The 59,046-nt window shown below is 36.9% G+C and overlaps 1 protein-coding gene across 1 annotated transcript; it reads left to right on the plus strand.

Annotated features, from left to right (window-relative positions):
• The first annotated feature begins 15,224 nt into the window (after positions 1 to 15,224).
• Positions 15,225 to 55,018, plus strand: LOC132556497 (uncharacterized). The gene is made up of 10 exons (XM_060220905.1): positions 15,225 to 15,379; positions 41,291 to 41,384; positions 41,667 to 41,794; positions 42,714 to 42,828; positions 42,975 to 43,102; positions 43,303 to 43,414; positions 46,779 to 46,915; positions 47,418 to 47,538; positions 47,779 to 47,909; positions 52,308 to 55,018. The coding sequence occupies exons 1-10, from the start codon at positions 15,337 to 15,339 to the stop codon at positions 52,382 to 52,384; spliced, it is 1,086 nt and encodes a 361-aa protein (XP_060076888.1). The 5' UTR covers positions 15,225 to 15,336; the 3' UTR covers positions 52,385 to 55,018.
• Positions 55,019 to 59,046: the final 4,028 nt, after the last annotated feature.

Here is a 59,046-nt window from a genome sequence, read left to right on the forward strand (position 1 = left end):
TCCAATATACATCCCTACATCACATACAATATACATCTTTACATCACATACAATATATATCTCTACATCACATAAAATATACATCCCTACATCAGATACAATATACATCTCTACATCACATACAAACATCCCTACATCACATACAAACATCCTTACTTCACATACAAAATACATCTCTATATCACATACAAACATCCCTACATCACATACAAACATCCTTACTTCACATACAAAATACATCTCTATATCACATACAATATACATCCCTACATCAGATACAAACATCCCTACATCACATACAATATACATCCCTACATCACATACAATATACATCCCTACATCACATACAATATACATCCCTACATCACATACAAAATACATCACATCCAATGTATATTCCTACATCATATCAAATATACATCCCTACATCACATACAATATACATCCCTACATCACATACAAACATCCCTACATCACATACAATATACATCCCTACATCACATACAATATACATCCCTACATCACATACAAACATCCCTACATCACATACAAACATCCCTACATCACATACAATATACATCCCTACATCACATACAATATACATCCCTACATCACATACAATATACATCCCTACATCACATACAATATACATCTCTACATCACATACAAAATACATCTCTACATCACATACAATATACATCCCTACATCACATACAATATACATCCCTACATCACATACAAACATCCCTACATCACATACAATATACATCCCTACATCACATACAAACATCCCTACATCACATACAAACATCCTTACATCACATACAATATACATCCCTACATCACATATACAATATACATCCCTACATCACATACAATATACATCCCTATATCACATACAATATACATCCCTACATCACATACAAACATCCCTACTTCACATACAATATACATCCCTACTTCACATGCAATATACATCTCTACATCACACACAATATACATCACATACAATATACATCCCTACATCACATACAAACATCCCTACATCACATACAATATACACCTCTACATCTCATACAATATACATCCCTACATCACATACAATATACGTCCCTACATCACAAACAAAATACATCTCTATATCACATACAATATACATCTCTACATCACATACAATATAGATCTCTACATCACAAACAATATGCATCTCTACATCACAAACAATATACATCACATCCAATGTATATTCCTACATCATATCAAATATACATCCCTACATCACATACAATATACATTCCTACATCACATACGATAAACATCCCTACATCACATACGATATACATCCTACATCACATAAAATATACATCCCTACATCACATACAATATACATCCCTACATCACATACAATAAACATCCCTACATCACATACAATATACATCCCTACATAATATACAAACATCCCTACATCAAATACAAACATCCCTACATCACCTACAACATACATCCCTACATTACATACAATATACATCCCTACATCACATACAAAATACATATCTACATCACATACAATATACATCCCTACATCACATACAAACATCCCTACATCACATACAATATACATCCCTCCATCACATACAAACATCCATACATCACATACAATATACATCTCTACATCACATACAATATACATCTTTACATCACATACAATATACATCTCTACATCACACACAATATACATCACATCCAATGTACATCACTACATCACATACCATATACATCCCTACATCATATACAAACATCCCTACATCACATACAAACATCCCTACATCACATACAATATACATTCCTACATCACATACAATATACCTCCCTACATCACATACAATATACATCCCTACATCACATACAATATACATCCCTACATCACATACAATATACATCTCTACATCACATACAATATACATCCCTACATCACATACAATATACATCCCTACATCACATACAAAATACATCTCTACATCACATACAATATACATCCCTACATCACATACAAACATCCCTACATCACATACAAACATCCTTACTTCACATACAAAATACATCTCTATATCACATACAATATACATCCCTACATCACATACAATATACATCTCTACATCACAAACAATATGCATCTTTACATCACAAACAATATACATCACATCCAATGTATATTCCTACATCATATCAAATATACATCCCTACATCACATACAATATACATCCCTACATCACATACAATATACATCCCTACATCACATACAATATACATCCCTACATCACATACAATATACATCCCTACATCACATACAATATACATCCCTACATCACATACAAAATACATCTCTACATCACATACAATATACATCCCTACATCACATACAAACATCCCTACATCACATACAAACATCCTTACTTCACATACAAAATACATCTCTACATCACATACAATATACATCCCTACATCACATACAAACATCCCTACATCAAATACAATATACACCTCTACATCACATACAATATACATCTTTACATCACATACAATATACATCTCTACATCACACACAATATACATCACATCCAATGTACATCCCTACATCACATACAATATACACCTCTACATCACATACAATATACATCTTTACATCACATACAATATACATCTCTACATCACACACAATATATACATACAATATACATCCCTACATCACATACAAACATCCCTACATCACATACAATATACATCTCTACATCACATACAATATACATCCCTACATCACATACAATATACGTCCCTACATCAAAAACAAAATACATCTCTATATCACATACAATATACATCTTTACATCACATACAATATACATCCCTACATCACATACAATATATATCTCTACATCACACACAATATACATCACATCCAATGTACATCCCTACATCACATACAATATACATCTCTACATCACATACAAAGATCCCTACATCAAATACAAACATCCCTACATCACATACAACATACATCCCTACATTACATACAATATACATCCCTACATCACATACAATATACATCCCTAAATCACATACAAAATACATCTCTACATCACATACAATATACATCCCTACATCACATACAAACATCCCTACATCACATACAATATACATCCCTACATCACATACAAAATACATCTCTACATCACATACAATATACATCCCTACATCACATACAATATACATCTCTACATCACATACAAACATTCCTACATCACATACAAACATCCCTACATCACATACAACATACATCCCTACATTACATACAATATACATCCCTACATCACATACAATATACATCCCTACATCACATACAATATACATCTCTACATCACATACAATATACATCCCTACATCACAAACAATATGCATCTCTACATCACAAACAATATACATCACATCCAATGTATATTCCTACATCATATCAAATATACATCCCTACATCACATACAATATACATCCCTACATCACATACAATATACATCTCTACATCACAAACAATATGCATCTCTACATCACAAACAATATACATCACATCCAATGTATATTCCTACATCATATCAAATATACATCCCTACATCACATACAATATACATTCCTACATCACATACGATAAACATCCCTACATCACATACGATATACATCCTACATCACATACAATATACATCCCTACATCACATACAAACATCTCTACATCACATACGATATACATCCCTACATCACATACAATATATATTCCTACATCACATACAATATACGTCCCTACATCACATACAATATACATCCCTACATCACATACAAAATACATCCCTACATCACATACAATATACATCCCTACATCACATACAAACATCCCTACATCACATACAATATACATCTCTACATCACATACAATATACATCCCTACATCACATACAAAATACATCTCTACATCATATACAATATACATCCCTACATACATCATCACATACAAACATCCTTACTTCACATACAATATACATCTCTACATCACATACAATATAATCCATACATCACATACAATATACATCCCTACATCACATACAAACATCCCTACATCACATACAAACATCCTTACTTCACATACAATATACATCTCTACATCACATACAATATACATCCCTACATCACATACAATATACATCCCTACATCACATACAAACATCCCTACATCACATACTACATCACATACAATATACATCCCTACATCACATACAATATACATCCCTACATCACATACAATATACATCCCTACATCACATACAATATACATCCCTACATCACATACAATATACATCCCTACATCACATACAAACATCCCTACATCACATGCAATATACATCCCTACATCACATACAAACATCCCTACATCACATACAAACATCCCTACATCACATGCAATATACATCCCTACATCACATACAATATACATTCCTACATAACATACAAACATTCCTAAAGCACATACAATATACATCTCTACATCACATACAATATACATTCCGACATCACAAACAATATACATCCCTACATCACAAACAATATACATCTCTACATCACATACACATACAATATACATCTCTACATCACATACAAACATCCTACATCACATACAAACATCCCTACATCACATACAATATACATCTCTACATCACATACAAACATCCCTACATCACATACAAACATCCTTACATCACATACAATATACATCCCTACATGACATACAATATACATACATCACTACAAACAGCACATACAATATACATACAAATAAAGCACATACAATATATATCACATACAATATACATCCCTACATCACATACAAACATCCCTGTCATATACAATATACATCCCTACATCACATACAATATACATCCCTACATCACATACAATATACATCCCTACATCACATACAAACATCCCTACATCACATACAATATACATCCCTACATCACATACAATATACATCCCTACATCACATACAATATACATCCCTACATCACATACATATAATATACATCCCTACATCACATACAATATACATCTCTACATCACATACAATATACATCTATACATCACATACAATATACATCCCTACATCACATACAAATACATACATCACATACAATATACATCACATACAAACATCCCTACATCACATACAATATACATCCCTACATCACATACAATATACATCCCTACATCACATACAATATACATCCCTACATCACATACAAAATACATCTCTACATCACATACAATATACATCCCTACATCACAGACAAACATCCCTACATCACATACAATATACAACTCTACATCACATACAATATACATCTCTACATCGCATACAATATACATCCCTACATCACATACAAAATACATCTCTACATCATATACAATATACATCCCTACATCACATACAATATACATCCCTACATCACATACAATATACATTTCTACATCACATACAATATACATCCCTACATCACATACAATATACATCTCTACATCACAAACAATATATATCTCCACATCACATACAATATACATCATCAATATACATCTCTACATCACATACAATACATACATACAAACATCTACATCACATACAATATACATCCCTACATCACATACAATATACATCCCTACATCACATACAATATACATCCCTACATCACATACAAACATCCCTACATCACATACAATATACATCTCTACATCACATACAATATACATCTCTACATCACATACAAAATACATCTCTACATCACATACAATATACATCCCTACATCACATACAATATACATCCCTACATCACATACAATATACATCCCTACATCACATACAAACATCTCTACATCACATACAATATACATCCCTACATCACATACAATATACGATTCACTTTTTTCTGACAACATACTTTTGTTTTTACTTTGTGTGAAATATTTAAATATATTGAGGTATTGTCCTCTAGTAGGTTAGGTGTTAAAGTTTAACAAGACCACAAAATTGTTTTTTAATATATATTCAAGGAAGTTATCACTTGAAACCAAACATTACAAAACGAACATTTATCTAATAAATATCCCTCGTTAAACCGATACTTCCTATAAACAATGTAGGTCGAAATATAGATATTAAAGTAATCGTTCTACTTTATGTGGTTAGATAAAGAATCTGAAATCAGTAATTGTTTGATTGTTGAATTACGCTGTATTTTTATTAGTCCCAGAGAAATAGCATTTGAAAAATATCTATATATATTAAGTAATCAAAGACACAGGTCACTGCGCAAGGTTTTTCCATTTCCTTCAAGAGAAAATTCAAGGAAAATATCTTTTATTATCAATATCAGTAATAAAATCTTTAAGAATCTCGTCAAAAAGTAGTCAGCTGTAAAGGGTTTTAATGTGCTTTATCTTAAATGATCACGGAATCATGCCGAAATCATATAGAAGTTCTTATAATACAACCAGTAGACGATTAGAGTATGACGTTTCGAGGACTAGAAGGTCACCTTCATCTTATAACACAACTAGTGGCAGATTAGAGTGTGACGTTTCGAGGACTAGAAGGTCACCTTCATCTTATAACACAACTAGTGGGAGATTAGAGTATGACGTTTCGAGGACTAGAAGGTCACCTTCATCTTATAACACAACTAGTGGCAGATTAGAGTGTGACGTTTCGAGGACTAGAAGGTCACCTTCATCTTATAACACAACTAGTGGCAGATTAGAGTGTGACGTTTCGAGGACTAGAAGGTCACCTTCATCTTATAACACAACTAGTGGCAGATTAGAGTGTGACGTTTCGAGGACTAGAAGGTCACCTTCATCTTATAACACAACTAGTGGCAGATTAGAGTGTGACGTTTCGAGGACTAGAAGGTCACCTTCATCTTATAACACAACTAGTGGCAGATTAGAGTGTGACGTTTCGAGGACTAGAAGGTCACCTTCATCTTATAACACAACTAGTGGCAGATTAGAGTGTGACGTTTCGAGGACTTGACGGTCACCTACATCAGACAAATGACCAGTGTGGTTTCGGTATCATAGCTCGACCAGATTCACATCGATTGTCAGCAGCACCTGATTTGTTTATAAGCTTCGGAAGAAATTTCGATATACATGTGCGTTATACTTCATATATAAAAGCAAATAAATGATGTAAAGATAATATTGATAAATTATACTACAACTACTGTCACTCCTAGGCATCGTGACACATGTCACTCAAGTCTCTAACGTTTGATTTGTATACCCTATATACGAAATATACACATGTATATTGGCTTTTGATGCAACAATGCACCACCTGATTGATGAGTTTGTGTCTGGGATAGTGATATTGATTGATGTATATCGAAGGTAAAATGTTTACAACACAGGGATTACATAATTAATGTTAATTTATAGAGAAAATGCCCTCGTCTTTATTTGTAAACGAAGATTTGAGATGACAAATACATTCTATGTTATTCAGGCATATACCTGTTTGAAAAATACAGAGGTTTGATACTTTTGAACTTGCTACAAGACATATACACAAGACAGTTAAATATATTTCCTATTTTAGAAAATTGAAAAATATGTCAAAGAGTTGTACATTTATATCCTTTATTTTAAGGATTTTTTTAGCATTGGTAGAAGTACTTTTCATTTGTTCTATACATATGTACTAATTTCATCATGTTGAACTCCAAATACGAAGAAAAAAAGGAGTTACACCAGAAGGCCCGTATTCATGAAACCGTTCTCATGCTCAAGCATAGATTTTGTACTCAAGATCACTTTTTCATAATTCACCTAAATCATATCCAATAATACATGTCAAATATAAACATTGAATATAGCGTTTGGCTTGAAGTCCTTTCAAAATATTTTCAAATCTTTGACAAAATCTGCATTTTTATTAATTTTTTACTGAAACAAGACAGAAGACTTGAGCACAAAATCCATGCTTGCACATGAGAACGGTTTCGTGAATAGGTTCCTGGGGTTGCGATGCAAGCAGAAATATGAACCTTGAAAAGGTAAACAATATCTACCTTATTATGTAGCAGTTAATCTAATTATATTATTAACAAACTTCTCTGTTTACACATAGTGAGCCCTGATTATTTGTTTCCACGAACTTAATCAATATAGTAGGTTTCAAACTGATATTTTCATTACTTTGTAGTGTAACGTGCTGTCCTCTACAACACGACAAGTAATAGAGTACACAATGCATTTCATACTAATTGTAAACCAATTATCTGTTATGTAGATTTGTTTTCAACATTAAAGGAATTTCCTGTTGGAACTTGATAACTGAATATATTTACCAATCTATTAATATGTAGAACGAGTAATATCAAAATACTAATATTATAGAATTTTTCATGGAATTTCAATTTCGATACAATTTCACTAACAGCAGGAAATCTCTCCGCAGTTGGTTGTGATGATGTCAAAATTCAGAAATAAATCAAATAGTATACAGGTACATGTAATAGATTGAATGGTCAATGGATGAGCGTCATATTTACATTTTGATGTAATTAGGCACGTGTTCACAAAGTACTCTTTTTCATGGCCATGACCTTTTTAATTAATATGATAGAGGATTTTCTTTGACCTATAGATAACGTTACATTTTCCTGGAAGGAAAGTCATGCACCTGTTTTCTCTCTCAGATGACAGCTTTCCCAGGTAAAACTATCCATCTGTGAAGAGGTAGACGATCGTGACGTCTACAGTTTAGCTGTTCATTTCGAGACACATCATATCTAGTTTTTTTCTAGTAATATATTAAGTTCCTTGTTTGTAGTGATGGTGGATTGCACATAAAAGGACATCAGTTTTCTGATTCCATGACATTTTTGAGCGAAATTAATTTATCTGATTTTCGGAGAGATGATAATGGAGACTTAAATTGGTTGTTCAGTACTATAAATTTGCCTTCGTGTGTGGGTCATAGAAGAACTTACATTTACTTTGTTCTCATATGGGAACGTGGCTCTATTTACTTGTACTGACCAAGATTTACAAGAAAGGCGTTGTCGATGATCAAGAAAAAGCTTACTCTCCCGGAACACCTGATATCTTTATATCTACCCTTTTTAAGGAGTCTCCGTGCAAATCTTTCCTTTGGTCATATTTTGCGCTGGTTCCATCGAATTCGAGCACGTACATCTAGAATTAAGATTAAGGTCAGTCTGTTCTTTTTGTATTTCATCTTCAGATATTGAATATATGTGTAGTCTGTTTTGTTAAGTCCAACTATTATTCACACTAATAAAATCTCTATGGATAAACCAATTTAATTACGTTCTTTATAATCTGATTTCATCGATATCGTGATCGATCTGTTTTGGTTTTTATAAGGTGTGACAGACAGGAATATTTTGACATGTAGAGTAAGGTGATATTCTGATGTCAAACCGGATGGTTAATTGGTTGATGACGGGTTTTTCGTCTTCTTGATTCGTCCTATTTCTAGGCGTTTTGTTTCACCGACGAACGTCGGTGTTCTAGCGGCGTTCAAAATGGTAGTATTAGAGTAAAGATGACAGTCACAAGCGATGGAGCAAACGTCTTGAGTTTCGACCTTGTGTCTGAAATATGCAATAAAAGTTGAACTGAGATGACGAATTGATGATATATCTTGATTACTTCAAACAATGTCAAGTTCTCAAAATCAGAGCCGAATTAACGACAACTTCTTGAGGATACTTAAACAATAGTAGTTCTTTTTCTAACAATTTCTACTGATAAACCAGTCAACAATTTGAGCTTTTCGTCTATCTTCATTTTTTCGGAATTTTCTTTTACCTTTTCTTTGAAAACGCATATCGATGTTAGTAGGTCTTAGAAGAAAGGACGTGTGTGTATGTGTGTTCAATATCTATCAGAACGCGACAGCTGCTGTACCACTAGTGGGGCCCATTAAGACTATAGACAGCTCTCTCGAAATCGATTCTACATGAACAGTTGCAACATCTCTCGCATGTTACAACTTAATTTATCTACTTCATTCAACGTACTTGATCTCCTACCAAACTGACCAACAAAGTTCAATACGCAGAAGTATTTTTGATATCTCCTAGAATGCACTGCTTTATAATTAAACACATCGTCAAAATACACACACGACCATGGCTTCAATCTATTGTATTAACATTGATTAACTTAACAAAAACACGTTGAATATTTCCATTTGATTTTTGAGTGTATTTACGTGTAAAAACCAAGGATGTCAACTGTGAACATTGGTTTTAGGGAGTACGTACATCTAACCATAAATTCAAGAACGAAACAATGACTGGGCCAAAAACACTTATAAAAGATGTGACATCAAAAACGTCCTTATGTATAGTACTTATTTAAAAATTGCTGAATGAGTATAAGTCCCCACTCTCACATCCCTCTCCACATCCATTGGGTTTTAACTCCTCGGTATGCACTTCGTACCTTAAGCACTTCAATCGAGGCGCGGATACAACACATAATCACTGATTTTATTATTGTAAACATGTCTTGTATAATTGTATTTTGATGAGTATTTAAAAGCCGACTGTATATGAATACGTTTATGGTATCCCTCGCGGGCTGGGCTACAACTGTCACATCTGTCAGTAAACGTAGCTGTGTTGCCCGAGGGTATTAGGTCGCACTTACACACATATGTAATATGTAGTTTTTCCTATATATACCAAGTGTTAAGCACTCCCTTGTGTAAAATAGTAGGTCGGGAGAGTCACTGGTCTACTTACTATGGTATGTAATAAGGCCGTTGTAACATAGATATTTTGTGACCAAGACTCGTTATCTGCCACTTGAATTGACACGGAAATCAACTTTCAAATGAAGAATGTTCTATGAAAAGGAAGCGATACAGGGATAGGCCTACGTCTCATCCAAAGCTTTCATCAATATCTTCCTGTTCACTTTGTCATGGTTAAAATCTCTACTTTTATTTAGAACGATAGACTATAAAGCTATATTTGAAGGATATTCAAGCTGGCGCTAAGTATCACTAACAAAAAATTCTGAATAGATGACAATTATCATACAAAAACTGAATACTGAAGACACAAGCAAATTGATATAAGACACAAAAATAAATAAATGAAAGGACAAAAACACCTTATATGTATTAAGACAATGTGAGCATCTGTTGACACTCAACCTTTCCTTATTACCGACAGCGGCCAAATCAGAAACTGTCTCGATAGAGATTCAGCTAATTCCGCTTATCCGAGAATGACTGTCTTGGGAGGTAAAGGATGAGCTTACTAGGGAATGACTTGGGAGGTAAAGGATGAGCTTACTAGGGAATGACTTGGGAGGTAAAGGATGAGCTTACTAGGGAATGACTTGGGAGGTAAAGGATGAGCTTACTAGGGAATGACTTGGTAGGTAGAGGATGAGCTTACTAGGGAATGACTTGGTAGGTAGAGGAGGAGCCATCTTATCAATGAGTGTCTAGGTGGATTTAGGGTGAAATTACCACGGAATATCTTGGTATACAGAGGGTGAGCCAACTTACCATGGAATATCTTGGTAGGTAGAGGATGAGCTTACCTGGGAATGTCTTGATAGGTAGAGAATGAACTCACCTGGGAATGTCTTGGTAGGTAGAGAATGAACTCACCTGGGAATCTCTAGGTAGGTAGAGAATTAACTCGCCTGGGAATGTCTAGGTAGATTAAGGGTGAACTTACCAGGGAATGTCGTAGCAGATTTAGAGTGAACTTAATAGGGAATCACTTGGTATACAGAGGGTGGGCCAGCTTACCAGGGAGAGACTAGGTAGATTTAGGGTGAACTTACCAGGGAGAGTCTAGGTAGATTTAGGGTGAACTTACCAGGGAGTGTCTAGGTATACAGAGGGTGAGCCAACTTACCAGGGAGTGTCTAGGTATACAGAGGGTGAGTCAACTTTCCAGGGAGTGTCTAGGTAGATTTAGGGTGACCTTATCAGGGAGTGTCTTGGTAGATTTAGAGTGAATTTACCAGGGAATGTCTAGTTAGATTTAGGGTGAACTTACCAGGGAGTGTCTAGGTAGATTGAGGGTGAACTTACAAGGGAGTGTCTAGGTAGATTGAGGTTGAACTTACCAGGGAGTGTCTAGGTCGATTGAGGGTGAGCCAACTTACCCGGGAAGGTCTTGGTATACAGAGGGTGAGCCATTTTACCCGGAAATGTCTTGGTATACAGAGGAAGAGCCATCTTACCAAGGAGTGTCTAGGTAGATTTGGGATGAACTTACCAGGGAATGTCTGGGTAGATTTGGGGTGAACTTACCAGGGAATGACTTGATATACAGAGGGTGAGCCAACTTACCATGGAATGTCTTGGTATACAGAGAGTGAGCCAATGTACCAGGGAGTGTCTTGATGTGTAGTGGGTGAGCTTTCAAGAGAGTGCCTAGGTAGATTGAGGGTAAATTACGAGGGTATATTTAGGTAGATTTAGGGTGAACTACCATGGAATGTCTTGGTATACAGAAGGTGAGCCATCTAACCAGGGAATGTCTTGATGTGTAGTGGGTGAGCTTTCCAGAGAGTGTCTAGGTAGATTGAGGGTAAATTACGAGGGTATAATTAGGTAGATTTAGGGTGAACTTACGAGGGAGTGTCTAGGTGGATTTAGGGTAAATTACGAGGGTATATTTAGGTACATTGAGGGTGAGCCATCTTACCAGGGAGTGTCTAGGTAGATTTAGGGTGAACTTACCATGAAATGTCTTGGTATACAGAGGGTGAGCAATCTTACCAGGGAGTGTCTAGGTAGGTTTAGAGTGATCTTACCAGGGAATGTTTTGTATACAGAGGGTGAGCCATCTTACCGGGGAATGTCTAGGTAGATTCAGGGTGAACTTACAAGGGAATGTCTTGGTATACAGAAGGTTAGCCATCTTACCAGGAAGTAGCTTGGTAGATTTAGGGTGAACTTACCAGAGGAGGTTTTGGTATACAGAGGGTGAGCCAACTGACTAGGGCATGTCTAGGTATACAGAATTGACCCATCTTACCAGGGAATGTCTAGGTAGATTTAGGGTTAGCCCACGTACCAGGGAATGTCTTTGTATACAGAGGGTGAGCTAACTTACCAGGGAATGTCTTGGTATACAGAGGGTGACCCAACGTACCAGGGAATGTCTAGGTATACATAGGTTGAGCCATCTTACCAGTGTTATGTATAAATGTTGTGTATTAATCCAAATTCATATGTGCCATGTTTACATACATTGTGTCATATTGATTGTTTACATAAAAACCTGTTTATAATTATTTGTCACAATATGTGTAGATAATGCCAGGCAGATTTTTCTGGAAAGCTCGGTTACTAGAATGACCTGAGTGTTTCCGGAAGTTTCTAAATCTAGAAAGTTCGGTTATCAGAATTACTTGAGTGTTTCCGGAAGTGTCTAAATCTAGAAAGTTCGGTTACTAGAATGACCTGGGTGTTTCCGGAAGTTTCTAAATCTGGAAAATTCGGTTATTAGAATTACCTGGGTGTTTCCGGAAGTTTCTGGAGACACATGTAAACAAGCTAGGTACCTGCTAGTCTAGAATCATCTAGAAAAGAACTTTCTAGAAACCTTTAGTGTATATAAACATGATGGAAATGAGCCTTTTTGAAGTATTAACGCCTGGAGTGAGCTTACTTTGAGACTTCAGTCTGTGAAGTATGGACTTTCACGGTGATTCAGTGATAGTGCCTTGTGGACTTACACTTATATATACTCAACGAGGAAACGATTCTTGGATTATTCTTCGGATACCATGTTTTTGTGACAATCTTTTGTGAATTCTGCTGGATTTGAAGGACTTCCATCGCATGAAAAGTTCTGACTTTTTATTAGATAGTGGCCAGCTCTGTACACCATCGCAATATCTGTAATTGTACTGCATAGAATTTATTTGTTGTTATTAAATTGTTGAATTGTAAACCTAGCTGTTGGATTTCATTTGCTGTATGTTAATTCCGTAACGTAACACCAGGGAATGTCTATGTAGATTTAGGATGAACTTACCAGAGAATGTCTTGGTATAGAGAGGGTGAGCCAACTTACCAGGGATGGTCTAGGTAGGTTTAGAGTGAACTTACCAGGGAATGTCTTGGTATACAGAGGGTGAGCCAACTTACCAGGGATGGTCTAGGTAGGTTTAGAGTGAACTTACAAGAGAATGTCTTGGTATACAGAGGGTGAGCCAACTTACCAGTGAGTGTCTAGGTAGATTTAGGGTGAACTTACCAGAGAATGTCGTGGTATACAGAGGGTGAGCTATCTTACCAGTGAGTCTCTTGATGTGTAGTGGGTGAGCATTACAGAGTGTCTAGGTAGATTGAGGGTAAATTACGAGGGTATATATATGTACCCAGAAATCTTGGGTTCATTTCCAAACAAAACAAGATAATTTGCCTCTTCATTTCTTTTGATCTTTTTTCTTTGATAACCTGGTGTGAACTATTTTACACACCATGGAAATACTGTGCAGTAAAATATTGATTACGTAAGAGAATGAAAAAAATGTGTTTGAATGTTCCCATATAAAGGAGATCACTTAAAAGCATGAAAAAATACTTACAGTCAAATACTATCTAAATTATCCAATATGTGCCGCCTTTTAGGCATCAAAATGCATGATTGTGAAATTTTACTGTCGCTCGCACTAAAATTTACCAGAATTAGAAAAGATAAAATATAAACCCCACCTTTTCGCTCCTGTATTTTTTGTTCAAATTTTCCAGAAGAAGTGACGTTTAAATTGGTGTGCTAAGGTCAAAAATAAAATAATTGCCTTCATTGGAAAATAATCACTGTGCCAATTATAATGAATATAGACTGGATCAGTACTGAGCCATGAGTTCACTGGTATCGAGCCAATACCCATGCAAAAAGGACTTGTACATTTTACAGAATAAGATGAGGGGTTGGGGTATGGGGCTGACAGTGCGTTTTTCTCGCTCCCTACTTTTTGGTTTGTTCGACATAAAAAGATTTTCGACACTCGAGACTCATTACATCCTCACTATCGCTAGTCCATAGATCTTTGACGAACATCCCGTGGCGGGCCCCTTGCTGCTAGTCTCGCCTTCTACTCTACACTGCAGTTCATCACTTTAGCCACAGCGGCCTTCGGATTCACACGCAGAACATTCCATTGGAATACCTGCAGACTTCTTAACATTTTTTTTACAAAGGAATATACGACACAGCTAAGAAAATGTATCATCTCGCTGGTATAATTGTCCTCATCACTTTCGCAGGTAAGTTTGATTGTTATCACGACTTTGTAAAGCACTGGCCGTAATTATTATAAATCGGCTTTACCTGTACTTGGGAGGCAGCAATTCCTTTACTATAGCGAATTTCTTTTGTGTCTGTTTTACATTGTAAAGTCCCGATCCTCACTTAAATTTTGACAATGTTCTAAAGCTGTGTACGTGTGTCCAGTCTTGTTAGTGTTAACAATGCAGTAACCGGCCGGCGCCAATATCTATGGCAACCAACGCCCTTTCTACACCATTTGATGGTCATGGCTGTACCATAGCTGTACAAGGCGGCTCATCGCACATGGTGTGGTATGTCTGTGATTTAACGGGTTTTACGTCCTCTGTAACGGCCTTTCAGGGGATGACAAAAGATATAAAAAAATGTGTAGAGAGGAAATGGTATGATGTTATAGGTGAGAATGGGATGAAGATGACTCTGGCTAGGCAGCAGGATAACCGATTGTGGATATTTCGGATGTCCGTTAAAATTTCTTGATAAATAGTCCCTAATGTTAATCCAACTCTACCCTCTGAGCCAGCGTTATCACGCTTGCTTTTTTCTGAATAACCGCAGAGGTCATCATTTTAAGTCTCATTCGATGGACTATGTGTTAGTAGTTCAACTTTACAAGTATGCGGCGTGCTTTATGTGATCATACAATTCTTTACAGCGGGGGATGGGGATACAGAGGAATTTTATTTCTATTTACTTCTTTGTTTGGAACAGGAAATTAAAACTTGATCGGTCGTTTCCACGTAATCTTAGAACTCGCAGTTTGTTGAATGCGTTATAACAAAATGTTGATGTTCGATTTTCAGTTTATTTTGTCATACTCTTAACACTGTAATAATTTTGTCGTCTGTTTTATTGTAACCGTATGTTATGTCTGGTAAATGAAGGCTACTAGCATCTTTATACCACGGTAAATGATCCTCTCCCAATTTAAAGTTTTATTTTGCTCCCGCCGCCAATAATCTGTCGACAAAGTTTGATGATAAGGTAAACATATTTCACGCGCTAAAAACCATATGGACTTTGGTCATAGTGGTTGGTGACTGGGACGTTTACTATTGCCACACAGGTGTGAAGAAATAGTCTTCTATTTGCCAATTACGATAAAGAAAGGTGTATTACATTGTTTGTGGAGAAAACACATGAGTGGAGTTGTTAATTATAACTGTGCTGTCTCATCACTCATTGGGAATGGTTTTAATCCCCTATAAACTTCGAGAGCAGCTCACGTGACTTGAACACCCAATACCAGGAGAGATAACGTGATATTTTTTTGGAGCGGGCAAAAGTGAACGCGACAGTGAAGTCTATATATCCTGATTTCGTTTTCATAAGATAAGTGTAGCTTTGTCCACTTTGTGCTCAAGCAGTAACTTAACGGTACGTCACTCTCTATATAAACTACCTGGCAGTGTATTTCTCGAATGTGTTATATCTTCACCGAAATATATAAACTACCTGGCAATGTACGCGTATTTTTCGAATGTGTTATATCTTCACCCAAAAGACAAGGAAATATTACCAGTGTCCTTCCTGTAATTTTTGTAATTAATTAATTTTGTTTAATTTTAAAAAATAACGTTGAAGAACTGCATTCATGAATATTTGATGTCTGTCTGAACGTGTCCTGGGTTGATGGTTTATACTCGAGATAAGCGTCTGTCAGGTATATCAGCAGTCCACATGGCCATGGCATATAAATTGTATACAGTTCTGTATATAGCATGACGGATAATGTCCATGGGGGTTGCAGTCAAGTACCAACACACTGCACACATAGGCCGCCATACAGACGAGCAAAGTACACGGGATGTTTGGAAAATACTTCCGCGTATCTTCATAGGATGCTGATTCGTGTTATGTGGATAGTGGTGAATCTGACGGAGAGATAAACAATGACCTTCGAATGTTAGACGCTGTAATTACGGCGGTCAGTGAAACGATATCATTAGACAGAAGGAAACATTCCGTGGATACCGGTCGCTTCTGTCATGGCTGACACGGAGCAGGCGCGTCACCTAGCCCACTCCCATCTAACGCTCCGCGTAAATCACAGGTAAACGACATGTAAAGATACATTGATATCTTTGGGCGTAATTAACAAAAGGGACACGCTGAATAGTGATTTTTCGCCAATAAAATTGGTGTCGTTGTCATACCGTTGAAGTAATTTTGTTAAATCTTTAATGTATGAATGGAATTGTGAATCATATTCACGTGCTTCATTTGGCTCCTAAGTTCCATTTGCACGTGTCAAAATCTAGAGATGGTATGCACACAGCTAATGCGTTGATGATCTCATCCTACTCTAAGGGGTCCGGCAGAGCCATAAGGTATAGTTGCACTGGCTTTGTTGTTCGAAGTTTGAAATTAAATCTGTGATCGATAATACTGCTTAAATTGAAAATATTCCAACACATTGGCGGATGTACAAGTCTCTTTTTAATGCTAAACACACTAATGATTGGTTATCGAAGCCTAGTTTCGCAATCCTCATATGGTTCAAGTCTCCCGCTGGCGCTCCCACGGCAAGCCCCTTTCCAAATCCATCTCAAAATATCTCAATATGCTGCCGGCATTAGTCTTGTGAATTCAGGAGTTTGTAAATCGGGAGTCCATGAGTCACTCGCTTACGATGTATTAGGTCAAGTCACTGTAATGATGAATGATAGTATTACAGGATAGCGCTCTGTACTTGTCGCAGAAGATCTTGATTGATTCCGTGTGAGTGGCACTGAATCACATGGGATACTACAATAAAGTAGTTTTTATAGTCCTCTCTGTAGTCACAATGGACCATTTCAACTGAACTGTCGATCTCTCCTATTCAATTAGGCAGTCGCCATGTGTCTAGTGAATTTGTAATTGGTAGCAAGGTCTACATCTACTTCCGGTGCTTACACACGTGCTTTCGGTTACGAAGTATTGCTATTTCGTACTTGTCACATTAATTATATGCTGTCTTTAACACGTGATACTAATTTACTAATCCTAGTCATAATTTTTAAGCACTGTTCAACTACAATCTCGGTAGAAATATACGGCTTTGCCCTTCAAGGTCCCCATACGCATGTTTCCTTTAAAACACCAGGATGCTGATTTGTACATCATTTTTCACTGTTTACTTCATTATAACTTTTATTGTTTAATTTATACTTATTGGTTGTTTAACGAGTTGAAAGGTTTGTAACGATGGGTTTCTATAACGCCATGTGGGGATTTTTACATCATCGCTAACGATCACACTGGAATGGCTTAGCCATAACGTGGACAAGGTACCTGACCGCGCCACCTGACCGCGCCACCTGATCATATTGCTCCTTTGGAATACATGTGTTTCTGTTAGCATTTAGGACTAAAGCAATTACGAATTCTTACTAATAAATGAAGACTTAACAAAAATAACATTTAGGTCGCGTATCATATCGCACAACCTGTTAATATAACTTTACATCGTAACATCCCTTCGATAGCATTTACAGGGGACAATAATTAACAACGATAGGTACATATTAAGGGTGACAGCGGACTCGGAAAATCGGAATGAAATGATTTGGAACGGTACTAGACTTGGTGCAGTCATACAATAAGGTTAAAAATACATTACATAGGTAGATGTAGAGTAAAAAGACACGCCCACCTCTTGATGTTTAGACGGACGGGAAAAATAGTGATTATACACCATCAAATAGAAACAAGAGTTCACTTATTGAAATAGAAAAGATATGCGTGATGGTTTTTTTCATATATGTATGTCCCAAACAGTATTATTGTAAGTGCACGTAGTCATATCTTAATAGACGCAAGCATAATGCATTGAATTGTTATGTTATTCGGTAGCGTCAAAAACAGATACACGCCATTCACGATTGAAATAGATACCTTTGTCACTAAGATTAATTAAAAGTACGTCACAATGACAGAAATGTACATGTATTAACGATGCGAACATTCCATTTCTGCACGATCTATTGTGATGAACCAGGTGATGCCCGAGGCCATATACAGGTACATGTATGTTTTTGTTATATCGCGATCAACTGGTCAAATTGTAGTGATGGACATATATACACATTTGTATTAGGAGAAAGCACGGAATTGCTGCTCACACCGTTTAATAGTAATAATCATGTTTTGTTTTGAATACATTACATGTTAAGTACGAATATAGACCCACATTATGTTTTAAAATGGGTTTAAAACGGGACCTTTTGAAGAAGTTTTTTTGTCTTCAGCATATTTCACCATCATCTATTTAGGTGATATCCATATAAAATTCCAATGGCATTAATGAGTTTAGTGAAAAGATAGAATGAATTTAATATTACACAATTAACACATAGGGTCGAGGTACTTCTGAACAAATTAATGATATAAATGTATAAATTATAATTCACATGAATCGATAATAATGGAAAATATTTTGTCGAAAAGCTGGCATTTATTGGCCTTTTAGCTTATGGAAGACATATCTAGTATTTCCCCATTCCATAAACAGGAGTATAATAGGTCAGCACAGAGAGAGACCAACACATAACGAAAAGAGATATATATATATATATATATATATATATATATATATTATATAACATTCCGAACAAAACTTTAATAGAAAGCGATACGTCGGGGCAGAGTGATCGTCAGGGAAACCCGAGAGGGCACTCCGAATAGAAAGCGATTCGTCGGGGAAGAGTGATCGTCAGGGAACCCCGAGAAGGCACTCTGAAAGGGCACCTCGAATAGAAAGCGATACGTCGGGGCAGAGTGATCGTCAGGGAACCCCGAGAGGGCATTCATCTCAAGGTCACAGAGGGCGTTCATATCAAGGTCACAGTAAGATTAGTACTTTTTTGAAGAATGGGTCATGCGTAATGACCTAGCAGCATTTTTAAAGGAGTATGTAATCATGTTCAAATGTGTGATATGGCAATACTGCAGGCTTCACTAGTCTTATACTTTTCATAGATAATGGGTCACGAGGTCAGACTTCCTGCGGATATGGCAAGGTCTAACGTCGCCCGGTCGATATCAACTTTCAGAAATCCCAGAGTAATGGACACGGCGCCCGTTCGCTTTCTGATCACAGATTGGTACATAGTAGTTAGGATGAATACACATTGAACACGATGTTGCTAACTAAATTGAATGAATCTGACCATGAATTGTCAAAGTCATCATCGCTGCTCCTAGTCAGAGTTATGTTTTACTCGTGTCCAAACCACATATTCCACATAGGTTTGAAATATACATGTACATTCCTAAAGGACAGTGCACGTGTAACAGATGTATTTTATACAGAGATAAAAATCGTACTGGACTACTTGAAGCACACCAACTCAGCTCTTGAGTAGTTTGGTTATCTCTGTATTATGGTCGTAGTATTTTGGAGGCGAATCAACAAACATCTCGTAGGCGATGTCTTATTGAATCGCATGGGGCTTTGATATTGGCCTTCCATAACTGACTTGATGAAGTTATATTCTGTCGATTACACGACTAGACACATACATGGGACTAGACACAAACATACACAAGACCAGGCATAAGCATACACAAGATCAGACTCAATCATACACAAGACTAAACAAAACAAAAAAACACACACCAGACTAGACACATACACGTGAAAAGACACAAACATTCACGCGACTAGACACATAAGCCAGACTGGACATGTACTCGTGACTAGACACATTCACGCGACTAGACACATACGCCAGACTGGACATGTACTCGTGACTAGACACATACACGTGACTTGACACAAACGTACACCAGACTAGACGCCCATATGCACCAGATCGATGAAGCAACTATACACGAGACTTCAGGAGAATAGATACAGACAGATTAAAGATCCATATAGCTGTGTGTTTGGTAAATCGTTTCTTAAACAAGAATTACAAATTCATTGTAAATTAGTTAATTTTCCCATACTGATAAAAAGTGACCTTTTCGAACTTTTAGAGATAACTATAATTGTACATTTGTAGTAGGAAAATGATATTATATTTAATAGTCACGTGGTATGTTATTGGTCAGTAGGGAAATGATGTAGCGTATTCACCGCCTGTTTACATTGTACGTTTAGTAAAGTTTGCAGTTTTATTGTTCACTCGCAACAACATTTGAAAGCGACGTGGTACCGTGCATTTGAGCTTTTAATTTCATTTCTCGTGTCTTCAGTATGGCCTTTGCTGCTGACGCAATAATACCCAACCTACAGCTGTAACGTACCATTTACCCTGCAGACTACTGTTCAGCTTGTAACCCAACGTTTGTCGACCATTTAAACTACTGTTTTGGTTTTGGCCTGTAGACTGTTCTTGACCTTAAGTATTGACCTTATGTATCAATCATTCACAAATATATACTGTAGCCACTGTGGCCCCTCTATATACCTTATTTATCTACTGTAGACACTGGAGTACCTCTATTGACCTTATTTATATACTATAGACACTGTAGTCCCTCTATATACCTTATTTATCTACTGTAGACACTGGAGTACCTCTATTGACCTTATTTATATACTATAGACACTGTAGTCCCTCTATATACCTTATTTATCTACTGTAGTCCCTCTATATACCTTGTTTATCTACTGTAGACACTTAAGTCCCTCTATAGACATTGTTTATCTACTGTAGACACAGTAGTCCCTCTATAGACCTGTTTATCTACTGTAGACACTAGTCCCTCTATAGACATTGTTTATCTACTGTAGACACAGTTGTCCCTCTATAGACCTGTTTATCCACTGTAGACACTAGTCCCTCTATAGACCATGTTTATCTACTGTAGTCCCTCTATAGACCTTGTTTATCTACTGTAGACACTGTAGTCGCTCTTTAGACCTTGTTTATCTACTGTAGACACTGTAGTCCCTCTATAGACCTTGTTAATCTATTGTAGTCCCTCTATATACATTGTTTATCTACTTTAGTCTCTCTATAGACCTTGTTTATCTAATGTAAACACTAGTCCCTCTATAGACCTTGTTTATCAAATGTAGACACTAGTCCCTCTATAGACCTTGTTTATCTAATGTAGACACTAGTCCCTCTATAGACCTTTTTATATATTGCAGTCCTTCTATATACATTGTTTATCTACTGAATACACTGTAGTCGCTCTATAGATCTTGTTTATCTACTGTAGACACTTGTCGCTCTATATACATTATCTACTGAATACACTGTAGTCACTCTATAGACCTTGTTTATCTACTGTAGACACTAGTCCCTCTATAGACATTGTTTATCTACTGTAGACACAGTAGTCCCTCTATAGACCTTGTTTATCTAATGTAAACACTAGTTCCTCTATAGACCTTGTTTATCAAATGTAGACACTAGTCCCTCTATAGACCTTGTTTATCTAATGTAGACACTAGTCCCTCTATAGACCTTTTTATATATTGCAGTCCTTCTATATACATTGTTTATCTACTGAATACACTGTAGTCGCTCTATAGACCTTGTTTATCTACTGTAGACACTGTAGTCGCTCTTTAGACCTTGTTTATCTACTGTAGACACTGTAGTCCCTCTATAGACCTTGTTAATCTATTGTAGTCCCTCTATATACATTGTTTATCTACTTTAGTCTCTCTATAGACCTTGTTTATCTAATGTAAACACTAGTCCCTCTATAGACCTTGTTTATCAAATGTAGACACTAGTCCCTCTATAGACCTTGTTTATCTAATGTAGACACTAGTCCCTCTATAGACCTTTTTATATATTGCAGTCCTTCTATATACATTGTTTATCTACTGAATACACTGTAGTCGCTCTATAGATCTTGTTTATCTACTGTAGACACTTGTCGCTCTATATACATTATCTACTGAATACACTGTAGTCACTCTATAGACCTTGTTTATCTACTGTAGACACTAGTCCCTCTATAGACATTGTTTATCTACTGTAGACACAGTAGTCCCTCTATAGACCTTGTTTATCTAATGTAAACACTAGTTCCTCTATAGACCTTGTTTATCAAATGTAGACACTAGTCCCTCTATAGACCTTGTTTATCTAATGTAGACACTAGTCCCTCTATAGACCTTTTTATATATTGCAGTCCTTCTATATACATTGTTTATCTACTGAATACACTGTAGTCGCTCTATAGATCTTGTTTTTCTACTGTAGACACTTGTCGCTCTATATACATTATCTACTGAATACACTGTAGTCACTTTATAGACCTTGTTTATCTACTGTAGACACTAGTCCCTCTATAGACATTGTTTATCTACTGTAGACACAGTAGTCCCTCTATAGACCTTGTTTATCTAATGTAGACACTAGTCCCTCAATAGACCTTGTTTATCTAATGTAAACACTAGTCCCTCTATAGACCTTTTTTTATATATTGCAGTCCTTCTATATACATTGTTTATCTACTGAATACACTGTAGTCGCTCTATAGATCTTGTTTGTCTACTGTAGACACTTGTCGCTCTATATACATTATCTACTGAATACACTGTAGTCACTCTATAGACCTTGTTTATCTACTGTGGACACTAGTCCCTCTATAGACATTGTTTATCTACTGTAGACACAGTAGTCCCTCTATAGACCTTGTTTATCTAATGTAGAAACTAGTCCCTCTATAGACCTTGTTTATCAAATGTAGACACTAGTCCCTCTATAGACCTTGTTTATCTAATGTAGACACTAGTCCCTCTATAGACCTTTTTTGATATATTGCAGTCCTTCTATATGCATTGTTTATCTACTGAATACACTGTAGTCGCTCTATAGATCTTGTTTATCTACTGTAGACACTTGTCGCTCTATATACATTATCTACTGAATACACTGTAGTCACTCTATAGACCTTGTTTATCTACTGTAGACACTAGTCCCTCTATAGACATTGTTTATCTACTGTAGACACAGTAGTCCCTCTATAGACCTTGTTTATTTACTGTAAACACTAGTTCCTCTACAGACCTTGTTTATCAAATGTAGACACTGTAGTCACTCTATAGACCTTGTTTATCTACTGTAGACACTAGTTCCTCTATTGACCTTGTTTATATATTGTAGTCCCTCTATATACATTGTTTATCTACTGTAGACACTAGTCGCTCTATAGATCTTGTTTATCTACTGTAGACACTGTAGTGTCTCTATAGACCTTGTTTATCTACTGTAGACACTAGTCACTCTATAGACCTTGTTGATCTGCTGTAGACACTGTAGTCCCTCTATAGACCTTGTTTATCTACTGTAGACACTGTAGTCCCTCTATAGACCTTGTTTATCTACTGTAGACACTAGTCCCTCTATAGACCTTGTTTATCTACGGTAGACTCTGTAGTCCCTCTATAGACCTTGTTTATCTTCTTTAGACACTAGTCCCTCTAAAGACCTTGTTTATCTACTGTAGACACTAGTCCCTCTAGACCTTGTTTATCTACTGTAGACACTAGTCCCTCTAAAGACCTTGTTTATCTACTGTAGACACTGTAGTCCCTCTATAGACCTTGTATATCTGCTATTGACCTTGTAGTCCTCCTGTAGACTTGCTATATCTACTATTAATGTTCCGGACGCGCATGGTCATTTCACCACAATTTAGTGTTTACAAGTCATCCACAAAAATGATTGTTAACAGTTAGTGCGACAGCGTCTTTCGACCTGTAAAACCTTACAGCATGACACTTCAACATTTAGTGTTGTATGAATGCCGTGTTCCGTCAGAATGAATCTATTTCTTCCTCGACTGATGTCTACGGGATGCCTTGTAGGTATCCTCAGGCTAACTAAGGTACATTGATTGATCATGGCTATTCAATGACAAATAAGTTTGTAATTTACCTTGTCTAATTATGTCCCCGTTATCTGTCTTACAAACTACAAATTTGTCCCAGGTGAACTTATCCGTCTCGAGTAAGGACATGACATCATGTCGCTTATGTCCTAAGTGTAGGACATGAGGTTCCGTCGCGGTCTGTCTTGAGGACGCGCCATTATGTGGCTATGTGTCCAAGATTAAGGGCACGATATGTCATTGCTGTGTGTATGGCAGGATATGCCGTTGTTGTCTGTCCATACGTAGGACAGGATGTGTCGTTGTTGTCTGTCCCCGTCCCATGTGTAGGACAGGATGTGCCGTTGTTGTCTGTCCCATGTATAGGAATGCATGTGCCGTTGTTGTCTGTCCCATGTGTAGGACCGGATGTGCCGTCGTTGTCTGTCCATATGTAGGACAGTACGTTCCGTTGTTGTCTGTCCATATGTAGGACAGGATGTGCCGTTGTTGTCTGTCCCATGTATAGGAATGGATGGGCCGTTGTTGTCTGTCCCTGCCCCATGTGTAGGACGGGATGTGCCGTTGTTGTCTGTCCCATGTATAGGACAGGATGTTCCGTTGTTGTCTGTCCCATGTATAGGACAGGGTGTTCCGTTGTCGTCTGTCCCATGTCTAGGACAGGATGTGCCGTTGTTGTCTGTCCCATGTGTAGGACAGGATGTGGCGTTGTTATCTGTCCCATGTATAGGACAGGATGTTCCGTTGTTGTCTGTCCCATGTATAGGACATGATGTGTCGTTGTTGTCTGTCCCCGTCCCATGTGTAGGACAGGATGTTCCGTTGTTGTCTGTCCCATGTGTAGGACAGAATGTGCCGTTGTTGTCTGTCCCATGTATAGGACAGGATGTGCCGTTGCTGTAGGAGATAACATATCGTTAACTGGCTTATGTACATGTAGGAATATCTGTCATATTACATACACAAGATTTATACCTATAGATTTCATATTTACATCATTCCTTTCAGTAAGACAGATTATAACGAGCTCTTGTTTGATTTACGTGTTAACGACATACCAATCAACCTCGATAGTATAATTTTATATCACGAAGTGTAGATAACCCCGTGCTACACAGTTATTGTATTTCCATTGTTTAGATACAATTGAAATAAAAAGCGAGTGTGTCGGCTGTGGCTGCGATCACTTATAGTGAGTGGGTCTTGTTCACGTGCACTAATAGGTACATGTACTTGTACGTTGAGTCACCACCAATCACGTGATAGAGCTCAACCAATTGACACAGGAAGAAAACACGTGCATTTGTATATACATACGTTATGCAAAGTTAGTACTAATCGATATTTAAGTGAGCTAGAACGGCAATGTCGCAGTATATAGATATTTATGGAGCTTGTCCCTTCATCCCTTATACAACAATATTCTAGTGTGCCAAGAAAAGCACGTGGTTTATTTGTCAGTGACCGTCTTTTCTCGACGAAGAAAAACTGACCGCAGACGCTTGACCGCCCACCAAGACAAAACCTCACAGGCGAGACTACAGCGAGATAGATGTCAAGGTTGGTGACCTTGGGCCAACGGCGGACAATCGATCATTTAAATTAGCCAGAGAGTTGAACCCTTCCCGTCGCCGGATGATTAGTATCCAGTGACCATTGGTAATTTGCCAACAAGTCGGACAGCTACTCCGGATGGGTGAAAAGTTCCATTGATTTCTGCGGCATACGGAGCCAGTGTGCTCCCTCCATTAGGGTGATTCAGAAGCAGCCGTCAGTAGGACGCACACTTGTGAAATTAATGACAAGATAGATACATTCTGACACTAACACTAGTCAAACGAAGCAAATTATTATAAACGTTAGTTTTATCATCTTACTACGGTTGACCTGGCGACATTTAAACGACTGAACGACGTCACTAAATATAAAAATGAGAAAAAGAATTATTAATAAGGAAAACAATAATTGATAAGAAATAGCATTTTGAATTTCCTGACAAGGGTGTGATGAATGTTAGTGGATCTTGCTACAAATTTTGTAAATCTCTATCAGAGTTACGGCCCTTACTATCAGAGTGCCACAATTCAATTTGGAGGGATTGAACTAAACCTTCTTGATTATAATATCGTGAACTCTGTTAATTTTCCTCGTATTATCCTCATTCAGTATGCGCTTGTATCAATGTCGTTCGCTTTGTCATGAACTTTGGGTGTACTATTTAACTCTATATTCTCATTACTTTCTTTTCTTGTCACTAATTACCGCTTACAACTTAGTAGTGTTTCTGGCGAATAATTTTATCATTTATTTCCTTTTAAGATGGTCGGATGGTAGATGGCAGTAGTAACGCACTCGCCTTTCAAATATAAGTCAGGGGTTCAATTCCCGAACGGACATTAAAAAAAGCTTGGGGTCACCTGCCAAACCATCACGCTTCCATCGTCAATGGGCCAACAAGCTTGTTCAACAATTGTTGTAAAATAAAGTTTTTATTGCATTTTATTACTAAGTAATTTAAGTTAGAATTTAGAACTTTTGACATGAAGTTATTGCCAGGGTTGTTTGTTATTAAGCTTAAAGGCCCAATATACACATCATTTGGCAAATTATCGAGATTCGGAACATTTCTGAGTAAACTTCCAATTGATAAATACATATAGGTAGAAAGGTGACCAGATCCAAGTTTATTTATACTAATGTTCTCTCTGAGTTCTACAAATTGGATTAGTATAGATAAATATGGATAAGGTTATCTTCATTCCTATACATAAATTCCGAATTTTACTGGCTAAAATGAAGTTATTTACAATATAAAAAATTAGCTTTAATCGGCAAGATTGGTCAGAAAAGTTAATTATCTATTGTGTTTAGACACCCCTGATTCACAATTTTATGTTATGAAACATGGAAGATAAATAATCATTGTTCTGAAATTCTACAGCCGAAGGAATCGATATACATATTCAGCATTGCATTGTAATGATGCATTCCTAAGAACTGAGAGGAAAGCAAGTTTCAGAAGAGAAATATGAAAATTTGGTTTGACTGGCCAGTGTTTGTTGGGCATACTGGATTAACCATACATAATTCAACCTCAATTCTGGTCTTAAAAGATACCCGAAATATCGCTGCTGTCCGTGCGCTACAAGTTAAGTACAAAATCATCACATTGGCAAAGATGTGAAGTCGGGTTTCTTACCTGACCTCGACTTTACAAGCTTCGATTTGTACACCCCAGTGTTTACATTTTGAAGACGCCGTTGTAGCGATTGAACATGGTGTAATTCGTGTTGCAGGTGCTTTGTGCTTATCATGACGTCACATCACATGTGGAATGCAAGTGTATAGTCAATCAAGATATCACTGTAGTCTGAATAGGGTTTGTTTAAATTAAATACTGACTTGTCACGGGAAATGATTTCTGACTTCGGTTCGGTTACGATCGTAAATGGAGGCAGTTTACAATAGATGAATGTCAACAGGTTTTATACCAATACATATGCACGATATCGCCTGCAGTATTTCTGAGAGTGTTTACTACATCGATATCAATACATTGTATTTTCTCCTTGCTTTTCTGATCCTTTCAGCAGTTCAACAGTGTGATTAAATTGTATGAAAGTCTATTCCATGGTATCAAGCGTTTACCACTCCAGTACTTTGGTCCTTTGATGGTTGAGAATGCTCCCCCCTCCCCCACTCACTAATGATGTACGACCATTACATAATTTCCCCACACTAAGTCCTCACCATATTACTAGCATGCGTCTGCTTAATACTAATTGTAAGTTTTGAGGATGTTTACTTTGCGAAATATTTATTTTTTCTTCAACATTACTTGTCATACCAGTAGGGAAAATGCCATGCAAGCTACCAGATCTGGATGAATACGTTGATGTGTGTACATGTACAAAATACAGAGGATCATAAAAATCAATTCATGTAGCTTTAGATCAGATTGATTTTTTATGTATGGGTCGCTTGTTGTATCTTTGTGGCTGGTCACTGTCCAGAAGGGAATCGCCAATATTCAAGGTTTAGCTTGCCATCCAATGAAACAGCGTGGGCTTATCAGCTGAATTCCCACTGTCCAGTATATAATTTCGTTATCCATGAGCGAGAGTAATACAATTGGTCACCACATTCCGGTCTGTGTGTAACAACTGTTTTAGAATTCATGTTTCTTATTACTGAAACTGCTCGGATAATGTTTAATCTAAAACATTTGATCAGGATTTCCTTAAAACTTCCCTGATTTACAAACGGAGACGTGTTTACCCTTCATTACTGTATTGTTCCGAGTTGTCGATACCAGGGTCTTGTCGAATGTTAAATAACTAAAATAAATTTTGTAGATTCCCACAAGTTATCTAGCTGACAAGGGTATGAAAATTGTGATACAAACTCAATGTCCAAATTACAAGGAGATGACGGGCTCATAACTCCATAACTTCATTTGATAGTGGTGTCCGTGGTTTTGAGAACTCAATACATTTTCCTAAATTGAAGCCACGATACATGTTCTTACAGAAGTTCATGTGTGAGAATCGAGATTAGCACAAACTTTTTGTCTGTAAGTTTACAACACGATACCTGGACCGTTACTCCCCAGGGGCATTCGCGCCATCTTATTGTCGTTTTACAGAACGAGTAATTGGTGCAAGCGCTAGAGGCGCGTATTGACGTTAACCAACACACTTAGATCTATAAATAACTGATTGCCTGGTATTTTCCCTCTTTATCTGTACTCTTTACTGTACAACCTCCGTGTGCAGGAATATGAACACATCAGACCACTGATCAAACGCTCTACCGATCCGTTACACAGAACGGCATATACAACATAGTGTAATATGCACGTTATATTTCTATGTGTAGTGCATAAAGACGTAATTGTTGCAAAAATATATATCCAAGGGGTAATTTATTCGGGAAAAAGCCAGTGACGAAATGAGAGATGTAAAGGTTAAGTAGAACAACTTCACGTGTAGGAGATGAGGGATATGTTGATGCACGTTAATTACATACAACATGAAGACCAGTTTGTTTAAACAGACAGTCTGTTCTTGCACATGCAGAATAAGACTCGTTTGTATACGCGAGATCTCGATCTACCGTTGCAGCTCTTATACATAGAATTGTTGCAGTCTGATCACCATCTGTCATTATATGAGGTATTTACGGGGTTATAAACACATTCGCCGAATTGGCAATTCCAATATTCTTTGAAGAATTTCCAACAAATCAAAATGCGTGCGAGTGAAAAGTTGGTGATACATTTCTATGAAAAGTATCTGTATCCATAGATACATAAATATCCATTTGATCGCGCCAGTATTTGGTTCCCTTGGTGTAGTTAAGTCAAACGTTTGTCTAACTTCTTTTTGCTGTAACGTTACTTTTTGGGGTGACGTTCACATTTGCAACGTCAGCCATACATCAAAGGAGTTTGATCGATTTCTCGGGATACATAAGAGATCAATTCAAAATGAAAGATTTGGATAACTGTGTATTGATAATATTTTGTGTGTAAAATATGACTTTTTTGGTGTATTTACATAAAAGTATAACATTGGTAAACCTCCTTATTGTTAAATGTCACACCGTGACATGTACAATACACTTCACCAAACCCTCGTTTGCCTCAGTCACCTAATCTCGTATGAAATGGCCAACATGGAAATATTAATAACATGCCTACACATGTACATTTGTTTCATATTTTCTTTCGATATATTTATGAAATATTGTGTGCCTGTATGTTTTATGTAGGCGTTACCCAGTATGCCGCCTGGCAACAGCCGACGATTAGTAGTAATCTCTCTAACTATCTATATTTTCACCATCAAAATATGTTGTCAGCTGGTTTCAGATCCACACATGCTGTGAAGTCGAGTCAAGTTTGCATTCCGGCCAAATCCTTGAGACTTACAATATATGATAAAATTATCTACATTTTGCTTGTCTATCCCTGGTAAACTAAACATACATCTTTAAAGGGAAAAGTTTTCCTCGCTAGACATTTGTGTTTTAAAAATGAAAACAATAAGGGGAGGTTAATGAAAACTACAACGTCAGACGAGACCTTTGATCATTTAAGCGACAACTTTTGATATATGATTAAGTCACTATTTTAATTAAGTATCCTTTTCTTAATGATATCGATATCGATGGCCAACAGAAAGGAATTAGCCACCTAGTGGAGGGTTATTTAGAAGTGTTTGCAAACAACAGTTTAAGGACTGACGGACGCTAGATTATACCATTAAGAATAGCTGTTAAGTATCACCAGTGATGAGAACATGGCCGATGGTCATATTGAAAGGACTTTTTTGTCTTGCGAATACGTCCTCAATGCTGGTGACATTCGAAATGTTAAGTGTTTATGTAGAATCTATGCTGATGCTTACCACTTTGGAAATGCCTATCCTAAAAATGATACGTAAATAAATAAATGACGTCGAAGCATTCTTACATTCCGGTCCACATAATATCCTGTGGACGGAGAAAGTTACAGACGTTTAAAGACCCGTGGCTATGTATATGAGTGCACTTAGCATTTAGGATCTAGGCAACTGACACTACCCATAATTGGTTCAGTATACACATCATTCTGACCACGTCTTGACCCCACGTGTAACACGCGTAAATGAACGTGGACGATGAGTGTTTCATCTCTTACTTTTACCTTCACCAACTGGTCAGAACTGGTCAGCAGGAGACACGTTCATGAGGTATAAACCTAGCTACGTTCGAAAGTCGAATTTCATGGTTCCAGGGTTAAGGTCAAAGTCACCGTTAGATTTTTAGAAAGATGTTGTCAGTGCTTTAGCAACATCATTTCTAACGGGATTTTTTTTATCAAACTTCACACATCTATTCATGGCCATCACACCTCGGTTGAGGTAGAATTTCATTGTTGAAGGCTCAAGGTCAAGGCCACTGCTTTGAGCGGCGTTATTTCTAATGGGATTCCAATCAAGCTTAAGAAAATTGGCGATTTTCTATACGTCTACTCTTACATCATAGTGGAGTCGTGAGGAAATTTGTATCGTCTCGTCTGCAATACCTTGTTGTCTGTTTGTGATATTTCCGGTCAAACTACCCAATATCCACGTTGCCGTTGCCGTCGCCGTCGCCAATCGCCGTCTCTGGCGCCGATCAGTTTAACAAACACCAACTATGTGTAACTGCCTCACAAAATGGAGGAAATCAAACCATTAAAACCTTAAACATCATATACTGACAACTGCGGAAGAAAAAATCTTGGTACATTTACGATCAGGTTAAATCGGCATGTTGTGAAAATTCTTCTTTCTATGAATAAACCTATGTCATACAGATACATCGAAACATCTTAATAATGCTATTTGATCGCTTCCATTAGTTACGTCTAGGCTTGGCGTCTCTTGTATATAAATATATATCTGTAGTAATATATAAATCTTTTAGCACGCTGCACATTCTCTCACTTGAAAACATATATTCATCTTTACGGAGTTCTGCACAGTCTAAAGTGAAGTGAAACTCCGTCACTTTCTAAAATTTGTTTTCATTAAAACTGTTACCAGTGTAACATGTTATAACGTGTCCTTACCAGTGTAACATGTTATAACGTGTCCTTACCAGTGTAACATGTTATAACGTGTCGGTACCAGTGTAACATGTTATAACGTGTCCTTACCAGTGTAACATGTTATAACGTGTCCTTACCAGTGTAACATGTTATAACGTGTCCTTACCAGTGTAACATGTTATAACATGTCGGTACCAGTGTAACATGTTATAACGTGTCGGTACCAGTGTAACATGTTATAACGTGTCCTTACCAGTGTAACATGTTATAACGTGTCCTTACCAGTGTAACATGTTATAACGTGTCCTTACCAGTGTAACATGTTATAACGTGTCGGTACCAGTGTAACATGTTATAACGTGTCCTTACCAGTGTAACATGTTATAACGTGTCGGTACCAGTGTAACATGTTATAACGTGTCCTTACCAGTGTAACATGTTATAACGTGTCCTTACCAGTGTAACATGTTATAACGTGTCCTTACCAGTGTAACATGTTATAACGTGTCCTTACCAGTGTAACATGTTATAACGTGTCCTTACCAGTGTAACATGTTATAACGTGTCCTTACCAGTGTAACATGTTATAACGTGTCCTTACCAGTGTAACATGTTATAACGTGTCCTTACCAGTGTAACAGGTTATAACGTGTCCTTACCAGTGTAACATGTTATGACGTGTCCTTACCAGTGTAACATGTTATAACGTGTCCTTACCAGTGTAACATGTTATAACGTGTCCTTACCAGTGTAACATGTTATAACGTGTCCTTACCAGTGTAACATGTTATAACGTGTCCTTACCAGTGTAACATGTTATAACGTGTCCTTACCAGTGTAACATGTTATAACGTGTCCTTACCAGTGTAACATGTTATAACGTGTCCTTACCAGTGTAACATGTTATAACGTGTCGGTACCAGTGTAACATGTTATAACGTGTCCTTACCAGTGTAACATGTTATAACGTGTCCTTACCAGTGTAACATGTTATAACGTGTCCTTACCAGTGTAACAGGTTATAACGTGTCCTTACCAGTGTAACATGTTATGACGTGTCCTTACCAGTGTAACAGGTTATGACGTGTCCTTACCAGTGTAACATGTTATGACGTGTCCTTACCAGTGTAACATGTTATAACGTGTCCTTACCAGTGTAACATGTTATAACGTGTCCTTACCAGTGTAACATTTTATAACGTGTCCTTACCAGTGTAACATGTTATAACGTGTCCTTACCAGTCTAACATGTTATAACGTGTCCTTACCAGTGTAACATGTTATAACGTGTCCTTACCAGTGTAACATGTTATAACGCGTCGATACCAGTGTAACATGTTATAACGTGTCCTTACCAGTGTAACATGTTATAACGTGTCCTTACCAGTGTAACATGTTATAACGCGTCGATACCAGTGTAACATGTTATAACGCGTCCTTACCAGTGTAACATGCTTGAGTGTCCTTACCAGTGTAACATGTTATGACGTGTCCTTACCAGTGTAACATGTTATGACGTGTCCTTACCAGTGTAACATGTTATGACGTGTCCTTACCTGTTTAACATGTTATGATGTGTCCTTACCAGTGTAACATGTTATGACGTGTCCTTACCAGTGTAACATGTTATAACGTGTCCTTACCAGTGTAACATGTTATAACGTGTCCTTACCAGTGTAACATGTTATAACGTGTCCTTACTAGTGTAACATGATATAACGTGTCGGTACCAGTGTAACATGTTATAACGTGTCCTTACCAGTGTAACATGTTATAACGTGTCCTTACCAGTGTAACATGTTATAACGTGTCCTTACCAGTGTAACATGTTATAACGTGTCGGTACCAGTGTAACGTTATAACGTGTCGGTACCAGAGTAACATGTTATAACGCGTCCTTACCAGTGTAACATGTTATGACGTGTCCTTATCACTGTAACATGTTATAACGTGTCCTTACCAGTGTAACATGTTATAACATGTCGCTACCAGTGTAACATGTTATAACGTGTCCTTACCAGTGTAACATGTTATAACGTGCCGGTACCAGTGTAACATGTTATAACGCGTCCTTACCAGTGTAACATGCTTGAGTGTCCTTACCAGTGTGACATGTTATGACGTGTCCTTACCAGTGTAACATGTTATAACGTGTCGGTACCAGTGTAACATGCTTGAGTGTCCTTACCAGTGTAACATGTTATAACGTGTCCTTACCAGTGTAACATGTTATAACGTGTCCTTACCAGTGTAACATGTTATAACGCGTCGATACCAGTGTAACATGTTATAACGCGTCCTTACCAGTGTAACATGTTATAACGTGTCCTTACCTGTTTAACATGTTATGATGTGTCCTTACCAGTGTAACATGTTATAACGCGTCCTTACCAGTGTAACATGCTTGAGTGTCCTTACCAGTGTAACATGTTATAACGTGTCCTTACCAGTGTAACATGTTATAACGTGTCCTTACCAGTGTAACATGTTATAACGCGTCGATACCAGTGTAACATGTTATAACGCGTCCTTACCAGTGTAACATGTTATAACGTGTCCTTACCAGTGAAACATGTTATAACGTGTCGGTACCAGTGTAACATGTTATAACGTGTCCTTACCAGTGTAACATGTTATAACGTGTCCTTACCAGTGTAACAGGTTATAACGTGTCCTTACCAGTGTAACATGTTATAACGTGTCCTTACCAGTGTAACATGTTATAACGTGTCCTTACCAGTGTAACATGTTATAACGTGTCCTTACCAGTGTAACATGTTATAACGTGTCCTTACCAGTGTAACATGTTATAACATGTCGGTACCAGTGTAACATGTTATAACGTGTCCTTACCAGTGTAACATGTTATAACGTGTCGGTACCAGTGTAACATGTTATAACGTGTCCTTACCAGTGTAACATGTTATAACGTGTCGGTACCAGTGTAACATGTTATAACGTGTCCTTACCAGTGTAACATGTTATAACGTGTCCTTATTAGTGTAACATGTTATAACATGTCGGTACCAGTATAACATGTTATAACGTGTCCTTACCAGTGTAACAAAAACAGATGTATCTGATCATATTTCTTCATTCAACTCGGCCTTTGAAGGAAGCAGCTTAATTACTATACTGTATGTCCTGATCAGTCTGGCCAAACATTTAGGTCTTACGTCACTTATGTTGTGTTTATGAAATGAACATGTCACTGATATTAATGGCTTGTGAATATTCATGCGAGTTATTCAAATGTCGATCATAAGCAGTATGTGTACAAAGGCATTCAAAGTAGGAGACACACATTAGTTGGAATTTACACACAGAAAGTTGAATATTGTGTTGTGAATTGTTCTAATTTCTATAACTAAGGATAGAATGATTAGTGTAGTAATTGAAGTTAGGGACAATGGTCTATTTTATTTGGGTCACGAAAATTAGTGATGCATAATTCATGACAAGAACGCATCACTTCTGAGGCACAGGAAAGAAAAGATTGTTACTTCGAAAGTGTAGCATGAATGAAAGGGGCACCAGAAAGGAGGACTATAGTTATCATAGTCAGGTAAATGTATAATAGATGAATACAGCATATACGTTTCAATCTGTTTCACTCTGCCACACCAAAACGATATTCTGGAGATCCAATATTCTGGAGGTTAGATAGTCCGAAGGCCCGGTACTCGGAATATATGATTTGTACTAATGCTTGCATTTTTGTATTCTAAAAACACCCGACATTAGGAATTCGATAGATAGTCATATTGTACAGGGTACTTATATTGTAGTGTAATAAAAAGGAGTAATAGAAAATACCTTGCCGACACAACAATCCAGGTTCGACATCTCCAGAAAAGATATTGTGTCTCCTGTAGCTTCTACCCTTTAAGTGGCCATTGGCACCAATGTAATAAGAAAGAGTGAAGAGCGATGTCCTGCCATCTCTGGGGTTCGAACTATCGATCCTTCGACTTCCAGCTGGATACTCTATTTGATCCCTACGACAGTAGAAAGGGGAAAATCCTACTAGCCGGGGCTGATAAGGCGACATGTACTCTCAACTTCTACTCTAGAAAGAGATGATGGTGTGTAGACAAAGATCGTAGAATTCTTCAAGCATTATACAAAGAATGCTGGCATTCCATCTCACTCCAACTTATCATCAGTTCTTCGGTGGTATTATCAATAATTTCGACACTTTAATCAGACTTAAAACCTAAATTAATGACATTAACGTTCTATACTTTTCCTTGGAAACATCACCATTCATATAACGTCCCAGATTTATTACGTCACAACGGCCACAGCCAATCACAGCTCTCTCAGGTAAAAGCAAGGATTATTTATTTATGTGTTATCAGCTGATAACAGAGTGGTTACGTTTTCCACTGCACCTAAATGTTGCTCTCTGGGAGACTTATGTTGTCCATCGTTCTACATTTAAACGTTGCCTTTTGGTATGCCCACTCTTTACCTAAATTACCTAAATGTTGTCTTCAGATAGACCTCTTGTTGCTCACTAAAAACCTAAATGTTGTCCTCTTGTAGACCTCATGTTGCTCGCTGTATACCTAAGAGTTGTCCTAAGGTAGACCTCATGTTGCTCGCTGTATACATAAGTGTTGTCCTAAGGTAGATCTCATGTTGCTCGCTGTGTATCTAAGTGTTGTCCTAAGGTAGACCTTATGTTGCTCGCTGTGTACCTAAGTGTTGTCCTAAGGTAGACCTCATGTTGCTCGCTGTGTATCTAAGTGTTGTCCTAAGGTAGACCTCATGTTGCTCGCTGTGTACCTAAGTGTTGTCCTAAGGTAGACCTCATGTTGCTCGCTGTATACCTAAGTGTTGTCCTTAGGTAGACCTCATGTTGCTCGCTGTATACCTAAGTGTTGTCCTTAGGTAGACCTTATGTTGCTCGCTGTGTACCTAAGTGTTGTCCTAAGGTAGACTTTATGTTGCTCACTGTATACCTACGTGTTGCCATAGGTAGACTTTATGTTGTCCCTGTAAACTGTACTTAAAAGATTAAGCCTTCTAGTCGAATCACAGGAGGAAAATCCATATTGATGTACATGTAGAGAGGCATACATTTTAATACAGATGTGTGTCGAGCCGAAAACAATTGTTTTGCCCATTAGAATTATTCAATTGATAGGCTTAGATAGGATGTAACTGGTACATATGAATTACTGTTCTTCATTCATTCATATCTTTATTCCTCCATAAAAGAAGAGTTACAGATATTGTATGAAGAATTACATAATCATGGAAATAACATAGTTAATTTTCAATGAAACGGAAAGAAAAATATAGATATAAAATATAAGACAAATACATACTTAGAGACAAATATAAGATAAGGAAAACGAGGAAACTAGGGGAAGGACTCAAATTGCTACAAGGTAGAGGAATTTGAGGTTTCTCATAACAAAATGTAAGAAGGCATGCCTTTTCGGCAAAAATGCAACAGTCTTTTGAAAATGTAGCCAAGAGCAAATCATTCTCCTGGAATAAATCAGAAATAACGACGGGAGGGCTACCTAAGATAGTAGCAATTTGAATCTCTCTACACGAGTTCACAAGTGTTGCATAAACATTAACCGGATAGTCATTAATTATTTTAGTTAAAAAGAGGTCACGAAGATTTAAAAGCGTGACACTGGAACAGTCTAAAATACAATGACCAACTGCATCCTCAACTAAGAGCTGACACTGAGCACATGATAATTCGCAATTAGGCGGAATGCTCCGTAGCTTTGCAACTGTTTTACATGTTTTGTTTAACTGTGGGAAACATTTTGAGAGGTATCAAAGTGGAGATGGGCTTATCTCTGGCTGTAAATGTTTAAAACTACTAAAATCCTCACAGCTATTAAGGCGTTCACTCCACTCAGAAGAATATATACTATTCAAGTAGCCTTTTGTTAGGTATTTCCAGCGGTGCTTTGACGGGAAAACGCCTGATTGCAAAAAATGGTACAGAACGTCCTGCAAATCATACTTGTGAAAAAAATTCCATATATCTAGAATAATGTCATTTCCTTTACCCGGTAAACCAAAAAATATTTGGAAAAGTCTCTGTAAGAACAATTTCTTAACGGCTAAACGTGTGTCAGTTCTACATAAGGCAGCAAAAAATTGAAGTTTTGATGACTAAATATACAATCGCAAAGATGGAAGTCCTAACATACTAAGGGCAATGTCGGACCTGGTGCGCCGTGAAAAACCTTGCATAAGCTTAGCACAAAAATGGTGAACTGTTTCGAGACGAGTCCATTCAGATTCAGAAAGTGAAGACCACATATCACATCCAAAGATACTGCTCGGCATTACAACTGAATTATATAACTTTGCAGCTGTTAAAGGGTTGATGCCCGTACCAAATAAATTACAGTGGAGTAAGGCAAAACACTGCCCACGCAATTTGTGGACAATCTCGTCGACATCTGGACAACCAGGTTTGTACTTGTTCATAAAAATTCCAACATGTTTACAATTAGTAGATTCAGACACGGAATCTGGGCCAAGATTCCAATTTCTAGTAATTTTTGAAAAGACATTCTTGCTTTCGTTAAAAACAATCACTGTGGATTTTGACGCATTGTAACTAAATCGCCATTTGCAACTGTAGTCGTAGCAGATTGTCCAAACCGCGTTTACAAAGAGACAGCAGCGTAATGTCGTCTGCTTGAGTTGGACATGTAACATTTACACCATCAATTGATAAAGAATTTTTGAAGCACATAATTCAAGATTAAGCCTTCTAGTCGAATCACAGGAGGAAAATCCGTATTGATGTGCATGTAGAGGGGCATACATTTTAATACAGATGTGTGTCGAGCCGGAAACAATTATTTTGTCCATTAGAATTATTCAATTGATATGCTTAGATAGGATGTAACTGGTACATATGAATTACTGTTCTTGTTTGGTAGCCAACGGGAATGCGACAAGTCCTGCGATACTGCATGGCATACTCAATCACCAAGTAAAATTATCGAAGTTTTGTTGTATACTGGGAGCAGACTGTCTGTAGAACCAATATCATCTCTATATACATGTATGTGGTGACTAATTAAAAACGTAGCATTTACAGGATGTATTATAAGCACACATGTTTTTGATGACAGACATCCTCTAATAAGACTTAAAAACCATTCCCAATCGATATGTGCCGAGTCTTCTCTACTTGGTAATGATGTAATACATGATGGTAAATTGTATTGAAAATGTTCTGTTGATGATTGTCTGGCCTATTTTCTGACATGCAAATAACGAATGGTGGCCTAGCTTTCAAGTTGTAAGGAACTGGAATAATTAGCAGTTGTGGGTGTTTTAAGGTTTGTATTTACGCATTCCCATAATTCCACAATAGGGTTCGACGCATCCTTGTTAACCAGGAACAGGTAGGTGTTCCAAGTTCACATGGGGGGAAACTTGTGTAACACACAAATAAGATGTAAAACTGATGATATAGAGTTACAGTTGGTATTTCTTTGATCTCAACTTTTATTTCACTTTTAACTTTTGTTTTATATGTTTTATCCGTACACGTCTGTGGTCTGGCTTGTTAGATAAGAGACAGGATGATAGATTGGATATAGAGAGTTCGGTATGGATTACCTGTCCCTCATAATAAATGAATTGAATTTGACCCACAATCTTGCATTCTCGGCCCAATCAGCTGTCAAGATTGTGGTAACACGAAGGTCAGTAAATCTGGTATATCAGAATGGGGATGTCCGTGGACTCGGGATTTCTGGCAGGTTGAGAATTCAGTGCGTGAATGTTGCTTTTTGTAATTCACGTGATATGCTCCAACCTACTGTATCAGCAACAAAATGGACCCCTAAATACTTCCACAGTACCGATATAAGCCACAACATATCTTTGGGAGCATGGAATTCCTTCTTTGCAACGAGAAAGGTGTTTTCATCTGTATATTGAAACATCCAGCTTATTTTTCTAAGTCCAGTTTTTAAGTTTCAGGATATTTAATGAAATGGTAAGGAACAAATAGAACTGTAATATAAGATATTTCTATACAGCTGTACAGGTAAAACCATAGGAAGCCTTCAACTGAAACACATCAGGGATTTTCTTTTTCAAATTCCAGGTACCTGTGTGGACCCAAGTATACTTCTAGTTTACCTGTAGTATGTTTCTTGTGAACTACCTGTTTAAGATTTTCCTTGTGCACTACAAGTAAACTAGGTTGTGAAGATTACTTTGTTTCGTGAAGTATTTCTCTTGAACATTAATTGAACTTGTACACTCTGACCGACTCTACAAAAGTGTAGAGAGAAATGGTACACTTACTGTATGATATGAAAACTGAATACTGCTAAACTGGTACTTTGCTTGGAGTGGTGTTCATATTGTTACATCAAGCAGTGTGTGTCACCTGTGTAATGCTGAATCATTGAACTGAAACAACAACACATCAGTACAAATGTGTAACAATGTCATCCCTTCTCTCATCTGTGTGTTCAGATATTCTAAGTCATGTTTTTTTTTATTGTTACAGTCGACGTGAAAGCAGCCTGTGATATCAATGGTCTTAACCAGTGTGTAAGTTCTGCAGTACCTACTGACAACACAAGGGAAAATGATCCATGCGTGTAAGTATTTTATGCAGTTTTGAAATTAACACTTTGTTAGCGTCTGCTAGGATGGTTTTCTTTATAACCAGAATCATGTCTCGTACATCAGCTGTGACTATTTCTTTACGTAGTCATAAATCTAAAGTGATTGAATTTCTTTGATTGTAGTGAGAATTGTATCCATCAAATTCTTTTGACTGAAGGATATTCTTCAATGTTACATTACTATGTACATACACTGTGATATACTCACCAGTAAGAAAAAAGTGTATTAAATGCTCTGTGTATTTGTATTTTTAGACAATACAATGCCATCAAGAAATGCGTCGCCATGTTCAATGCAACCTGTGCCACTGAGATCAAATCCTATACTGACAACATTGCCCAGTTTGAGAGCATGTGTGGTGGTGGCGGTATGGGTGGTGGAGGTAGGTAGCAACTTATTCATACCGTAATTCTGTTGCCCATAGCAATTTGCTTTCTTAAGAAATCTGATAAGTATGTGTTCAGGTAGATGTAACAGAATTAAAACATGCACTTAATACTCAGTGTTTTACTTATGAAATAATTGCCTCTCAAGGTCTTTCGATGTAGAACCTGTCTCTCAGCGTTTCCTGATGTTATACCTGTCTCTCAATGTCTTTTGATGTAACACCTCTCTCAGTGTGTCCTGATGTTATACCTATCTCTCAGTGTCTCCAGATGTAGCACCTGTCTCTCAGTGTCTCCAGATGTAGCACTTGTATCTCAATGTCTCCATATGTAGAACCTGTCTCTCAGTGTTTCCTGATGTAACATCTCTCTCGATGTCTTTTAATGTAACACCTCTCTCAGTGTTTCCAGATGTAATATCTGTCTTTCAGTGTCTCCAGATGTAGCACCTGTCTCTCAGTGTTTCCTGATATATCAGCTGGCTCTCATTGTCCCAATGAGTTTTGATGTAGTAACTGTCTTTCAGTGTCTCCAGATGGAGCACCTGTCTCTCAGTGTCTCCAGATGTAGCACCTATCTCTCAATGTTTCCTGATATATCAGCTGGCTCTCACTGTCCCAATGATTTTTGATGTAGTACCTGTCTTTCAGTGTCTCCGGATGTAGCACTTGTCTTTTAGTGTTTCCTGATGTAACAGCTGTCTCGCAGTGTCTCCAGATGTAGCACCTGTCTTTCAATGTTTCCTGATGTAACAGCTGTCTCTCAGTGTCTCCATATGTAGCACCTGTCTTTCAGTGTTTCCTGATGTAACACCTGTCTCTGTGTCTCGCCATGTTTTTTGATGTAACACCTGTCTTACACTCCATCATGGTCTATGCTTACTTTTTCTATACATATGGTTTCCTGTTGGTACAGGTGATGGATGTGATATGCAGGCACTTAGTGGATGTATGACATCCATGAGCAGTATTCAAGGTGCCATGTCGAGTGGTTCAGCACCAACAGGAGAAGATCTGGAGAATGTTTGCAAGTAAGTAACTGATAAAGGCCAAATTATTGTGAATAACATGAAATTACTTCCATGTAAAATATTTTTCTAGAAATAATATATGTAGGCACTCAAACTTAAGAAAGGATTGAATAGATAAAAGCAATTTATATTGTATATTTTTGTAGTGGTTATGCAGCTTTCAAAGCCTGTGTTGCTGCATTGCCTCCAGCCTGCAGTGAAACCCTTAAGAATAACCAGATGGGGGGTGAACAGTTTAGCCAGCTTGTGGATCAGTACTGTGGAAGTAGTGATGGTAAGTAACACAGCAGTGTAACTCATTATCTACCAAAGTCATTAATGTGGGGTTAGAGTAATTTACACAAGTCTGAATTGATATGATCTGATTTTGATGTGATTTTAATAAATATTACCTTAATTCAAATATATGTATTCTGATTCAACAAAGTCAATCTGAGTTCCATTTATCTAATTTAAAAAGAAATTAAATTGCAGGCTGTGATATGATTGGAGTACAGAAATGCATGATGCCAATTATGTCTCTGGACTTAAAATTTGATGGGGAATCAGCCATGTCTTCCATCGTGAAGGTCTCCAGTCAGTGTGGGTAAGTGTGACACTATTAGTATGGGTAAATCAGGGGCCTGGAAAAATATCTTAAACCACTAGGCACAGGACTGGTGGGATGAAAAATTTACTTGTCCGGATTGGAAATTTACTCGTCCAAATTCAGCTATGAAATGGCGACTTAATCAGCGAGGATGTGACATGTGACTTCTTTTCTATTTTTATTTGAAGTTTTAGTGAAAAAACTAGGGGCCTAGTTGTAGTGTTTGTTTACAACTGACTAGGTGCTGTTAAGAACGAGAGCACCTGACATCAGTATGACATCGGGAAAATGACTAAGGTATTCCGAATACCATATTTGACGTCCGGTGTAATCGAAAGTTAGAGAGCAGACTGGAATATTTTGTTTTCGAGTACCCTAAACATGTTTCTTTGCTCGAATTTTTCTTCACATTTTTATTGAAATTTAAGTTGTAACATTAATATCATTGGAAAAAAGTACTCGTCCGACGGACGACTGACAAAGATAAATCTGGTTGTCTGAGACAATTTTGACTCTTCCATGATGACCAGATGAGTGCTTTTCCGAACCTCTGGTAAATGTGACACTATATTTGTGGGTAAGTGTGACACTATTAGTGTGGGTAAGTGTGACACTATTAGTTTTGACAATTGTGACACTATAATTATGGGTAAGTGTGACACTATAATTGTGGATAAATGTGACACTATATTTGTGGGTAAGTGTGACACTATTAGTGTGGGTAAATGTGACACTATAATTATGGGTAAGTGTGACACTATATTTGTGGGTAAGTGTGACACTATTAGTGTGGGTAAATGTGACACTATAATTATGGGTAAGTGTGACACTATTAGTGTGGGTAAGTGTGACACTATATTTGTGGGTAAGTGTGACACTATTAGTGTGGGTAAATGTGACACTATATTTGTGGGTAAGTGTGACACTATTAGTGTGGGTAAATGTGACACTATAATTATGGGTAAGTGTGACACTATTAGTGTGGGTAAATGTGACACTATATTTGTGGGTAAGTGTGACACTATTAGTGTGGGTAAATGTGACACTATAATTATGGGTAAGTGTGACACTATTAGTGTGGGTAAGTGTGACACTATATTTGTGGGTAAGTGTGACACTATTAGTGTGGGTAAATGTGACACTATATTTGTGGGTAAGTGTGACACTATTAGTGTGGGTAAATGTGACACTATAATTATGGGTAAGTGTGACACTATTAGTGTGGGTAAGTGTGACACTATATTTGTGGGTAAGTGTGACACTATTAGTGTGGGTAAATGTGACACTATAATTATGGGTAAGTGTGACACTATTAGTGTGGGTAAGTGTGACACTATATTTGTGGGTAAGTGTGACACTATTAGTGAATGTAAATGTGACACTATATTTGTGACACTAGTGGAGTAAGTGTGGTGCTGTTGGAGTGGGTAGGTGTGGTGCTGTTGGTGAGGGTAGGTGTGGTGCTGTTGTGATGGGTAAGTGTAGTTCTGTTGGTGTGGGTAAGTGGGACACTATTAGTTTTGATAAATGTGACACTATAATTGTCGGTAAGTGTGACAACAGTGGGGTAAGTGTGGTGTTATTGGTGTGGGTAGGTGGGTCACTATTAGTTTTGGTAAGTGTGACACTTTTGGTGTGGGTAAGTGTGACACTATTAGTTTTGGTAAGTGTGACACTTTTGGTGTGGGTAAGTGTGACACTATTAGTTTTGGTAAGTGTGACACTTTTGGTGTGGGTAAGTGTGACATTTTTGGTGTGGGTAAGTGTGACACTTTTGGTGTGGGTAAGAGTGACACTATTAGTGTGGGTAAATGTGACACTATAATTATGGGTAAGTGTGACACTATTAGTGTGGGTAAGTGTGACACTATATTTGTGGGTAAATGTGACACTATTAGTGTGGGTAAATGTGACACTATAATTATGGGTAAGTGTGACACTATTAGTTTTGGTAAGTGTGACACTATATTTGTGGGTAAGTGTGACACTATTAGTGTGGGTAAATGTGACACTATAATTATGGGTAAGTGTGACACTATTAGTGTGGGTAAGTGTGACACTATATTTGTGGGTAAGTGTGACACTATTAGTGTGGGTAAGTGTGACACTATATTTGTGGGTAAGTGTGACACTATTAGTGTGGGTAAATGTGACACTATAATTATGGGTAAGTGTGACACTATTAGTGTGGGTAAGTGTGACACTATATTTGTGGGTAAGTGTGACACTATTAGTGAAGGTAAATGTGACACTATATTTGTGACACTAGTGGAGTAAGTGTGGTGCTGTTGGAGTGGGTAGGTGTGGTGCTGTTGGTGAGGGTAGGTGTGGTGCTGTTGTGATGGGTAAGTGTAGTTCTGTTGGTGTGGGTAAGTGGGACACTATTAGTTTTGATAAATGTGACACTATAATTGTCGGTAAGTGTGACAACAGTGGGGTAAGTGTGGTGTTATTGGTGTGGGTAGGTGGGTCACTATTAGTTTTGGTAAGTGTGACACTTTTGGTGTGGGTAAGTGTGACACTATTAGTTTTTGTAAGTGTGACACTTTTGGTGTGGGTAAGTGTGACACTATTAGTTTTGGTAAGTGTGACACTTTTGGTGTGGGTAAGTGTGACATTTTTGGTGTGGGTAAGTGTGACACTTTTGGTGTGGGTAAGTGTGACACTTTTGGTGTGGGTAAGAGTGACACTATATTTGTGGGTAAGTGTGACACTATTAGTGTGGGTAAGTGTGACACTTTTGGTGTGGGTAAGTGTGACACTATTAGTTTTGGTAAGTGTGACACTTTTGGTGTGGGTAAGTGTGACACTATTAGTTTTGGTAAGTGTGACACTTTTGGTGTGGGTAAGTGTGACATTTTTGGTGTGGGTAAGTGTGACACTTTTGGTGTGGGTAAGTGTGACACTTTTGGTGTGGGTAAGAGTGACACTATTAGTTGTGGTAAGTGTTACACTTTTGGTGTGGGTAAGTGTGACACTTTTGGTGTGGGTAAGTGTGACACTTTTGGTGTGGGTAAGTGTGACACTATTAGTTGTGGTAAGTGTAACACTTTTGGTGTGGGTAAGTGTGACACTTTTGGTGTGGGTAAGTGTGACACTTTTGGTGTGGGTAAGTGTGACACGTTTGGTGTGGGTAAGTGTGACACGTTTGGTGTGGGTAAGTGTGACACGTTTGGTGTGGGTAAGTGTGACACTTTTGGTGTGGGTAAGTGTGACACTTTTGGTGTGGGTAAGTGTGACACTTTTGGTGTGGGTAAGTGTGACATTTTAAATGTGTGTAATCTTGATTGATTGATATTGAAGAAATTTGTTATTCTCTTTATCTAATATTTGATAAATATGTTTATTTTCCCATCATTAGAAGCTTTGAGGGAGTATTGGACTGCCTTGAACCCAAATTGGAAGGATGCAAGGACAATACACTACTCCAAAACACCACTGTTTTCCTAGAAAAGATGAAGATGATGGTGAACTTTGTGTGTAAGGAGAAGAAACAATGTAAGTGCATAGACTTAAATAGATTGTAATATGATATGGTGACACCAATGGATTTTATCATCCAAGACAGTGTCATATAGACCTTTTGGGATATCCTTTTGTCCGGCATATATTTATATTTTTCTATTGGCAATGGATCAAACTTGATGAAAAGGGTTACTAAGGATGGCAGTTTGATATTAGGCTCAAATTGACCCTTGCTTATCTCCAGAGACTGATGGGCATGGCCAAAACAGGTCAAAGTGACTGATATTTAAAAAAAAATCCTCAATATCCAAATATGGTAGAATGAAATAAACTTTATGGATGGTGTTAAAGTAAAACTTCTCTGTCCCTGTACAAATAACATTTCTAGTTTTCTCTTCTCTATACTACACATTCAATCCAATCAGTTCTGTTCGTTAGTTCACTCAAGTGACCGTTTATGCCCCTTGTTCTTGAAAAAAAGAGTTTGTCATTAGAAGACTACTCAAATGTTTGCATTTCAAAAAATATTTTGCAGCTATCATGGAAGTGGCAGAGTGTGCATCTAAGCCAGCTGCACTGCAGAAATTGAGCGAATGTGAATCTATCCACCCTATGTCCAGTGATCCTTCTAAGGTCTCAAAGGAACAACTGTGCACGTAAGATGGACATTTTTCAATTGACATTCTCAAATACAGCTTAATGTAATTCTAATCAGTGGAGTGGATGTACACGTAGTCTCTTCTAGTATTGGTACCATAAATATGACTTTATTCCAGGTTTCCAGACCTACCCAGTTACTTAGGATACAATATTATATGGCAGACTTTACCTGTTAACTAGGTTACAGTGACCTACATAGGATACAATGTCTGAATTTACCGGTTGATATGTTACAGTGAGGTGAACACCATGTCAGCTTGTATGGAGAAGGCTACTAGTGGTGTGTGTACAGGGAAAGAAACCGAAACAATGATTGATCTGCTGAAGGATGCCATGAAGATGTTCCTCAAGGGGGAAGACCCATGTGGTAAGTAGCCAGTAGTCCAATCTAAGTCAATTTCAATTCAATTTTATTCTCTTTCATAAAATAAATTGTACAAAGAAACATATTCACAATAATATTTACAAACAGAGTAGTGTTCCAAGTCAATATAGGATATTTTGTTAATAATGCTGTTAATATGACACAAGTGACGTCTATTGTCTAGTAAAGTACAATAGATAGGCTAGTACATTAGGGAGGACAAATGGTGGTATTAATTATTCTTATAAAAGTACACAGTTTCTTTAATGTTTTAACATCAGTAATATTCTTTAATTTATTAAACTTGATAGTGTTAGGCCTGAATCAGAAGTATTTATCAATATATAAAGAAAAAAGGACATTGGAGTAGGTAATGAAATTCATCACCACTATCCCCTAGATTGCAATATGGACATTTGCTTTCTTCATACTCAATACCATGTCATCTCCCGGTTTCAGCAATATACTTATGGTTAGCAGTACGAAATTTACAAAGAGTAATTCTATCTTTTTCACTTAAATCATTCAAATAATATTTGAAATTACATTTTGTTTTGAAAATTCTGTAACTTATAGCTTTTGAGGAATTGTATACATCACTATTCCATTTTTGTAAATATCGGTCAACAAGTCTTTGTTTCACAGTGTTCTTTAACCACTTAAGATTAAATGTTAACGCATATTGAAAGTTCCATATATAGGCAAAACCACATTCATTCAAAATACGCTCAACAAAATTTAGACATTCAACAGGCTTGTTTTCAATAGTGTAATTATAGTATAAAAGTTTGTACACAATAAAACCCAATTTTGTTTCTTTACATTTGAATAACCGTGACCAGTATGATATTATTCTAGTTTTTACTGATAATTCTAGGGGAGATGTACCTAATTCCCTGTATACCATGTAATTAGGAGTACTATTTTTCACTCCAAGCAATAGTTCACAAAATTTTATATGAACATGTTCAATTATATTAAGGTTTGTAAATCCCCATACTTCACAACCATACAACAATATTGGTTTCACAATTTTTCCATATAAATCATATACACCACTCACAGATAGATTATATAATCTTCCTTAATTTCATAACATCATACATTGGGATTGTAGCTTTTTTTTAATTGTATTTTTTTCCTTCATCGACAGTACCCGAACGACTAAATATCGTACCCAAATAGCTAAAGCTGTTAACCATCTCTAACTCTTCATAATTAAAATAAAACGTGTTTCTTTTACTCCTCCGTCCATTACTGAAAACCATGTATTTAGTTTGACTAATATTTACTTCTAATTTCCAATTTAAAAACATTCAATTGTAACTGCAAATCATCTGGACAACTAGAGAAAAGTAAAGTATCATTGGTATATAGTAAAATAAACAGTTTTATATAAATCCGTAACTCAATTTCCAGTTTGTCACTAAGGCAAGTTAACCCTTGTATATTATTTTGAGCCATGAGTTCTTCTAAATCCTTCAGATAAAGACTAAATAAAAATGGAGATAGATTTTCACCTTATCTCAAACATACATATTTACAATTGGCTGCAAAATGTAAGTATTCATTTTGTTACTCAAAATATGGGTCACCTGTAAAATATTTGGAGTTTTCAGGAGGAATATATACTATACCAAACAGTAAATCTTCGCTACGATTTCATGCGTTTCCATTGATCTTAAACCAGCTTACAGATTTACTGTCACTATTAATTATATGTACACTATTTTCTAACACACATTTGTATGATAGAGTTATTCCACCAGATTTAACTCTCGAAATATGAAAACGGTTTTTCATATTAGTAACAAAACCAGGTAAGTCGATAACATCTAAATCATCTGTCTTTGTCTCACACAAACATAAGATATCAAAACTATTTACAAACTCCAAAAATTCAGGGTATTGCATTTTTTTAGCCCACCATCTAATAGATGGTGGGTTATTCAAATTCCGTGGTCCGTCATCCGTCCGTCCGTAAACAATTCTTGTTACTGCTATTTCTGGAAAAGTACTGGATGGATCTTTCTCAAATTTCATATGCAGATTCCCCTTGGTCCCTAGTTGTGCATTGTACCTTTATTGAACTGATTTGCATTCAAGATGGCCGACAGGTGGCCATCTTGGATTTTGGAAGTAAAAGTTTGTTACCGCTATTTCTGGAAAAGTACTGGATGAATCTTTCTCAAATTTCATATGCAGTTTCCCCTTGGTCCCTAGTTGTGCATTGTACCCTTTTTGAACTGATTCGAATTCAAGATGGCCGACAGGCAGCCATCTTGGATTTTGGATGTAAAAGATTGTTACTGCTATTTCTTGGAAAGTACTGGATGGATCTTTCACAAATTCCATATGCAGTTTCCTCTTGGTCCCTAGTTGTGCATTGTACCTTTGTTGGACTGATTCGAATTCAAGATGGCCGACAGGTGGCCATCTTGGATTTTGGATGTAAAAGTTTGTTACCACTATTTCTTGGAAAGTACTGGATGGATCTTTCTCAAATTTCATATGCAGGTTCCCCTTGGTCCCTAGTTGTGCATTATACCTTTTTTGGACTGATTCGAATTCAAGATGGCCGACAGGCAGCCATCTTGGATTTTGGAAGTAAAAGTTTGTTACTGCTATTTCTTGGAAAGTACTGGATGGATCTTTCTCAAATTTCATATGCAGGTTCCCTTTGGTTCCAAGTTTTGCATTATACCTTTTTGGACTGATCCGAAATCAAGATGGCTGACAGGCAGCCATCTTGGATTTTGAGAGTAAAATCTTGTTACTGCTATATCTGAGAAATACTGGATGGATCCTTCTGATATTTCATAGATATTGGTTTCCCTTGGTCCCTAGTTGTGCATTGTACCTTTTTTGGACTGATTTGAAATCAAGGTGGCCCACAGGCAGCCATCTTGGATGTCGACAGTAATACAGCACAAGCATATTGTCCATTATCCACCTGTAACTGACTGCTATCTAATAATACTTTGGGATCTTTTTCAAATGATATTTGCTAACAGGTGCTTAATAAAAATATCTTGTGCCATCATTGAGTACATTCAATGAAGACCAGTTCATGAACATTTACAACACCTGTAACAAACAAAAAAAAATAAACAAATCTTCAAGAACTGAAAACAGATCCTCAAATGGTGGGCACCAAGATCCCTCTGGGATCTCTTGTTCATTATTTAGAGTTACACGAGTCCAGTACAGGTAAGTTTGGACTGCTCGTGCTATGCACGTGACTTTGCCCTCCGGCGCGTTCCTATTTACAATTGGAATGCTGTCGTCGACGCTTTTTAACTTACTTACTTGGAGTAGACCTGTCCGTATTGCTATCCGAGGAGTTTATGTAAAATTGTCCTTCAATGTACAGTTTGTCTCTAACTAGTAGGGTCTTCTTTGTATCCTTTCTCTCCTTTTTTGTATAGGGTATAGGATTTTTCTCTTCTATTTGTTTAGGTACTTCTCGTTTACTCCGAATTTCATATTTTTAGTGTATTAGCATTCTTCTTGACATTTTGGAGATCACAGTAATGAACAAATTTCACAATAATGGCTCTTGGTTTACCGTTTCTTCTTTCCCACTTGCCTCCAATTCTATAAACATTTGCCATGGGTATATTATGTGCGTTCTCGATTTGTAATTTCTCATTAATAAAATCTTTTACAGTATTTTCACAGTTTTCTGGGTCATCCCAAACTTTCTCATCGATTCCAGTAAAAATCAAGTTATATTTCATGCTTCTACACTGAGCGTCAAGTGCATTTGCCTGTAATTCACTGATCCTTTCTTTCATGTCATCCTTTTTATCCCAAATGTCGTCGTCTGGTATTTCTAAATCTTTCAAATTTTTTTTTATTTTCGTTACATTACATCCAATGGTGTCATTAGCTGCTTTGACCCTGTCCATTATTGATGTAGATATCTTACTGTGTCATATCTAGAGTGGTAGAAACAGGTATCCTACTGTGTCAGGACAGGGGTGGGGTAGATTGTTGTATCTCACTGTGTCAGGACTAGGATGTATCTTACTGTGTAACTTTTTAAGAGGTAAATAACTAACTTTGTAATAACTAGGGTGGTGAATATCTTACGGTATCTGGAATAAATTGATAAATATCTTAATGTGTCAGGACCAGGATGATATAATCTTAATGTGTAAGGACTGGGGTCCTTAATATTTTGCTGTGTCAGGACTATATTGGTAAATGCCGTGTCAGTATAAGATTGATAAATATCTTATTGTGTTAGAACAAGATTGGTTAATATCTAACATTGTCAGTATTGTAGGGTGCTAAATATCTCTCTGTTTCAGTGTTGTGTCTGAAAAGTGTGATGATTTTGTTGTATCTGAAATTAAATTTCAACAATTTAGAATTTATTTTGATTTGTTTTTCTAGAAGTCAGTGGAGCCGGTATGTTGGTAAGCAGTGTGTGGACAAGCCTGGTACTAGCTATTGCAGCCATCTTCTTGTAGGAACCTCAGGGACTAAATGTTTGCAGTCTGGTTGACCTATTGACTCACTCATCATCTGATATATCGTGTGGACGTTTTCGTGGTCTAAATTGGCAGCAATTATTACAAACCATGACTCTGTACCAGCTGTTAATTGTACAGAAACATTCATTATCAAGGATACCAAAGGTCAATAATTTAAAGGTCAACAGATATTTGTGTTTTTCATTTCAAAATATTCTATAAAATCAAAAAGACTTAACGGGAATTGGATATTTGTAACTGGGTGTAACAATATTATCAAACACGGATTAGTACTTTATTTTCAGACACATGTCTTGATGTCTACAGGGTATATACATTGACAACTACGTCACATATGGTAGTATTGTACGTGTGTTGATTACCAGGATGATCAGTTACACATTTCTAGTATCAAAAAAGCTTTTAATACGCTTATAGTTTAAAACAAAACACAAATAGCTTCCTATCTTTAGAAAAAATGTAAAAAGATAATACATTTCATGGAGTTTTGTATCTATGAATAGTACCTGATATATGAATACTATGTATTCTGTGTGTAACTTAAGGTTTGCCTGTCTTACCATGGAGCTGCTGTTCAAATCTGTGCAACATGTTGTCCTCACTCAATGAAAGTGTGGAGTTCATTGTTCTAACTTTCGGATTGTATGCGAGGTATCCAATTTCTACCCAGGTGCAAAATTCCTTCTCTACTTGCAGTTTTAACAAACCTACTTACAAAATTCCTTCTCTACTTGCAGTTTTAACAAACCTACTTACAAAATTCCTTCTCTACTTGCAGTTTTAACAAACCTACTTACAAAATTCCTTCTCTACTTGCAGTTTTAACAAACCTACTTACAAAATTCTGGACACTTCTCCTTTTATAGAATTTAAAGTTGATTAATCTTCTATCTACCAGTATTGGTTAGTTTACGGAGTGCGGGAATTAGCGTCTACAATTTTAAAAATACTTCTTTATATACCTTACATTTAGAATCCTCCCATTACCTAAATGTTATGATGTAATTTGGTAAAATTTCTTCATAATTTTAAGTAGAAACCCATTTGTGTTTCAGTTATAATTAAGCTTTAATTATTATTGTGCAAGTCAATACCAAATCAATTACCTCTATATATCCACAAAGCTTGTAAGGCAGTTATTCTTCTTTTTACTTCAAAACTGATATGCATCTTGGATATTTCTTAATGTGGAAGTTGAAAATGTGCAGGAAGACAATTGTCTGCTGATCTAACTTTTGTGTCTTTGTTCTAGTCCTTGATTACTTTATATTGAAAGTGCCTGATTAACCTGAACCAAACCATAATACTTGGAAATGGTGGGCGATGAGAAGATTGGGTAGGGGTGTAGTGAAATTGTTTATTTCTTTACATCTGCCAACAGTGTGCTGTAAACGTGTGAATGTGGATAAGTGGTCACATTTCTCTGCCTCTCTTCTGTGTGTTTATTTTTCTTTTTTTAAAATTTTGTGTGGACATAAACATGCCATATGCCATGATATCTCTAACCTTACTAGTTTACTAGTTTTGTTGTTTTTCTTCTCAAATTGTATTAGCTTCCAAATATTTACACCATTCCAAGTAGAAGCGGATTGTGAGTTTTTCCATTTCATTTCTTAAAATGTTTTGTGTAGTTGTTTTGGCTTCAGTTTTTGACATTTTAAATATTAATGGATGATGTTGTGACATCTTCCTACAAATTCTTCCGTCTCTACATTTAATATGCCTTCCATTGCAAATAATGAGATTATAAGTGCAATTTTGATTTACATGTCAATTTAAGTGCTAATCGTGTTTACAATTTGTATGTACAGTTATGAGTGCGGTTAAGGTGTAGGGCTCGTTTAATTATACCTGTTGATGTATTTGTAAGTCGGGTAAAGTAAGAAAAATTCTCATCTATAACTCAGCATTGAGGTCATATGTCAAAATGTTTCTTTTTCGCCAAAAAATCCCCTTTAAATCTAGATGTATGATTTCGACTGATCGAATAAATATAATAAAAATCTGCATGTTTAGATTGTAAAATGTGTGTTGTTTTGTATCCAGGCCATATCTAGATTAATACTGTATACAATTTGTAACTACATGTACTTAAATAGGATATATCCTTTTATATTGCCTAGATATATGCTTCATGTCTTTATATAACATGTGTGTTGTATGTGTTTCTGTAATATGTGTACAAGTGTGTACACTTAAGTTAACCAGGACAAAATTTACTGGATAAAATGAAGAAAGGTCTTGGTATACAACATGTCTTCCATAGTTTTTTTTAATTATATATGTATCAAAAATTATTTCAAAATTAATTTCAAAATAATTAAAACAAACATAACTACAAATAAATCAAAATAACTTGAGCAAATTCTTACATATTTTAAGAGATTTCCTGGTCATTGATACATTTAAAATAAATCTATGAAGACAAGAGATACATTTGTAAGTGTTCAATTTGATATTCTCATGTAAAATATTGTATTTCATTAGCTATGGTATATAGGGATGGACCTATTTTAACAGATTTAGTCTGTGGTTTCTTTGTGTGTATGAATGTATATGTATGTCAGTGTACTTCTGAAAAAATAAAAGTCATGTAAAGTTCGAACACAAGATTGTTATTTTTTTTATTTCCTAAGTGGTGATGAAGTCATAATGAAGGAGATTTTTTCTTTTTCTTTTTTTATTATAAAGTACTTGTAAAAATATCAGTGATTTTAACTTCACCATAATTGGTAATTTGATACAAAGTTAGAAGAATTTCATTCTTATATATGGGCATGTTAGCTATTGGTTCAGGGCTCCATCCATTGGGCAATGTCTGTAAAATTTCCTTCAATGCCATTTACAAATGGAGATCAAGCTTGCACAGATCAATTTAAGTCTTTTTAGCTGAACTGGTCTTTGTCTGTCCCTTTTCATCAAGCTCTTTCAGCTGAATTTGTCCAAATTTGGTCTGAATCATGTTTAGGTGGAAAAGAATCCATTTTGGATAAACAAGCAGTCTCACCCACCTGAGGCAAGGGGTGGGGGGCAGGACTCAATAAGTGAAATGTGAAAAGGTGAACAGTTTAGATCCCCATTCCATAACCATGTATACCATTCATTGGCATAACATACTGGGTCTGGCCCTACCCCAATGGAAATGTTTCCTTGTTATATCTTGGAAACAGATGAAATACCCTAACATTTAACCATATATAGCAATGACAGTCATCAAGAGACAAACACAATCATGATGTTAGAATTGACCCTGGGGTCTGGCCCCAGGGATTTAGTTTCCTTGTTATATCATTAAAGCTGTAGAGATTCCCAAACCCATACCCATAATCGCAACGTTGGAGATCAAGCGATAAACACAATCATGATGTAAGAATTGTCCCTGTGGTCTGGCCCGACTCCTAGGGACAATGTAAGAACTGGCCCTTGGGTGTGACCTTTGCTCCCTGGACTTACTTTTGGGTGACATCATTGAAACAGTTGAAATTCCCATCCCATAATCACACACACATATATAAATGCTTTGCATCAAGAGATAAACACATTTTTTAATGTCAGCACTGACCTTTGTGTGCGGCACACCTCCAGGGACATTATTTCTGGGTCAAAGTTTTGATCTAGTTGTGATGATGACCATATAAACTCTTACTAGACAGTAACGACATAAGAATTTACCCAATGGTCTTGGCCAATCAAAGAGGTTAACTGACTGAGCTTTAATGTGGAATTATTTGAAATACCAAACTTGTAGGCATGTATAACATCGTTAGGCCATATGAACTTCTTGTTTCTAAACATAAAGGACTGCAAATTTGACCAAATTTGGTCAGAATGATCCTCGGGAAAGACAGGATAAATTTTGTATAAATGGTAAGTCGCAACATTCAGGGATGGAAGGGGCATTACCCAATAGGTACAACACAGCAAAATCTTTAAAATCCAACTCCTCCTTTAAGAATGATTGGATTCTTCAATGGAATGCTAAGAATCTGTCTCAATTTTGCCTAAGTATCCTCTGGTTGACTGGGATTAGCCATGCGTCTTCCCCCTGGGGTAGATGGGGCAGAGCCCAATGGGGGAAATTGGGAAAAGTTCTTAAAATATTCTTCTTTTGTGGGAATGCATTGATTTTATCCTGATTTAGTCTGAAATATACCTGGTCGAAAGGAAACCGATTTTGTAGAAACCAGATGTCGGACAACCGAAACACTGATGTTGGTGACATTCATTTGACCACATCGCCGACTGAATAGCCGATTTAGCCGGTTAAGCGATACAGATCCCATGTGCCTTTTGTTTTAAAACAAATTGAAATTCAAGATAGCTGCCATTACCGCGGTTAACTAATCACTGAAATACTGCTGAAGTGTGATGTTACTGAAAGTTCGTGGAGATGATCAATAGCAGGTTTTGATCAATTGTTGATGAGCTTGTGTTCAGCATAAATACAATATGTCAACCATAGCTGTTATTCTTTTATAAGCCGTGAGTCATGACAATATATATACGCATTGCAATTGACATGTTCATAATACGGAGGAGAGCGAGTACGCTTTAATTCATCATTAAAACACACAACACTGTTTTCATGTTTGACAGTGTGGCTTGTTATTATCATTAACATGTATTTGTATTCTTTTCTATACAACATATCCTGAATATTTCTTTGGCATGTAAAGCTCGCGGTACTCCGGTTCTATATGCATGCAGCTCTCCGAGTGTGCGTTACATATGAACTTGCATAGTATAAGATACATCACGTGCTTGTATATGGCCAGGAAAACTTCCGACGGGGACGGAGATACCAAACGTAATTAAGCAATATGGCAAAGTTTGAAGCTGGAAAAACTGGAATGTGGTAAAAGCCCAGGCTTGTCGATAAGGAAGAAGACTAACTTGCAATCGATTTCGGCACTAAAATCTGCTGAACAAACACAGTCGGACACGTGGAAGATAAAACTAATTGTATATAGAAGCTAACGATTTGTTCGGACAATAATTTGGCATGTCAAAAAGCAATGAAATACAATCAAAATACAACCAAGTGCTTATATTAGTCTGCTGATGAAATATCGTACATTCTATTACACGTAGATCACACCAATAACGACGTAGTTAGAAGATTATATTTATAGCAGTACTGTCTCTAGGTACGGTATTCAATGAGAAATGCCTCTAGCAAAGATTGGAAAAAGCACAAGGGATTGGCACGAGTTCTCAACCCATGGTTCATATACTACTATGTTTCATAGTCACTACAATACATACATTGTACATATCTGCCAACTTTTCAAAATTCTCCTAGGAGAGAAAAGTGCGTAACATTTATATGTAAATGGACCGTGCCAAGTCCTTTTGAAGAGGAGGGAATACTCCATTTTTTTTCCTTCTCAAATGTCAGACGTACAAGTAATTGGAAGGGGGTTATTTTTTTAAAATCTAAATGAATTTTTCCAAAAGGAGTGAACTTCGCCCAAAGTGATGTTCTCTATATTAAGAAATAGGATTGTAAGAAATGAGGCGTTAGCACGGCGGCTGGAAGGCATGTGTAAGTATTGTACAAACAGGTAAGTGTTCGTTTGAGACGAGTATCGGAAATATTCTTAGGGAAACAATATTTTCCCTTTTTAGTTTGTTTGTACTTTTTTAAAAAATAAAGAGTAAAATACCTGGAATACTTTTAAACAGGTACATACATTTTCCATCAGCATAATGTTACAGTTTCCCCACGTCACACTGAAGTTATCATTAACATAAGTTAAAACCTCATTTACATGCATTCATACTACATTGTATACATATCATCATATAGTAAATACAACACATACACTATCATAGCAACACTCTACAATCATAAATAACCGACGACACTAAATCACTGCTTAAAGTGTCACCCAAATTGTATCATCTGGTACTGTAACAGTTCATTAGATCCACACGAACTCCAAATATGTGACCTTTAAAGTGAGAGGTCATTCATATTATCAAATTTGATAGACAACGACCAGGGCGTTTTACTAATGAAATATCACGTCACTAAAACCAATAGAACTTGAAAGTTTTTAAATTTGTTTTTGAAAAAGTCAGTCGAATTTTGGCATTGTTGGGTGAAGTGGAAACAATTTTGTATAAATGATGGGTATCGGGGCCACTGGGGCCCCAATAGTGGAAATATAGCAAATTCTTTAAAATCCTATTGTATTGGATTTTGCTCAGATTTGGTCTAAAACATTGTTGGGTGTTAGTCTGAAGACATGCAGGGTGAAGGGGAATACATTTTGAATAAATGGTAGGCCTGGCCCCCTGGGGCCTTAGGGTCGGGGCTCAATTATTTAAATATAGCAAATTATTTAAAATCTTACTTCTCCTGTAGGAATGATTAAATTTTCCCCAAATTTTGGTCTGAAGCATTGTTAGGTGATCAAGGGGAATCAATTTTGTATAAATAGGTCTCTGCCCACTGGGACCCGAGGGATGAGGCCCAATGGGGGAAATGGAGCTAATTCCTTAAAATCCCACTTCTCCATTAGGAGTGATTAAATATGGCCTAAATTTTGTCAAAAGTATTCTTGGGTGAAGAGGAACAAAGTTTGTATAAAGATAGGTTCTCAGTTCACAGGAGCCTAATGGGTAGGGCGCAA

The sequence above is a fragment of the Ylistrum balloti genome, unplaced genomic scaffold (assembly GCF_031769215.1).
Source record: "Ylistrum balloti isolate Yb309-2 unplaced genomic scaffold, AGI_CSIRO_Ybal_v1 Utg370574, whole genome shotgun sequence".
Taxonomy (NCBI): Eukaryota; Metazoa; Mollusca; class Bivalvia; order Pectinida; family Pectinidae; genus Ylistrum; species Ylistrum balloti.

Excerpts from the sequence above, each read along its gene's own strand:
- LOC132556497 (XM_060220905.1), top strand. The coding sequence starts at position 15,337 with ATGTATCATCTCGCTGGTATAATTGTCCTCATCACTTTCGCAG. Across the intron at positions 47,539-47,778 it reads TCAAAGGAACAACTGTGCAC|TGAGGTGAACACCATGTCAG; the intron begins GTAAGATGGACA and ends GATATGTTACAG. Across the intron at positions 47,910-52,307 it reads CAAGGGGGAAGACCCATGTG|AAGTCAGTGGAGCCGGTATG; the intron begins GTAAGTAGCCAG and ends TTGTTTTTCTAG.